Genomic DNA, 65,298 nt, shown 5'->3' on the forward strand with positions numbered 1-65,298 from the left:
TGCTCATTCTTTAGTTTCAAGTACAAACACTGAAATTCGGTAGAGATTCTTTTCTAGACAGCTCAGGAATGACTCAGCTTTTAGAAAGATGCCCTTGGAGAGAGGGGCTGGATATGTAGCTCAGTGGTAGTATACGAGGCCCTAAGTTCAGTCCTTAACACTGAAAACAAAACAAGCAAGCAAACAAACAAACAAAAACCACATGAGTTGAACGCAGCAAGCATACCAAGAGGTTCTTCAAGGAAGCCTGATTCTTAAGCCCAACCACGAAGGGAAACTAACCCTGTTGTGCATCAACTCCATCTAACACTTTGTTGTCTAGATTTTTGTGACCTTTATCCCTGGGTATTCATCAGCTGCTAATTATGAATGACAAAAACATCACTCAAACTGGTTTAAGTGTAAAAGGAAACATATTCTCTCAGGGAACTGAGAAATTCAGAAGTAATGCTGGCTTTAGACACACTAGATCCAGGCATTAAAAAATAAAGTGTTAGTCTTTCATCTCTGGGCTCTGATTGGTGGCTCTCTCAGGCCTACAGGAGCCCCGGATTGCACATCTTTTTGGCTAGTAATGTGTACAAAGAGAACAGCCATCAGGAAGTCAGTAGACCCAGGGCTCTTTCTCATTGGCTTGAGAAGGAACTAACCGCTCTGCTGAGAGAGAGGGAATACATCTATGTAGCAGGAGCAAGTATTTTGTATACCTTCAAAGGAAAAGGAAGCTGATGTAGTAAGCCTCTTATCTGGGAGCAAGAGAAAGATGGTGTCCTAAGGAAAATCAGCTGTAAACACAAAAGGGGAATGGTAAGGCAAGGCAAAAGTAGTACATACACCATACCCTCATGTCTTTCCCACATTAACTATATTGCTATCCAGCTCTATTCCATATCTAACTGCTACAGCTAACACTGCTCCCATAGCTGCTGACACACAGGTTCAAACATGACTGTGTGTCCAAGATGATCCTGCCATCTAGAGTGGACGGAAAGGACCCCTCCAGGAAGAGCCACAGTCCTGTCAGGCCAAACTCCCAGCAACACAGACTTCAGGAACTTTCTCTAAAAGGAACTTCAAAATTTCACTGCATTCCCTCAACAGTTAGAATGTTAACTAATGAGTTCATAGGCATCCGCTCCCAAAAACAAACAAAAGAGAGAAATTATTCCACAGAATGTAAAGGAGCTCTCACAGGAAGCTGTAGGTAGAAGCAGTCTCGCAAAGAGCAACCATCTTCTACACCTGTGTTTGAATCCCTGCGCACACTGGATGCTCACTGAAAGGCCGTATTCCTACGCCCTAATTGATCTCTTCTGAATTTTAAACTCCAGAAACTATCATTCTGAGGCATATCAGATTTGAGAACCACTGGCAAGCCAGTTAAGAGTAAGGGCTTTGGGACTGGGAGTATGTTCAGTGGTGGAGCACTTGCCTGGTATGTACAAGGCCCTTTGGTTTGATCCCCAGAACCACAGAAGGTTATTGACTTTGGCCGGCAGTGCTTTCACAGAGCCACAGTCAGGATTCAGTGAAGTAATACACACAAAGCACTTAAAACGGTGTCATGGGAAACAGGAAGCACTGTGTGCCGTTGTTACTACTGTATACACACTTTACTAGATCCTACTCCATTTCCTTACATAGCCAAATGGGAATGGCCTAAAAGTATTCAATTCAATAAACACGGTAAGCTTGGCTCTGTGCCAAGCTCTTGTGGACTACAAAGATAAACTACTCATCCACAGAGCAGATCTACCCTGAACAATGGAAAATTATAACACTCAAAATGTTCTGTATTCATTTATCTGTGCCTCAAGGCACCAACCTTTTGATTCCTACAGTGTACTCTTCCTTACCTCGCCCCTGTCCTTTCCACGTTTAACTCTGCAGCCATACCTGACTATATTCCATAGCTAATTATGTTGATAAATTCAACAACAGTCCCAGTCTATTACATCCTCACGTCAATATTCCAATATCTAACCCTACTTTCATAGTTAATCAGCTTGCCCTTTCCAGGGCCCAGAACAATCTCGTTGACCACCCAGGAGATGAAATCTAGGTCCAGATGTCTTCCCACCTCTGCAAGGTCAACACCCGATTCAACACCAAGTATTCCATGCTCTCTAAGGTCTCCCGATTTTATACCTGACTAAAATTAAGCATAAACCTGGACCTATCAATCAATCATAGTGTAACCTTTCCTAATTCACTCTAATAAACATTTATTAAGCACCTGCTGGTTGCAAGGTGACACAAAGTTATAAAATAGAAGAAAACATGCCTCAATAACTACCTCAGGACAAAACAGAATCATTCACATTTGCTACGAGAGACCCTGAAGGCTTACCTGGCTGTAAGCCTGGATCCTACGAAACTGAGTGCTAACAAACACATTTATGCCTATAGGTTTTTACCTTCCTGCTCCTTTACTATTTCTCCATAACACCTAAAAAGTACACAAAAAAAGAATTAACCTAGAAGGTAACACACATGCACAGGAAATTAATGTGAGTCAACTCCCTGTATAGCTATCCTTATCTCAACCAGCAAAAACCCTTGTTCCTTCCTATTATGGCTTATACTCTCTCTACAACAAAATTAGAAATAAGGGCAAAATAGTTTCTGCTGGGTATTGAGGGGGTGGGGGGAGAGGGAGGGGGCGGAGTGGGTGGTAAGGGAGGGGGTGGGGGCAGGGGGGAGAAATAACCCAAGCCTTGTATGCACATATGAATAATAAAATAAACAAATAAATAAATAAATAAAAGAGTACACAAACAGGCCAGAGCACTGCAACTCTTCCATGTACATTCTACACAAATGAAGACAACAGGTAAACCTTGCCATCAGGTTATATCCTCTATGGTTCTCCATGCTGCCATCTTGTGGCCTTCAATTGTAAAAACAAACAAACAAAAAAACCCTGCAGTCTCGGGAGATGGGTCCAGGATCTGAAACAGATTAGAGTTTTCTTTCACTCCTCTGATTCAAAATTGCTCAGCTCATTGCCTGTGTGGACTCAGATCTAAAAGGGTCACAGAAATAATTAAATGTGAGGTTAAACTGGCTCTCGACTAAACCCTAAGCCTGTTGGGGCTCTGCTGAATGGAATAATAAATCCTCTCTCCTCTTGACTACCACATGCCAAACATCACTGTTTCCTGCACTATCACTTCATATTAAGACTGATGTCTAGTAGCTTAAAAACCATGGAAAAGTGCACTATGTGCATTATGTATTTCTTAAATTATATGAAGAAAAGAATTTCAATAAACAAAATTGAGTTTTGTTTTCAAAATTCTTTCTTTATATATTCTGCCTTATTATCTATTTGGATAAATCTGTCTGAACTACAGCTTGATAACATGGTGGGATGTAGTTCCCCAGAGAAAGAACTGTATTTTGTTTGGCAAAATATGCTAATGAGCCATTTTGGCTGTATAAAAAAATTTGCCCCTGATAAATGGGCTACGAGGGAGAGAAAGAAAACATTAATCTTTCATATTTGCAGGGAAGGTATTGATGAACAAATGAGAAGAAGGAGATGAGGGGGAGGGTACAGGGTCTTGCTATAAAGCCAGGCTGGCCTCAAACCTCCTGCCATCCTCCTGCCTCAGCCTCCCAGGCACTGGGTTTATAACTGTGCACCACTGAACCCATCCTTTATCTGGGTAACTGGGAACTCCAGTCACTGCATCCCTTCCACCTATGCCCAGTGGTGCTCTCTACGCTCTCCTTCCTGGCAGCCTCACCTCTGCAACCCTTCCTCTCACAGGATCCCAGGCCAGGATCTAGGGCCCTGAGGAATCTGCTGCAGAGAACATTCGGATATGTGCACACTGAACAATTGTGTACAGAGCACTAGTAGATTTGAGGGCCATTCTAGGTTCTGGGAGAAATGGATAAACACCTGTGCTACGGGAACAGCCATTATAATGAGAGCATATATTGCGTACTCTCTCCTATACCCTGAACTGTTTATAATAGTACTATGAGAGGATATGAAGAGACAGGCAACGAATGAAGATTATTTTGGATGGAGATGTGCACAGTGCACAAGCACTACTTCAGATTGGGGGGATGGTGCTCCGAAGGCCTCTCAAAGAGGTAACAGTAGAACCAAGCTTTAAGTAATAGGAATTGGATAAATGTCCCAGATTAGCCGGGAGCTCCTGGACCTGATTGCAGAGCTGTGTCATCCGTCCTCAGAGCATACAAGCCCTGAGCCCCAGAGGGAAGCCCATTCTTCTCATCTGTGGCTCCAGAGTCCATCATTGGGCCAAGCACACCCTTAACAGCCAGGAAATCCCACATGGGTTCCTGACTGAAGGATGGAATGACTGAGTGTGTTCCGGGGTTCCCTGAACATGGGAACCATACCTCTACCCTTTCCCTGGGAATTTCCCAGTCTGGGGTCCTTGAGCCCCTGGGGGTTTCTGTTGATACTGGGTTGGCCAAGAATGTTCAAAAAACCCTGCACTTCTAGGCAGGGTCTAGGTAGTGCTGAGCTCTTGGGCCTTTGCTGGGGTGGAGGGACTTCTTAGAGAAGAAAACCAGGGCCCAAGAAGGGGAAACCCTAGAAAGATGACACCCACCTCCCTACCCATCCCTCCCCACTTCATCCACAAAGTCTGGCATGCTGTGAAACCCTGAGCTGAGAGTCAGTGTGCCCCATCCCTTACTAGTAGATGGGCTTAGGCAAGCCACCCCCCCCCCCAGTGTCATTTCCTCTGCACAGAATGAGGGGATTAGGTGATTCCAGGCCCTTTTCCAGTGACAGCCACATTCTGAAATGAAGGAGGTTGGAAAAATGGATGAAGCACATCCTGGAAATGGCCAAGGGCATTGGTTTTCCCTTCGAAGCATCTTCCCCAGGGACATGTCAATGTGCACAGCTGAAGGAAGAAGGCTACAGAAGGAGTCCTTTTGGGCAATGGATGTCTAGGAGTAGCTATCAGCTTGGGAATCATCAAGACCCAGTTTTCAAATCCCAGTTGTTTCTTTCATGAATAAAACGGAGAAAACACAACCTGCCTCTCAGAGTGTGCGTGTGGGGGAACAATGTGAAAGGGCATAGCCACCCTTCTCCTCCAACAGGAGCCTTCTCCCAGGCAACCATCCCCAAACCAAGCTCCAGGACCCAGCCCAGAGCCGGAAACGAGCAGGTGCTGCCCCCTGGTGGATGTGTTTGTCACTGCCTGGTTCTTCCTGAAAAGTGCAGTAGAGCGTGAAGTTACTCACGTTCCCTCGCCTCGCTCTTAAGCCTTCCTTTCCAACAACTAGCTAGCATTTGTTGCCCTTAATGCAGAGAAACTAAAGCAGATACCTTAAAGCAACAGAGGCCAATAGGAAAAGGGGACCAGGAACTAGAGAAAAGGTTAGACCAAAAAGAATTAACCTAGAAGGTAACACCCACGCACAGGAAATCAATGTGAGTCAATGCCCTGTATAGCTATCCTTATCTCAACCAGCAAAACCCCTTGTTCCTTCCTATTATTGCTTATACTCTCTCTACAACAAAATTAGAGATAAGGGCAAAATAGTTTCTGCTGGGTATTGGGGGGGGGGAGCGGGAGGGGGTGGAGTGGGTGGTAAGGGAGGGGGTGGGGGCAGGGGGCAGAAATGAACCAAGCCTTGTATGCACATATGAATAATAAAAGAAAAATGAAAAAAAAAAAAAAAGGACACTCCTACAGTGTGAGGCTGGGAAACGCACCCCCTCAATTTGTCTGTGTGAGATCAGATTAATTTCAATCACAGTTCCACGTATTTACTGAGGGCCTAACAATAGACCCAGGTAATGCTGAGGCAGGAGGAGGCTGCTGGCTCGGTTATAAAGAGCTGGGCTGCAGTCACCTTGCGGTACCTGTGGGAGGTCCGCGTGGGGACAGACGTACAGCACCCCAGTTTGCCCAGCAGCCTAAAGTTCAGGAAGACCTTGGTGGGATCAGTGGACTTGGATGGTCAGCAAGAAGGAGCAGTGGAAGCTCAGGAGAGGTGAGGCTGCCCAGGAAGCAAGGTGGGGGAAGAAGAAGGTTTCCTTGACAGTGACATGCGCACCTCCATGTTCAAGGGGAGAAATGAGGTGAAGGAGATGAGAAGCAGTATCAGCAGAGGTAGGAGGAAGCCACAAGACTTTAAAAGACCACAAAACTGCAGTGTCCCCCACAGCATCCAAGCCCCCTCTCTGGTGCCCCCCATCTTCCCCTACACCCGGCCAGTAGCCTCTAAATGCTTCTCTGATTCAGTTCGTTGTGCACATCACAACCATTGTTTGGTTCACCCAACAAACGTTTGCAGAGCACCTCCTACACGTGGGCAAGGGTTGTCATACACATCTCATGGGGGAGATAAAGGATTGCCCCCAAAGAGTGCCGAATGCTGTAGATGCTACAAATAACGGGGTGCAATAAAATACACAGAAAGGCTGATCAGACTTGGGGTGAGGTGCAGAAGGGTCCTTAAGAAAGGCATCCCCAAGGAGGTGACACCCACGCGGAGTTGGGTCAGTGCCGGCAGTGACCAGGTGAGGAAGAAGGGAAGGAAAACGAGTGCGGCACCGTTTATTTGTAGATGCGCGCATAGACGCTGGTGCTGGCGTCGGAGATTCCCCCCACGACCACCCCCGATCTTCCCCGGCAGAGACACCGTCCTTACGCCGCCCAGACTCCGAGAGAGCCCTCCTGCGACAGGTAGAAGCTTGTCTTCCTGACGCTGGGAGTTTCTTGTGTCTGGCAACTCGGTCTTTTTTGACCGCTCGCCGCCCACAGCTCCCTCCCACAACCGCTCTGACCGCAGATTCCCCCACACAGTCGGCTTCCGCCTTTCCAAACTCCGTGGTTACCAATGAGGAAGTCGCTCCCAGCCAGCCTGAACTCCCAGCATGCACGCGGCCGGAGGTGGAGTCATCTCATGATGGGGTGGAGCATGCAAATTATAGATGGCACCTCAGCCTGGGAACGCCGGGAGAAAAACAGATGTAAAATTTCTCGTTAAAACAGAATAATAACTTGCACAGAAGTGAATGATGGTCATATAAGTAGGGACAAAACCAAAACAAGGGGGAAAAGTATACGTTGGAATTCTCACCCTGGCTACAATGTAGCTGAACGGAATACGGTAAGGCTGAGCGCAAAGCGTTTGGTATCGCTTCTCGGCCTTTTGGCTAAGATCAAGTGTAGTATCTGTTCTTATCAGTTTAATATCTGATACGTCCTCTATCCGAGGACAATATATTAAATGGATTTTTGGAATTAGGAGATGGAATAGGAGCTTGCTTCGTCCACTCCACGCATCGACCTGGTATTGCAGTACCTCCAGGAACGGTGCACCCCCCTTCGGGGGGACCTACTTATGTTCAATAACAGACTTCAAATACGCGGGGCAGAAGTTGTACTTATTTGTTTTTTTTATTTCACGGTGTGGCGCTTGAAAGCATTGAGGCTCTTACGATAACAGCTGTGCTGTGTTTTTTTGTCCTGGTATTAATACACACGCGCACATCATCCTCTTCCCCTTCCCATGAAGTCCTTTGGCGTGTGCCAGCAAGATTATCACCAAAAAATGTTGTACTTCCATAACTTCATCAGTAATGCACGCATGAATAACATAAGCCTGTAGTGATGAAATGGGGGTTGGTGTGTGCTGGATTGGCTGACATGGCCACACCTGCAGAGAAATCAGCATAGCTCAGTCTGCTGATGTGAAAGGAACAGGGTTTATTTGGCTGAGATGCACGCTTGTAATCCGAAAGGAACAGGGCTTATTTGGCTGAGATGCACGCTTGTAATCCGTTTGCTGTTAATTTCTTTGTAGAGGCATCAGGAGTCTCTCAGCTCTTTCATATTTAACAAACAAGAGTCTCTAGTCACCTGCCTAGTTGAGATGTGAACATACCAGTTTATCATGATTATTTATTTATTTGTTTGTTTATTGCAATGCTGGAGATTAAACCCATGGCCTTAAGTGTTCTAACACTAAACCAAAACCCCACCCCATCACTTAGTGACAAGGCAATGCTAACTCTCCTAATATGTAGAAGGCACTAAAAAAACTACCTGTAGCTGGTAGTGCTCCATTGAACAGAAAAAATAAAGCAAACGTTTAACGAAAGTCACTTTTTACATATAGCCTATCTATGGATATAGAAAGAGATTCAACTTTTTAGGACAAGGACCACATCTCTTTTTGGAAGCCAGGACTTGAAAGAGGGCCTGATGTTTTTTCAGACTCACCTAGTCATTTAAAGCTCTTGCCTTGTTTTGAGTAGAACTATCAGTAGAAAATGCATTCTCGGGCTGGCAGAGTGGCTCAAGTGGTAGAGCACCTGCCGAGCAAGCATTCAAACCCCTACCTGACTCTGAGTTCAAACACAATACTGGCCAAAAAAAAAAAATGCATCTTGAAAAACTACACCAAGGTGCAGGCCAAATACATGCTTTATGTGGCGTAGACCAAGAGAAGGTCAAGTTCATCTTGATGTTAGAATTTTTAATTCTTCAATGTACAAGCCTACATTATCCTATGTCATTCATATGCCCTCTAATACCAGATCCTTCATGAGCCAAACAAAAAGTATTGCCTACACTGAAAAGAGCCCAGATTCCCGAATGTGCTCATGGTCATGGTTACTGGATGGATCATACTGAGAAAAGAAAAATGAAGTCAGACTCTTTATTGCAGGCTGTGAGCTGTTCTCTATGAGCTAGAAGTGGAAAGCCACCCCTTATAGGCACCCTACAGATAGGAAAGGGCTATCTGTGAACATGTATGGTAAAAGTCAAAGTCTGACAGCATTTGGCCTCTGTGGACAGCAGTTCCCAAAGTGAACGGCCTCCACTTAAGGAGGAGCCTCCCAGAGCTGGGCTGTGCTATTGGGTGTGGGCAAGGTTGGAGTACAGCTTCCTGGGAGAAGCAGTGTGGAACAGGAATGAGCTTCTGTAGGGATGGACATGAGCGAGGGAGGTGACTACAGCAGGAAGGAGCCCAAGCAAAGAAAAAATTTCCAGGACAGGCCTTGGCCCCGGTGGTGGCCTCCCAGAGGGCCTGGACCTGTCCTGGAAGGGTACAAACCTCAGTCCCTGATTGTCCTGTGATTTACACCTCTGGATCTTTGCCCAGACTCTTTCCTTACCAGATTCCCCCCTTACCTACATGTGCCCCCCATGGAAACTCTGACCTGCCCTATAAGTGTTCCTAGATGTCAGAAAGGCCTCCTGTTCCATCCAACTTCCTCATTTATATACGTCTTATGCTCCCATATGCAAGGTTTGAGGTACAGCCAGGGGTGAGTCTCAATCATTTGTTCCAGGTCCCCTTCTTACCATCCCTGGTGTTCTAGCCAACTGGAAAAGTGTCTGTCTCCCTGGCCTGGGCTGGATTGTCCCAAAGGGGCAGAATCAGCTGTCTGGCCCACCTCTTCTCCCAGCATCAGCACAGGCCCTGGCTGTTCAGGCAGAAATGATTGATGATGTGTGTTCAGTTGGAATTGATGGCAGGAGGCCCAGAGTCTGCAGGGATCTGGGACCTGGGCCCTAGCTGTGCCATTCTGCTGTATTTTCCTGGACAAATGCATCTCTTTCAAGAAAATTTGGGAGGTCTATCACTCGGCGCCCTGGGCAATCTACGTTTGTCCATCCACACCAGTTCTCTAGTTCCCATCACTTCTGGACATGCCTCCATTCTCACGCAAAGGATTACCCATCCTCCGTGACCCCTACTTGACCTTGAACACCTACTTAATCATGAACACGTAGGGGTAGGAGTTGTGTCACCTCTCAGCATGGGTCAACCCTGGCCTGCAGGAAACCAATATGGTCAGTCCTGGGACTAAAGAATTGTGAATGGTAGGATCAGTACTTTGCAAAGATGTATATGAGAGACAGTTCCAGACTAAAGGTGACACCTCAAATTTGTAAAGGCAAAATACATTTACATTGTACCCTGGCAATGGCTCAAAGAGTTAAAGGAAGAGTTAGGAAATGATCTTGGAACATCATGGTGAACTCCTTTCACTCACTTTACATACAGATTTATTTAAGGAGTGTACATGGAGTCAACTACTGTAGAAGAGAAGAGGAAGCAGGGTTGGCCTCAGCTAGCCCTAGAAGGAGTTTGAAGGTTAGAATGACCATTCTGAGTTGATGTAAGAACATTGAGCCATTTTACCCCGGTGATAAGCAAGCTCTGCCTGAGGCCACCTGGGAAGGGAATCTCAGTTGTGGCTGTCCAGGAAAGGTGCTGACAGCCAAGGGATGTTTCCTGAAAGAGAATCTTGTGGTACCTCGCAGCACATGCTCCCTGAACCCCTGGACCTAAGTCCATCCCTGTAGGGATGTGAGCTTGTGCAACCACGAGCTCGGGATTTCCTGCCTTTGCCAAGAACTTTTAATCAGATTAATATAAGACTAAGTCCTTCAGATAGCATCAGTAAAGCCTTCTGCTCTCAGGGTAGGGACATTCTAGAAATAAGGTTCAGAAAAGCTTGTTTACCAATAGAGACAGAGTCTCACCCACTGTAAATTGATTAAAAAGTCTTCCTTTAAAGTATGTTACTGGTGGGGGAAAGGTTGAGGGGGAGAGACTATGGGGACAATGTAAATAAATGTACAACATAAGTCTAATCGGAATTGTCACTATGAATCCCCTCGTTTATAATGAATATATCCGAATAAAAAATTTATGCAAAAAAACAAAGTATGCTACAAAATGGGTAAACCAGAAAAACATGGTAAATAACAAAAAAGGTCACATATTACATAATCCAATTTATATGAGAAATACAGAATAGGTAAGTCCATAGACATAGACTTGGACGTACCTGGAATTCCCTCTCAGGCGTTGAAATGTTCTTGAACTAGAGAGAAACATGGTGATTGTACACACTGAATGCACTAAAAATGGCTAATTCTGTTATGACAATTTCACCTCCATTAAATAAATGAGGTCACACACACACACCCCACACTCTTCCCTGGGAGCACTCCATTATATTAAAACTGATCCTCTATTGGTAATTTTATTTTATCATTCTTACAATTACTTACGTGTGTTCATTTTTGGGCCACCTCCCCCCTTCCCCCCTTAGTGGTATTTTTGAATAACTGGAAATTATCAAATATTGTTACTCTGTCTTTAGAAAATATTTAGATTGCACAAGGCAAGCTAAATAGAATTGCTTGTATTTAAAATTTTTCATGCTATTCTAGTAAACACTAAATAGATAGTGAAATCGTAGAACTGTAAGCAACTCATTTATACACAGAAAATAATTTCTGTTTATAGTTAAAGGATATTTTCCTACAAAAGTTTGCAGTGTTGTGATTCACACACCTTAAAAGTTTGTTGAGCTGGGCACTGGTGGCTCACGCCTGTAATCCTAGCTACTCAGGAGGCAGAGATCAGGAGGATGGCGGTTCAAAGCCAGCTGGGATAAATAGTTCACGAGACCCTATCTCGAAAAATCCCATCACAAAAAAGAGCTGGTGGTGTGGCTCAGGGAGGCCCTGAGTTCAAACCCCAGTACTGTAACAATAAAAGTTTGTTGAAATAACCATCTAGCAAGCATGAGGCTCAGAGTTCAAACCCCAGCACTGGGCTGGGATGTAGCTCAGTGGCGCTGGGATGTAGCTTGGTGGTACAGCGCTTGCCTAGCATGCGTGAGGCTCTGGGTTCGATCCCAGCACCAAAAAAGAAAAGACAAAAAAAAAAAAAAACCTCTCCCCAGCACTGCCAAAAAAAGAAAAATTGAAATAAAAATGATAAGAGAGCTCATGGTCTCCAAAGTGATTCTTTTTTTTCCTAAGGTACACTGCAAACAAAAAATACTTGATGAAAATTATTCATCTCTTACCAGCACAAGGTGAGGAATGTGAGTACTTTCCTGTCAGGTGTTTGCTGACTGAAAGAATAACTGTAAGTTTTATTTGTTTGAATCTAAAAATAAACTGAATTAAACTATATTTAAACAAGAACTGCTCTCTCCCCCCAAACACTCCAGTATTATTACTGGGCATAGTCTGAAGTTCCAAAAAAGAAATTTAATTTGAAATAAAAAGAATGGTCCAGGACTGGCAGAATGGCTCAAGTGGTAGAGCGAGTGTCTGCCTAGCAAGTGTGAGGCCCTGAGTTCAAACCCCAATACTGTAAAAGAAACAGGAGGAAGAGAATAACCCAACAACTGTGAAATAATTAAGATACGAGGAACTTTTCAGAAGAAAAAGAAGGTGTCAATTTATAATTTGCCTATTATTAAAAGTGAGTCAAACTAACTACCCTTTCCCTACACTCTCTGGTAAAAGAATCATTTATAAATTTTATTATTTTTCAAAAATATTCTATTAGCATTCTTTTTTTTGACAGTACTGTGGTTTGAACTCAGGGCCTTACACTGCTAAGCAGGCACTCTACCACTTGAGCCACTCCACCAACTCAAAAGGATACTAAATTTAAGGATTTTGTATAAAATGTTTTGTGAATCCATGTCTCACCAAAAAAAAAAAAAAAAAAAAAGCTTCACGCACAAAAGAAACTATAAGTTAATAATTATCATAAAGGCTTTATTGATCCAAAAGTTTGTCATCAAAAATAAGCACTGTATGACTCTAGTTGTAATAACACAATTTAGATATATTTTCTCCCTTTATAATTCAATAGTAAAACCTGAGAATGATTCTTCTAATTATTATTACTTTAAACTTATTTCATTTTTCAGATACCATCCTTAGAAATAAGTATAATCATTTAAGTATGTTAATTTCTGTTCCTTAAAAAAATTAATCACAGATCAAGAGACATCAGTTGGGACAAAAAAGGCATTTCCTTCAGGAGTAGTTTTTGCATAGGTATAATCAATAACAACATCACTAAAAGAACTGATTTTTCCCATACAAATTATAAACTCTTATAAACCACAGTGCTTGTTCTCAAGATGTTGAGGCACTCAGGAACCAAATTGCTGGCTCTTTCCTTCACTTAGAGGTTGGCTTTCTTCTTAAAAGACTCCTTCATCCTCTTGACAACAGAAAGATCCCCAACTCCCTCCGGCCAGTTGTCATGATCTGTTAAGTAAGTAGAAAAACCTCCATGTCACTTGCAAATTGTAAACTTCTGTCCTCTTAATTTCTACCCAGTCGTCTTGTTATTGTTTCCTGACTCACCCATGAGGAAAAAAAGAAATTCTTTGGACAGGTAGCATAGGTTTTGCAACAAGACCTGGATTTGAATCCCACGTCTGCCACTGGCTGGCTCTTCTAAATTGGGGAAAGTTACTCTCCTTCTAGAAAGGAAGACTTTCTGTTGAAGGGAATAACATCTGCCTTTAAAAGTTGTGAAGGTGGATGGGGGCATGACTCAAGTGATAGAGAACCTGCCTAGCAAGGACAGGGCCCTGGGCCCTGAGTTCAAACCCCAGTACTGCCAAAAAAAAGAAAGAAAAAGGAAAATTTGGAATTTGTGAGGGTTATACGTACAGAGCATGGCAAACTGCAGACATTAAATAATGTATCTCCTCAGTAAGAAAAATTTAAATAACATGCTAACTTTACAGTTGCCTCCTCAGCATCCAGTCTCCATCTCTTCTTTCCAACATCATCTGTTTCCATCTGGGATTCCTCGAGGGATCTGGGGAAGTTACCCAGCCCTGGCTCCAGGTGAGGGGGTACATGATATAAGCTGTCAATCAATGCTTTCCGTCTCCCTGGCTGCAGTTATTGGCTGAGGATGGACAACTACAGTAGCTGGTCTAAATAGCATGGTTCTCAGAATTTTGTAAGAAAGGCTAGAACAAAGTCTTTCCCCTCTCTTCATTCTCAAGTCCAGCTGGATGAGAACAGAAGAAGGAAGCATGTGGCTTAGGAGCAGCTGGCTGCATCCTGTCACCAGGAGAGCCAGCACTGAGAGCAAAACAGAAGACAGGGAAAAGAGAAAGATTCTTTGAAAGATCCCTGAGCTGCCCAGTCAAGTCTCAACTGCTTTTTGGTTACATGAGCAAGCCCAGCCCCACCAGAGCTGGTAATCTTAAAACACCAAGCTGAAAGACTGAACATTCCTGGCCAATATTTGGGGGCAGAAGATTCTTAAAAGGTAGATATGGCTACTTCCTCACAAACTTAAAAAATATTGTGCATCGATAAGAACAGTGTTAGTTACATAAGAAAACCATTTCACTAGAGGCCTGGAGAAGCAGTCATCCCTAATTTCTTTCTCTAACAGAAAAATAATGTAACTCACCATAACAAATACCTAGTCAACTCTACTGTGAGCGAAGTGCAAAGGTTCACTCCACACTCACTATTTTGAAATTTTTTGGGTGGGGGGCAGCACTGGGGTTTAAACTCAGGGCCTCATGCTTGCTAGGGCAGGTGCTCTTACTGCTTGAGCCACTCCACCAGCCCCTACCCACACTATTTTAAGTGCTTTTGAAACAATATTGCATAACAATGTAGACATTTTTGTCTTTCCAAAGCAGGTCTAATAACCATAGTATCTTAGGAACATCACTACATTGATATTATTAGCAAGAAATATCTAAGGGAAGGCAAATAAGAAGCAAAATTAAAGTTCTATACTAATCATTTATTTTATTTTATTGTGGTACTGGAGATTGGCCCCGGAGTCTCATGTTTGCTAGGCACTAGGGAAGCACTTTGCCACTTGACCTATGCGTCCCAATCCTGTTGTTTTTTTGTTGTTTTTGAGACAGGGTCTTGCTAACTTTTCCCAGGCTGGCCTTGAATTTACAATCCTTCTGTCTCTGTCTCCTGAGTAGCTGGGATTATAGGCATACACCACCATGCCTGGCTTATACCAGTCATTTATTAATGCATAGAAAGTCTTTTGCCTTGATTAGACTGGCAGCCCAGGAAGAGTGGGTTGAACATGGGTCCCTAATAGGGAATTCAAATACACTACTAACCACTTAATCCAAACTATCTTTAGCAAAATACATTTGTGTTTTATAACTTTTTCTATGTTTATTGAGTGACTTAAAATTTTTTAAATACTTTTTAATTTCTGTGGATTTGGTTCACTTGTAAAATTAGGATATTAGACTATCTTATTTTGTAAGATCCTTTCAACCCAAAAGGTCTCTGTTCTAGGCATGAGATACAAACATACACATATAAATAAAGGCATTTGTGTGTATCATTATTGGGTTGAATTTATAAAAGTACTATTTTTTACACATCAGAGATGATTCAATAAAAAAATTTCACATGCTTTCACTTAATACATACCCCAAAAAGAGGGCAAAATAGTGTCATACTACCCCTCCCCACTTAACAGTCAGATGTGCCAGGCACTTACTGGAGACAAAAAAGGAATTACATCTTTAAACCTTAAATTTATAGGAACGTTTTGCCTCTTCTCCATCATTCCTTGTACTCACATAGACATTTTTTCAAAGTTCACATTCCGTCAACTTATGCATGCAAACCTTTTTCAACATCTAACCCTAAATTCTGTACTAAATATATATATATAGATACTTCCTGACTAGGAACATTTTCTTTATGAATATAAGCATTTTGCATATTTTGATATAAGAGAAAAGCTCTAGCTCTTAAGTAGCGACTTAAGAATTTTTGAACACCTGAACATGGAAAGGCATACAGCTAGTGACTACTCACTCCCCAGATGCTCACCTGGTATTGAATACAACCGAGTGTACAGAGACTGGCCCCCGTCCACATCCACCAACTGTCCAGTGATAAAGGAAGCTGCAGGAGACAGCAGGAAGCAGACCAAGGAGGAGACCTGGAAACAGAAGCACACACACATCACAGCAACAGCTCCAATCCATTTCTAGGTGCTTCACATTCTGGGGTAAACACATCTCAAATGACAGGACTGTAACAAGAGCCCTACATATACGTGCACCATCATCTGACAGTACCTAGATGACTTCCTGAAATCAGGAAGTGGCCAGGGTAAAGGGGGCAAGATAGTGTCAAGGAAGTGACACAATGTAAAGAAGTCAAGGCGAACATGAGGTGGAATCTCTGCTTTTTCCCACTGCAAACAGGCCATTTCCTTCCATTCTCCTCCATGGACCCATTTTCCAGCACTTTCAAATCCTTCTTATATTTTGGTCCCTGAAATAGCCAACATGTCTGTGTAGCAATCCATTGGCATTCTGACTTATTCAATCTATAGCCTTGTCAGGTCAAAAGCTCAACAATGCAGATCAGAGCATTTCAGAGGCTAACCTGACCCCTAAACACTTAGAGCTGACTAATGAGCTCAGAAACACCTACTCCCAAACCCAAACAGAAAGAGAATTTATTTCACTGGCTAGAAAGAAACAGAAGTTGCGTTTCTCAAAGGGAGATGTTCCAAAACACCTGATCATCCTGACTTCTCTGGGGACTTTTTCCCTGTGCTTACATTGATAATGATGGTGCCAAAGCAATGAAGGGAAAAACTGCTGGAGCCTTAACATGAATCATAGCAGGAACACAAAACCCAGTCTCCATTACACAAGTCATTCTGTTCATCTGCGCGGTGGGCTCACAGGACAAGGGGAGCAGTTCCACTTGACCTGTCCTTCATGGAACACTATAAAGTAATGTGTTAAATCTCGACCCCTGGGTGCACACCTTTGTAATGCTCTGTGTGATGAAATGGGAAGTACACACACACACACAAACATAATTTGTTCTGTGGCGCAGAAAGGAGCAATGGCCATCTCACAGACAAAGCACGTGCAATTGAACTGAGAAATTAACAAGCCACTTTTTTCATGAAACACTGTTTTTTACTTGACAGAATGACTGGCACTGCAGTTACTCACACTTAGGTATTTGGCAGACATTTTTTTTCCCAAAAAATGAACTAAGTGAGACTATCACTTCAAAGGAAAATAACTGACAGTATTTGTTGTCAATGGTAAACTTTGTGCTTTCACGTGAACATTAGAATTTTGGAAAACCTGCACCTGCCATCATGAACTTATCAGCTTCCTAATACTGATAGACTTTTCCAAAGAGACAAGTAGAGATACTAAAAATGTGATCTTTTGATATTAGTGAATGTTGTGTCAACACTTATAGGATCTGCATAACTCAGTGATCTGGTATTTTCCAAAGGACCAAGGCCCTGATGTCATGTGACCATATATGGGCAAAAGATCCAAAGTGTGAAAAGGGTTATGTAACAGAGTAGGAAAAGTTCACTGACATGGTTTCAGATTCTACATGGCAACTAATCTGTAAGAAACTCTCACCTGTTGAATATCAAAAAAGAATAGTCACATTTATCTGGAAAAGCTATTAAAATGGTCCTTTCTTTTCTAACTATCCATCTGTAAGAAGTCAGATTTCCTTCTTATGCTCTAAACAAAACAACCAACTGCAACGGACTAAAAGCAGAAGCAAAAGTGAGACTCTGGTCTTATATCCTTAAGCCATACATTAAAGAGATCTGTGTGTCAAACTAATGTAAAAAAACTGTTTTGTTTTGGAACATATGGCTTTTTTTTCACATAAAATGTTATTTTTGTTAACACATAATGCCTGTAATTTTTAATGAAGTAATAAATATTTCTTAAATTTCTTGGTTTAAATTTCCAATATGGGATAGACAATATAATTCATATAAACAAAATCTTCTACCCAAAGTAAAATTTAATCATATTATTTCCTTCATAAAAATCACGTAAAACCCTACTTTTTCCTTTCAGAATATCCAAATTCTTCATTTATCATGGCTTATCGTACACTTTATTTAATAATATCTTCCACTATTTAACACACATATCTTAGTTTTGGGGTTTTACCTTTAGAAACTGTCCTCATACTGCAGTGCATGTCTCTGTTCAAGGATGTTCACGGTAGGAATATTGTCACCTTGAGTAGAATCTAAGTGTATATAGCAACTGGGTCTGATTAAATACATAATGATACGTCCCTAATAAGGTGCACAAAAGAACATAGAGCATGATCCCATTTTTGTAAAATATTCAGTAATTCTAGATTTTTATGTATGTATAGGAAATTTTAGGAAAGACATATTTCAAACACAATAAAAGCTAGAAATTGGAACCACATTTTCTTCTAAGAGTTTTATGGTTTTACCTATAGGCAAGATACAGGATCTAATTTATTTCTAAATGAACAGCCAATTGCCTCAAGAATGATTTTCTTCCTCACAAATTTGAAATGCTACTTTTATCCTATAAATTCTCATTTATACATGGTCCTCATTCAGGAGTTCATTCAGTTCTACTAATTTTAATCTACTCCAGGAACAGCACCAAATACTGTAAATAAATACAGCTCTGTGTTTTGGTGTCTGGAAGGGCAAATCCTCTCATTATTCTTTTCTAAAACATTTTTCCATAAATATTTTTCTAAACAAACTTTAGAATTAGTGTATTGAGTTCCAAAATTCTTAAATAAAAATTAAAAATCCTGAAGTTCTAAAATAAATTAAATTTGTAGATTAATTGAGGGAAACTTGACTTTTGGACAAAACTGAAGTCTCCCCACCGAGGAATGTGCATATCTCTAATTTATTCTGGTCTTTTAGTTTTTAAAACTTCAGCTGAGTAATTTTTTTTTTTTTTACTTTTAGGTATTTTAGTTCTCATTATTACTTCAGAAAGAATACAAGTTCTTTTTTTAAAAAAATTATATTTTAAGATTTATATTGCTGGCATATACTTCATACTTCAATCAGCCAGCCCATCTTACTCAAATCTCATATGTAATTTCATAAAGCCATAATTATCTGACTTCCTTAGGGTCCTGTGTATCAACAAATGCCATGTTATAAAATAATGTAGCTGAAAAGCAAACGAAACAAAAAATATGCTATTCTTAATTCACACCGTATTCATTCCATTCCCAAGCAGTTTGCAATCAGTAGCTCAAGAGCACAGAAGAAATGGTTTGGTGGCAGTGAGAGAAGTAACTGTCATCTAAGCAGACAACATAAAAATGGCACCAAATGCTACAAATTTCCCAAGTATAAAACAAAGTCATTCTACTTAACGTTAGAAATATACATTACCTCCTCAGGAACTCCCATTCGTTTAGCTGGGATACGCTGAAAGGAACTTTCAAACATGCTTTCTCCTGAGTCACCATAGTTGTCACTAGCAGTCTGGGAATAAATTGTTCCCTATGTTTGAAAATAAAGCAGGAAGAAGATAAAGTAAGTAAAATTAAAACTTAATTGTAAAGACATCACGAGCTGGTGGTGCTGCTCAGTGGTAAGTGCTTGCCTAGCATACTGGGGGTGAGGGAGGGCCCTTGGTTCCATCCCTAGCATTGCAAAACAAGACAACAAAAACACCAACAATTAGGTCAAGACAGTCTATCAACCATTATCAAAAATTAAGTGCCTTAAGTTTAATTTAAAAAGTTTACAGTTCTGTCAGGCGCTGATGGTTCGTTCACTCCTGTAATCTTAGCTACCTGGGATGATCACCATTCAAGGCCAGCCCAGGCAAACAGTTATCGAGACCCCTATCTCCAAAATAACCAGTGCAAAATGGATTGGTGGTTTGGCTCAAGCAGTACAGCACCCGCTTTGTGAGCATGAAACCCTGAGTTCAAATCTAAGTCACACCAGAAAAAAAAAAGTTGACATTTCTAATATTAATTTTTCTCAGTAATATCAAAAGTCAGATACTACCATCAACAAACGATCATCTGAATGCTCATTCTGTGACCACCCGTCCCTTAACAGCCAGCCAAGTCCTGTATATTTTCATGAAAGACTTGGTTTCTGAAGGGCACAATTATATAAGTATCTCAGTGAGGTACTTAAATGGACCGGCTGGGGGAATCTATCTATTTTATCTTCCACTATGTACCTATGCTTCACAAGGGAAAACTGATCAGTGTCTATACAAGAGTTAGAAATGCAGTATTTTCTTGACTTTTCACCTCAAGTGAAATGAAAAAATGAATCCAATATGAATAAACTAAAATTTTAATTCTTCAATAATTCTTTCATTTATCTTTCACTAGTTTTCAAGAGCTTATACTACCAAGAAAATTACTTGAAAAACGTATGACACAGGATAAAGCTATTTGTTGTTAGTTTTGACTAGTGGTTATGGGGAGGAGGGGAGAAAAGAGGAATAAAAGTCAAAGGAAGAAATCTGTCAATACTAACTACTCCAAATAAGCAATTTGTAATAGTTTATTTAAAGAGGATGAAATCTAGGCATTAAACCTAAAAACATCCCTAAAGGACAAACATGAATTAATATTGGATTTATCACAGTGACATACCATTAAAATTTTTAAGAAATGCACTTTTGGAGGCCAGTATTTTAAGCTATCAACATTAAGAATGGAACTATAGTTAGTTTATGCTATAAATATTTGAGTGTAACACGGGCCAGACAATACCACATATGGAGGAATGAAGAGATACGAAGTTTCTGGCCATGATCCTGTAATTTTGATAGAGAGATTTCTCTACTAACTTCAACAAGTCAGTTCATGCTTATCTCTCATTGAGTAGCACAGATTACAATATCTATAGCTGTCATATAGTTAGACCCATAGACAATATCCACAGGTATTAGAGAGTTTCAGATAAAGAAATTATTACCACCTTAGTGATGACCAGAAAACATCACAGAAAAAGTAGAATTTGAGCAGATTTGTGCAGGATGAATGAGATAGTCAAACAATGTCCCTTTTGGAGTACACGGCCAGTACATAACACCGAGGAGGCTCAAGCTGTAGAATATTTCACAAAATGAGGTTTTCAGGTTGACTATATTGGGATTTCCCTCTAGTATTTACATTATGATTCAAAGAAATTTTTTCTTAACTTCTAGTTGATCTTTAACTAAGAGTTCCTTCCTAGAACTCTGCCACTCTGTTTTTCTCCTAATAAAGGATTAATGATAATCCAAGAATTAACAAAATAACCTAGAAAAATTATTCTTTAAAGCAGTATTTTTTTAATTAGCATAAATTAATTGTGCAAAGTGTTTCACTGTGACATTTAATACATGCATAAATTGTACTTTGATTAAATTCACCCCCTCTATTATTTTCTTAATCCCCACTAAAGCAGTGCTTCTGAGCCTGTGCGGGCTGCTTTTTAAAATGCAGATGCCAGGACCCCATGATCTGGAGAGTAAAGCTCATATATCACTATTGTTTGAATACTGCACACACAACTCTAATATATAGCCAAGATTGAGAATCACTGGCTTAATTTAACCTCCTTGATCATCTGATCATCAAAGAATACTTCTGTAAATGCAAGTTTGACTTTCTGATTTTATCTATTTTTAAAGTACATCTCTTATGGTGTGCTAACATATTTGTTAATACAGACTATCTATGTTGCCATTAGTGACACAACTATCGACAGCACAAATGAAATCATAAGGGTACAATTTATCAGCAGATTCCATATACATTTACCTACAGGGGCAACACAATTGATCCTTACGCCACTGCTGGCCCATGACAGAGCCAAAGATTTGGTGAGGTTGTAAACGCCTGCTCTTGCAGCTCCACTATGCCTTTAAAGACAAAATATAAACATTATACTTAATTTCCACTGAGTACTTTTCTCATTAACTAAGCTGACAGTGCATCAGTGACCTGGCACAACTCCACAAGAACATTCTTTTTATGAGTCTCAGTCTTGTTGAGGCTGTGTCTAGAAAATGCGGAAATAACTGGATCCTTTAAGCAATGTCCATCAAGTCGCCACATGCATAAAAGGAGTATGTTAATGAACCTTCTATTACAGAAGAAAACAAAATGGCAATTTCAAGGGTTACAAATGTGATTATTTTTTAAATCAATTTTTTAAAATGAGGGATATGAAATTTATACATCTGAGTAGACATATGATCAATAGTATTTGTAGACATACCAGAATGTAAATGAATTTTACTGCATCTCCAAATAAAAGGCACAGAATGTTTAGTTCTGCATCTGTATGAGACGTTGCACAGAAAGTACAAACATGCTGATTCTGAATTTCTAAGTACAGCAGAAGCTCCTCAGAACCAAGTTCAGGTTGACTTAATGTGGAAAGATCAACTTACATAACTAATTAGGAAAGTTCCACTTTGGGGACGAAATGACCAACACATTCTACCCATTTGACAGTTCTCATGCTCCACTCCTGTGTGCTCCTGGAGAATGCGGGTAGTACCTGACGAGTATTTGCGTTATGTGCCCTGCACTGTACTGGGGCCACAGTATATTTCTAAGAACTATTGATAAAGTAAGTGAGAGACAACCAACATTTCCCACTTGTCCCTTAAAAGCTAAAATTTCAAAACAAGGAATACTCAAACTCTGACTCTTACCCTCTCTTTCTATTGTGGAAAACACCTAGTGTTTTTTTCAAATTATAAAATACAAAACAATACTAATAATGAAATAAACTTAACAAGTAATAAATAAGCACTTGCCAAACATAAAATATGAGTAGAACACAATAAAATAGAATATATCAGAGTGTACCAAACGTAGCAGATTTGTCCCATGAATTTCTTTTTTGTTTTGGTTATAGACACACACACATGCACACACATGAGGTGAAGACATAAAATTTATTTCTTACCATGTGACATGGTAAAAAGTATGAAAGCCAATGGAAAAGGCAACCACTCTTAGAAGAACAAAAGCAAAAAATATCTGTCATTGGGATCCCTATTTATTTAGGCCTGGCAATGGCAGCACATCATGGTATGAGTGCCTGTCAGGGCAAATGCTCACACTTCAAGCTTGGAAGCAGACAGACTGGGAAAGAGACTGGGGTCCCACAATCCCTTTTGAGAGCACACACCCAGGGACCTAAGGATCTCCCATTAGGCCTCACCTCTTAAAGTCAACAGCACCTCCCAATACTGCTGTGCTAGAAGGCAATCCTTTCCATGTGGACCTTTGAAGGACAGTCATTCAAACCACAGCAGTCAGAAAATGGTTAAATTATACTCTATGATTTACAGAGTGGCATAGTAGACAGCCACAAAAGATAAATGTTGCTAGACACTGTTAAGAAAATATCTCCAAGACATATTGTGCATTAAAGAACATCAGCATGATGTAGATGGAGCTCAGTGGAATAGCACTTGCCTAGCATGTGTGGGCCCTGGGTTCAGTCCCGAGCACACACACACACACACAATGTACAAAATAGCAAGACACATAACAGTGTTTATAGTAAACTATAATTTTTAATTAAAAAGTTGAAAAAAGGGCCCAGCACTGGTGGCTCACACCTGTCATCCCTGGTACATGGGAAGCTGAGATTGGGAGAATTACAGTTCCAGGCCAGTCCAAGTAAAAAAAGTTCACAAGACCCAATCTCAACAGAAAAAAACTGGGTGTGGCGGCAGGTCTATCATCCCAATGATGATAGAAAACATAAACCAAGCTAGCCTGGGCAAAAGCAAGATCTTATCTCAAAATTGACAAGAGAAAAAAGGGCTGTAGAAGTGGCTCAAGTGGTAAAGCACCTGCCTACAAAGTGTAAAGCCCTGAGTTCAAACCCAATACTGCCAAAAAACAAAGGAAAAAGATATGTTCAAAAACTAATAATAATAATTTCCCTGTGTGAATGGGAAATGACAGAAAGAACTATAATCTGAACAGACTAGAAAGGTAAACACATACCTAAGAATAAAGGACAGGAAAAGGAAGCACAGTGGCATTCGTAATTTTTGGTAACATCACCTTGATTGCCTCTTGGGGAATCAAGTCCATGTGCAAGTCCATGTGCAAGTCCATGTACAAGTGTGTTCCTCATGCCTCAGGCCCACTGCACACAGAGCAACCCCATTTACACAGTGTTTGGTTGATAACTGTGTGTGTGACCCAAGGAAGGTCAGCTAATGACAATCTCCTCTGGGACTTGTTGATAGTAGCCTTCTCCCTTTTTCCCCTTCTTCCCCTTCTCCTCCTTCTTTCTTTTTTGTCCTTGGCACTGTTTGAGAAGCACTCTTATCCAAGTTAGGAACACTAGAGTATTGGCAGCCTCCTTCTGCTACTACTGTCTTGTCCACATGTAGCAAGAGACTGCCTGAGAATGAAGGTGGACCTGAAGCAAAAACAAGGAGAGGCAGCTTCCCAATGGCATGCCTGCAACCTACCATACCTCTAGTTCAGTGGTCTTGCATGGACCTGGAGGCTGTGCACACAGTCTTATGACCCTGCTCCCAGTGCTTCTAGTGCAGCAGACCTTGAGGGGGCTGGAAAATGTGGGTTCTAACAAGTCCCAAGATGAGGCTGGTGCTGCTGATCCAGAAATGACACCTAGAGGACCACTGATCTAGCCTGAATTTTGTTTTTATCACCTACAACTGAGGAAGTCCTGAATAATGAAAGAAGCAAGGAGGATATTAGAATTTGCCTAGAGGTAGCAAACTCTCTATTTGTACAGTGACTAGTTAGAAGTACAAAACCCTAAAAACTTAGAGAAAAAATTCTGAGTTTCTGTTGGGAGTCACAATTTAGTAGTCCTAAGATCAAACAGGTCTATAAATGGTTTTCAAATCTAAATTACCTCAGGTCAATTTTACGTCCACAGCTTAACAAAGAAGCTGTGTCATGGCCAATTTAGTAACATCTATATTAGAGTTGTCACATAAAATATAGTTGCTAGTTAAATATGAATTTCAGATAAATAATGAATAACTTTTTAACATAAATTTGCCTCCATACAATATTTGGGACATACTTATACTAAAAATTTATTTAACTGGGTATCCTGTTTTTTCCTCCCTTTCTCAGTAAATATGGCAACCTAATCTGAATGGACATGTTTTAAAAGTACATTTTTAAAGTTCAAATAAAAGGGAATGCTAAGTATTGAAGTCACAGCCTACTAAAGGGATGAATCATATTAAATAATTTTCTCTACCTGCATCCCCCCATTCAAAGGACAAAACCCAAAGACAGAGGAAAAAAAAATATAAAATGCTTACGGAGCTATTGGAAATCCATTTCTAAGAAGGATAATGATATTAACAATAGATCCTCCATGCTCTTTCATCCAGGAATTGTAAACTGCAGAACACAGACAAATGACATTCATATTAAATAGTGTCCTAACTCTTCTCTGATAACCTGTTCAAGCCCACTGCCTATTTTATATGCATTAAATTTTAATTTACATTACATCTCAACCATAGCTGGGCCTGGTGGTACACACTTGTCATCCCAGGTATGCAGGAAGCCTAAATAAATAAATAGGAGGGTCATAATCCTCCTATTTTTTTGCCCATCCAAGCAAAAAAATGCAGACTTTATGCCCAAAATAACTAAAGCATAAAGGACTAGAGGCATGGTCCAAGTGGTAGAGCAAGGAGAAGGCCCTGAGTCCTACTCTCAATATTGAAAAAAAAAAAGACTATAAATTATAGGAAATTATTTTTATATGTGTACTCTCAAGGTAAGAGCAAAACAAAACAAGAACCCTCTTTTCATTGTGAGAAAAGAAGATACAAATACAGAATAGGAAAAAGTGAGGAGAAGTTGGTGGCGGTGGATTTGAGTTATCATTATGAATGCATTATTTTTCTCACTGTACTATCAAAAATGCCAAATGTATACAAAAAGAAACAGAATTCAATCACTTTGGATTAGTGATTGTTTCTTTTCAGTGGACAGGTTAGGAAATACATATTTAAATGAAAAACTGTATCATGGATCTATACTAATACTTCCTATTTAATTAAGGCAGCCTCATCTGACTATATTCATTTCTTCTTTCTCTACATGTAACAACCCAGATTTAATTACCCTGATTCAACATTACCAATTCATAGCCAGTCTTGTTTAAGCTATATCCCTACTCATTTGTTCACCTCTTGGATAATTCTGGAAGCCAATATTAGACATTTTATTTCATCTGTAAATATTTCCATATTTATCTCTGAATAAAAGGAAAAATTTTAACCATTAATACACTTAATTAACAATGTCTATCAACTATCATCAAATATCTACTCAAGTGTTCACAGTTCCCTGATTGTGTAATAATTTCTTAGCTGTGTGTTTATAGAAATCAAGCTGTAAGACTCACATTACATTGGTTGATATGTCTCTTCTTCTCATTTTGTTTAGTTTTCCTTCTATGTCTTCTCCCTCCACTACTTGTAGTCTATTTGTTAAAGTAGCTGGAATGCCTTGTCATTATTTTCCATCTGGATTTTGTCAACTGTACCCTGTGGCATCATTCAACCTGTACTCTGTCCCCTGCATGTCCTACAACATGGCAGATTCAGGTATGATGCACAGGCATTCATGAGTGTGTATGTATGTAAAAGAGGGAGCAAGAGCAGAGAGAGAAAGAATACTTCATAGTTGATACTGTGTACTTCCATCAGGAACACATCTGATTATCTTTTGTGATATGGTGTTACTCTGCAATTGGTTATTGTTGCCTTAAATCCAGTAATTCATTAAGGAGGTGAAAATGGTTTCTTCATTTATTACCATGATCTATTTGATGTACAGTTTGTACACAAAAGGCAGAATAATTCTCTTTATTGGTTATCAAAAGAATGACTTGATTCCCTGGCACCCACCAAAAATAACTATTTTTTTCTTAGGCTAATTTTGAACACATGAATTGAAGCATAACTGGTCTGACTCAATCCAGTGCACAGTCATCTTAATTAATTAGACTTAAGTTACCATTTTCAGCCAATGAAGAGCTACTCAAGATGGCTCTTGAATCCTTTTAACATAACCCCCCAGTTTTCTAGACTTCCAATGTGACAAACTATTCCAGGCTTTTCTGCATATTTCCTTCCCCAGACCCAGAATAACATATTTCTCTGAAAAGTTTCAATTCCTTCTAATTGCAATGACATTTAGAGACCACAACATGCATGTTGGGGCATTTGGATTGTATGAGTGCTCATGACCTCACTATTACCCGTTGTTCCTGGATTAGTGATTGGCTCTTTACTTAGTGGACAAATTAGGAAATATTACAGACAATAATAAAGTTAGAAAATTATATCATGAACCCATACTAATACTTCCTATTTAATTCAGACATTCAAGAGTTCCATTTTGCCTCATCTATACCCATTTCTCCTTTCTCCTGTATCAACAACCCTGGTTCCCAATTATACTAACATTATTTATTTACTTTACTACACACTACACATCACAACTGTCTCAGAACAGGACCTCCAAAACTTCCACAAAGAATATGATTACTGAAAACAGTTTAAGACTACTTTAGTTCTTCTTGTCGTCTAGGGTATATACCACTATTTCCTATTTACTTAGTGAAAGTACTGGCTTCTATGGTCATTTGAAAGAATTACTTTCCCTGTAGTTAGGCCATCAAGTGAGTACACATGGAATCTAAACCCATGGGGTAAAAGGACATAGGAAAACAGTATGGTCACATGGTCTTAAAGTAGTACATCATAATTACTTACAATTTAGAAATACAAAAGGATATCTTGACGATGGAAAGATTTGGTAGTCGGAATCTTAAATAAGGCATCAAATTTAGTAAAAATTAAAATAGTAAAACTACCTTAACTAAAAGAGTCCATATGTAATGTAATAAGTATGTATACCACCTATGTTGAGTTCCTTCCAATCTTTAAACTGAATCTAATTACCACAAAGAGACTAAGAGGAATCCAGAATTTGGGACACTCTATAAATCAATATTACAAAATATTTTTAAAAATTTATAAGAGCATGGAATTATTTTTAGATCAGGTGAAACTAAAGAGACACAAACATAAGAATGCAATGTATAAATTTTGATGGGATACTAGATAAAAATAAAAGGGGGATAAATGTTAATGACTTAAAGCTTCTGAACTCCCAATAATTTCTCTTTTCACATTCTCTATGATCTCTCAATAAAGACACATTGATTTTTGGGCCATTATGACACTCACCTGCTTTGCACATGTAGAAGGTGCCCGTCAGGTTGGTTTCAATCACAGCATTCCATCCCTTTGAACTGATGTGCTCAGCAGTAGACAAGAACTGGCCTCCTGCATTGTTTACCAAGAAATTGATCTTACCATAAAGGCCTAAAGTTGATTTGACCAAATTATTCACCTGAAGAAAAAACATTACAACATTAGAAGAAGTAACATTACACTGTTCTAGAAGTGTAACAGTAATTCTGAGTACTACACCCAGTGAACATAAAGTCAACAAAGAATAAACCTTAAAATCCTATATCACTGAGTAATTTACCAGTGTCCAATACTCACAGATCATAAAGCTAAAATTGTCATACTGATGACAAGATACACCCAAGGGCCTAGATAATCCCTAAGTAAAGCAGGTCTCAGTCATACTAATGTGTAAGTACCAACTTTGAATAGTAGTCAGAATTAGCATTAAGAAATTCCTTATAGGACACAAAAGGTAATCTCTGAGATCACAACCTCGCATAGCTCCCACATCTTGTTTCCCTCCCTTTAACATCTCCTACGATTATCAGCTTGACAAAACAGAAGCACAAGAATCTCTTCACAGGCTCTGCTTCTAGTGAGCCTCAACTACCACAGGAGAACCTGAAGCTCAGCCAGGCTTAGGTACCACAATAGTCAACGAAAAGGAGTAAATTAATGATGCAGACAGTTGCATTACCTCCTCTTCTTTCCGGATGTTGCAATGTATAGGATAGACTTGAGCCTGGTTGTTGGGAGGCAGGGAGGCTTTCAGTTCTTCTGCAGCAGAGTTTAATCTGTCAAGCTTTCGAGAAGCAATAACCACATTACACCCTAAAAGGAAAACAGCCACAGAACAAGCAAATAAGCTTCCATGAGCTGTCCAAATTCCAACAATAACAATGTATAGAAAATATTTTATGTATTCTGCAAAGAGATAAAAGATGAATTAAAACTTCTGCTTCTCTTTGTAAATAAAATCTTAACATTTTAGGTTTGTTAAAAATAAATAAATGAATAAATAAAATTGCTTCTGGACACGATAGAGTCAAGGAACTAAATTTATACTCTTTCTTAAAAACAACTAAAAAAGTGGACAACATATAAGAAGCAATGTTTTTAGACTTCAAGTAACATTGGACTGAAAAAGCAGTCATCTCTGAGAGTGTAGAAATAATAGTGTAGCCATATGACCATGCCAGTTTATTGACTGGAGAGAGCTTCCAGATTGCAGCACTGGAATCATTCAGAGCCCAGAAGTCTCCATGGGTGGAAGAAATGAAGTTGAGAGTTCAGGGAGGCCACGGTAGCTGGCTCCAGAGAATGTGGGGGGGATGAGAGATAGCAATCTTCAGAGTCTCTGGAATCTTCAGCTAAGTACTGATCACCACATGGAAGCAAATGAACAGCCTGGAGAAAGAACCCTTCAAAATGCAGAGGGGACAATCCCTGCACTTACACAGCATTGGGAACAGTGTGCTGACAAGGAAAAGAACCTTGTGCCGAGTAAAGGATAGAGCCTCGGCATGGCTGGTGCAGTGGCTCAAGTGGTAGAGCACCTGCTAGCAAGCATGAGGCCCTGAGTTCAAACCCCAGAACCGAAAAAAAAAAAAAAGGTGCTTGCTTGCTGAATACCACAGGCTAAACGCTGCTCAGATCAACACTTAACTTAAAAGAACTCTTGCAAAGTATCAAGCTATTTCTAACTTAACTGCATCCCAGAAAAAAATTTATATCTACAAACATACAAAATTGATCAGCATCCAACAAGATAAAGTTCTGGCATCCCCCAAAAAATTACCAGACATGCAAAGGAGCAGGAACATAACTACTCATAATCAGGAGAAAAGTCAACCAATAAAAACTGACCTGGCCATGTGCTGATGGCTCATGCCTGAAATCCTAGCTACTCAGGAAACAGATCAGGAGGATCACGATTCAAATAGTTCATGAGACCCTATCTTGAAAATACCCAACACAAAAAAGGACTGGTGGAGTGGCCCAAGGTGTAGGCCCTGAGTTCAAGCCCCAGGATCACAAAACAAACAAAAACTGACCCAAAGCCAGTGTAGTTTCACATGTATGTAATCCCAGCTCTGGGGAGGCTGAAGCAGGATCATGATTTTGAGGCCACCTTGAACTATACATTGAGACCCAACCACAAAAAAGAAAAAAAAAAAAAAAAACTGACCCAGTGATGATGTGATTAGATCAACTACTGATGAAGAGAGAGAGAGAATGACTCCTTTCAGGAACAGTGCAAGCTAAAGACAGTAGAATAACATACTTAAAGTCCTGGAAAGATGAAAGTAAAAAAGGTTTGTGGATCAAGAAATCCTCACCCAGTGAAAATATCTTTAAGAAAAATGATGGCAAAATAAAGACTTCCACACACATATGAGAGCTGGAAGAATTTATCACAGCAGACCTGCACTGTGAAAAAAAAAAAATCAAAGAACACCTTCAAGCAGAAGGAAAATGATACCAGAGGGAAATCTAAAACTACACAAAAGAAGAGAGAACCAGAAATTATGTGAGTAAATATGAAGATTTTTGTTCTTTCTATTCCGGGCCCTTCTAAAGTAGTGCTAGTTTAAAGCCCAAGTAGTAACCACGGATTGCGGAATTTAAAATATCTGTGGAAATAAAATGCTTCCTTCTTGAGAGTAATAGAATATGGCCAGGAGAGGGAAAATGAGGTTCAGGAAGTCTTTTGCATGGCTGTAATATGCACTAATTCCAGTCACTGTTATTTAATGACACTAATCCTTCAACAACATAGTTCAAGGTTACACCACCATGTTATATTAACTGTAAATAACTGCATGATATACAAATTTCTCTGCTAGCTCTTCTGCCCACAAACCACTACATAAGCAATAGATGCACATCACAATCAGTGGCAATCAAGTAATTTCTTTCAATGTCTGCCAGTGATTGGTCCCCACCTCTCTGTTCTTCAGTGCAATCAAGAAGGCAAAATAATGGGGGCAATGTAACTAATGTACAATGTAACTTGTTACAATTGTACAATTCTGATCAGAATTATCACTATGAATCCCCCTACACAGCGAATGTATCCTAATAAAAAATTTATTTTAAAAAAAGAGAGCAAAATATGCAGTTGTGTTGCCTTATGGTCTCAAAATAATAAATCCATGTGAAGTTTACAAAAATGAGCCATCAAAAAAGGCACTGGCAAAGAAGATGAAAGTGAGCAAGGAAATGCAAATTGGTGACAATGGGAGTGGCAATGGGTTGCAATTTTAAGGGAAGGTGATTCTAGGCATGACCATTTCTAGAGATTGTAGATACACAGCCAGAAGATCTCAGTGAACACAAACTTATCAACATAAGTTGTGGGAGACCAGTAGCTAAATAAACTGAGAAGAAATCGTGACACGAGCAAGGCCATGTCAATGTCCTTTGTGCCAAGGCACAAAGGAAATGAGCAAGGTTCAGCAAGGCTGCCTTGCAAGAGAGGAGACTGAGGCAGTGGAAGTAGACCTTGATATGAGCACAGCTATATCAAGGGTCTCTTGGCTGACAGGCATGGACCCAGCCAAGGGGAGGCAAGGTTCAGCAAGGCTGCTTTACAAGAAAAACAGGACACACTGACCTAGTCAGGACAGTCTGTACTAAATAACAACATACCACAGCTGCTCTGTTTCTGCTGCTTACTGGACCCATGAGAACTTGACCTGCATTTTACCCCACTTTCCCATACATGCTGTATAAATAAATGTGCTTGGAGACAGAGGGAGTCACCAGCATCTCTCATCAAAAGTATTGGACCCACCCGATCCCAACTTTTCTCTATGTCTGTCTTTGTGTCCTTTTCTTAATGCCTAGTTGCTCCCAGTCAGGTCAAGGGACCTTCTCACGCTGGCCATGAGAATAAATGAGGAAAGTGGTCAAGACAAAGGATAAAGATGTCCCAGAGGAAGTGGCACTCACAAAGAACTTCCTATTAAAGAATTCCTGGGGGATTTCATAACATTGAAAGTGTAAAGGCTAAAATGCTGGGAGCTGATCCAGGATGAATGGTGACGACAACTTCAGATTTTTAAAATTTGGTGGTTTTTTTTTTTGGTTTGGTTTTTGAGATAGGGTCTTGTAGCCCAGGCTATGATCCTTCTGCCCCAGCCTCCAGAGCACTAGGATTACAGGCATCCACCACCATACCTGGCAGCTTTTGGGGATTCTAATTGCCAATCTGAGACTTTCAGAAAGCAAAGATTGAAAATTTTCCACAAGTTCTTTACAAGACAATCCTAACTTTAAAAGAATTCAGGGCTGGCAGAGTGGTTCAAATGGTAGCACTCCTGCCTAGCAATCACAAGCCCCTGAGTTAAACCCCCCAGTAACACAAAAAATAAAAAGAATTCAATTTACCAAATTTACATGTAATTTTAATCAACATATAATACTGTTAGGACACCTCTAATTCCATTCTTCTCTTGTTTCCAAGAGGGTCCCTATACTCCTAGAAGGGAAAAGAATTGAAACAATATACTTTGAGACCTGATCCAACCCTAAGTTTGGTTTCTCTGAGTCAGGAGGAAAACCTAAACTGATCAGTGAGATGGAATTGGTACATCTGGATCCATTTAGAAAAAACAAAAACAAGGGCTGGAGGAGTGGCTCAAGTGGTAGAGCCTTGCCTGGCAAGTGTGAGGCCCTGAGCTCAAACTCCAATACTGCAACAAAACCTAAGATGGTTAATGCCTGATTCTGTCTAATGCTTCACATAACAGATATAGTGAAAATATAAACAGGATGATTGACATGGACTAACTAGTGAGAAGTTTACTAAACTATCACTGATAACTATCTGAGCCTGAGGACTTCAGGACAATTATGTAATAAGTAACTATCTGACAGCTATCTGTGTAAGTAGAGTGGTACTGTAGCACAACTGCACAAGCTATTAACTTCAACTGCTACAACTTTATACCACATATAAACTTGAACGAGGGCACAAGCATAATATAAGAGGGAACATTGTAATTTAAGATCTAAGGTAAAGTTACAGAGCCGTAATATCAGTGTAATCCCAATTTTATAAATAAAACATACACATATATGTGTATGTGTGTGCACATTGTTAGAGTCATAGAAAATCACCGGGAAAGAAATAGGAAAAGGACAGAATGGGCAAAGCTCTTTTTTTTTTTAACCTTTTTATTTTTTGGCAGCTGTGGGGTTTGAACACAGAGGTGCTCTTGAGCCACTCCACCAGCCCTTTTTTTTCTTTTAAATACTTCGATACCACATGAATTTATTGCAAACCTCTTATACTACCTTATAGTAAATGAGAAATTAAATATAATCATTCTCTTAACACTGACACTAAGTGATTTTGACAGACTGTTTTTATATGAGTAGTTAGAGAGACTAAGAAAGCTTGAGGGATTTTTCTGGATAGAATAAAGTATAGAGGTAGCTTACAGGTAAGGAATGAATGTCCATGTCAGACACATGGAACCCAGTATTTTGGATCTTAATGTCCCCCAAAGGCTGGTGGGTTATGTATGGGCTTGGTCCTCAGTCCATGGCACTATTGAGAGGAACCTTTAAGAGGTAGGGCCTGGCAAGAAGAAGTTAGGTCATTGGGGGTATGCACTACAAGGGGGTGGGGCCTGGCGAGAGGAAGTTAGGTCATTGGGGGTATGCACTACAAGGGGATATTGGGATACCTATGTCTTCCTGTCTGTCTTTGCTGCCTGGCTGCCAAGAGATGAACAGGCCTCCTTCACAACACACTTACTACAAGCCCAAAACAACAAGGCCAAGAAACCATGGATTAAAACCTTTCCTCCTTTTACATTTATTCAGGTATTATTTTAAAAAGCAAAGCTACCTAATACACTCAGCTGAGTTCCTGCTTAGGATGACGCTGATTGCTTTTAATCTTCAATTGGGGCTACACTTACCAAGCACTTTCTATGTTGATGGTGACCTTGGTCACAGACTAGTCATTATAGTAAGAACTGCTGTCTTGTCTCACAATTGCCACTTGTATTTCCTCCTTTGATTTATTGTACCTTACTATGTTCTGTTAAGTGACAGAAAGAGAATGATTAAATTGAAGACAAAACTCAGTGTTTTGAAGACTTGAATTTAATTTGCACAAAAAAAGATCTGACTCGAGTGGTCTTTAGCATTCCTTGACACAGTCAGGACCCCCCTCTGCAGAATAGCACTTGTCAGTCAGACAGAGGGGATCCAATTCTGTCTCCTATGGCTGTTGAGTGTCATCTTAACAGAAGGAGAAGAAATTGTGTGGATGTGAATGACAACACAATTATCACCATGCCTCCAAATTCAAGTTGTAACACACCCTCCAAAGTCAGTGGACTTCTCAATGAAAAAGAACTGGCTAACACTATTCTATTTGCCCAATTTGGGTCTATCTAACAACTTTCAGGAAATAGCCATTAATTCTGGCAAAAAGAGTAAACGTGAGGACCAGTGGAGTGGCTCAACTGGTAGAGCGTCTGCCTAGCAAACATGAAGCCCTTAGGTCAAACCCCAGTACTGCCAAAAAAAACAGTAAAGATGAGAGCTCATAGTAAAAATTACATAATATTCTTTCACAGAAGTAAATCCATCTTCAATGCAACAAAAATTACGTATATAGAGCCAGGTACCAGTGGCTCATGCCTGTAATCCTAGCTATTTGGGAGCTGAGATCAAGAGGAGGGTGGTTCCAGGCCATATTGGGCAAACAGTTCTCAAGAACCCCATCTCCAAAATAACCAGATCAAATGGATTGGAGGTATGGCTCAAGTGGTAGAATCCCTGCTTTACAAGTGCAAAGCCCTGAGTTCAAACCCTAATCCCACTGGCTCATGCCTGTAATCCTAGCTACTCAGGAGGCAGAGATCAGGAGGATCGCACTTCACAGCCAGCCTGGGCAAATAGTTCCTGAGACTCTATCTTGAAAAACCCTTCACAAAAATAGGGCTGGTGGAATGGCTCAAGGTGAAGGTCCTGGGTTCAAACCCCAGTACCACAAAAAAAAAAAAATCCCACAAAAAATTATGAATATGGGTTTTTCAAGTATGGGAAATATTTTTATAGGGAGATACTGCATCACTTTCATAGTATCTCAAGACTACAATACATTACTGTCCTAATGTTTCAGTTTATGGCTCAGACTGAAACATGCTACCTTACCTCAGGACTGACATAGTGTTCGGTCAATGCAAATTTATGAAAAAGGAAAATTCAAATACATAAAAATTCATTAAAGTTTCTTCAAGATGAACTAGAATCCTACAAATCTGCTAAAGGAAGCCAAAATTTGCACAAAACAGTCACTGATTCCTACTTTCTTCTGAATTTTTCCTGGAAGGGGATATAGTTTGTTGCTATTGACATAATATGCTACAGCAGGGCCAGATGAGGAAATGCTAATTTCCCTTTTTTTCTTATTAAAAATGTATGCATTTCCATTTATTTCAAATACAGCACATTTTTTTTTTAAAAAAGTTCATACTATGTCAGATCTTGGAAATACAATGGTAACCAAAGGCATTTTACATGTCCATTAAAAAGATATTTGAAGGGCTGGGATACAGATCAGTAGTAGAGGCTGGTGGAGTGGCCCAAGTGGTAGAGCGCCCGCCTAGATCAGTAGTAGAGTCCTTGCACAATCTGCTTGATCCCCAGCATCAAAGAAAAAAAATTAAAAAATAAAGACAATTTAACCACTCATATTTAAGAGCTATTTTCAGTCAAGCACCAATGGCTTATACCTGTAATCCTAGCTACTTGGGAGACTGAAATCTGGAGGATAAAGGTTTGAGGCCAGCACAGGCAAATAGTTCATGAGATTCCCCTCCAAAATAACCAGAGAAAAATGGACTGGAGGTATGGCTCATTCAGCATATGCTTTGCAAACTCGAAGCTCTGAGTTCAAATTCCAGTCCCACAAAAAAACTATTTTCAAGCAAAAATTGTTAACGATGTTAAAAACTTTCTTCCAGTCTTTTTTTGAATATATACTTTTTTATTGGCAATCAGATTCAAATACCATTTTCTTTAGAATCTTGCTTTTCCCCGTTACATGGTATGCATTTCTGCACAAAAAGTCTTTCATAACAAGATATTAAAGTGTCAGTATAATAGTTTACTCTTATGGACTAAACCACTTACCTCATCATGGCTATTTGGGGTATTCCTAATTTTTCACTATTCAAGTAACACTATATGCTTGAATACAAATCTTTGCTTTCATCATTATTTCCTCAGGGTAAATTCTTGAGAAATGAATTACTAGGTCATAGAGCATGAACTTTGTACAGGCTTTTGGAAGCCTACCTTTCTCACTCTCTTATCAGCACTTCCATTTTTCTCAATGCTTTTAAATTGTTAGCAAAACAGTGGGACTGACATTTTATTTTTGCACTTATTATCAATAAAGTTGATCACTTCCCCATACACTAATTTGTAGTTTCTCTTTTGGAACCCTTAGTCCATATCCTATTAGCCTGTTTTTCTGTCAGTATGCTGGATCTTTATTTGTAAGAATTCTCTCTTTCTCTCTTTCTTTCTCTCTCTCTCTCTCTCTCTCTCTCTTTGAGCTAGGTTCTCTCTATGCAGCCCAGGCTGGCCTTTGAACCCCCTGTGTCTGCCTCCAGAATATTGGGATTACAGACATGTGCCACAATGCCTGGCTTATGTAAGCACTCTTAATATAACAAGATTTCATATTTTATAATTTACTTCATCTAACTTAAAACTATATATGTATTTTTTTAACTCACCGAAGATTTGTATCTTCATATAGTAAAACTGTATTATTTCTCCCTTCGTGGTTTCTTTCCTTGTGTATTTGTTTTTGAGGTCCTTCTTTCACCCAAGTCGAGGTAAATATTCACTGTATTTTCTTGCTATGATTACAACACGAGACGTGAGAAAATAATATGACCACAGTCTCTCAATGGATTGACAACCTTTTCCAGCTCAATTAAATTGCCCCAGGTCTCCTAATTGCTGGGATTGGGCAACATTTAGAATGGATTAATTTTAAATACGAAGACAATTGATTTCACAGCATATTTTCACAGGTCTGCTTATCGCCTGCATCGGGCACAGAATCTCTGGCTCTAAACCCCTTTAGTTCGTACCTAGTGGCTGGTCGCCCTGCGTTTCTCCACCATTTCTTCTCTCTCCAGGTCCTAGTAATTGCGCTCACCTCTGCAGCCGCACCAGCGCCATCGGTTCCTGAACCCAGGTCACCCAGGCTGGCCTCTGCAGACCCTGGCTCTGGGTACCCAGGCCCAGAAGCCTGCTTACGTACCCAGCTGCAGGAGCTCCTTCGTGATGGCTTTTCCGATGCCGGTGGCCCCGCCGGTGACGATCGCCACTTTATGTTGCAGCAAGCCGGCCGCCAGGCAACTGTTGCCCTTTGTCCAAGAGAGCATGGCTCCGGAGCGCTGGGAATGCTGAGTGCTGGGAGCGCACTGCGTAGGTCACCCGAGTCCGCCGAGGCGGCGGAGGCTTAAAGGCGCACGCCCCACGTGACCGGCTGAGCTCCGCCCCTCGGCTCCGCCCCACCCCGGGTCGCGGCTCCGCCTCCTCCCAGGCTGGACCGCTCCCCTGCGGTCGCCTCCGGTCCTTCGCATCCTCCGCTGGCTTCTATCCCTGGGTTCGTGTGAGTGAGACGCTTCCTTTTTAAATTTTATTTTTAAATTTCAATGTCATTGTGGAGAAGAAAAGGGGAAATGCAACAAAAAACCCACAAAAAAAAAAAAGAGGATATGCTGTGTTTTGGAAATCCGATCCTCAGAGCCATAGCACTCTTGGATAATTAAAATTAAATCTCCAGGGCATCTGGAAAGAGAAAGGCCGCAGCTCGGAGCCCTTGCTGCGTCCGCCTGCATCAAACGTCAGGCTATTTGGGTTCCAGCTGCAGTGTGCCACTGGCTAGGAAGGGGAGCGGGGACAAGCTTGACTAAGGGGACTGAAATCCAGCTTCCAGATCCCTACATCCTCAGGGAGGAAACCCAGGGAAAGGAGTGAGGCGAGAGAGGAGATAGGGTTGCAGTTATCCACAGAACCCCGATAATAAATGACTTAAAAAATAAACTCCCCTCATCTCCTGCGCCCCACCCAGGAATGGAGGGAGGAAGCAACCTTTACGGTATTTGAGATCTGATCCGTTTCAGCTTGGCAACGTAAGAAGTCAAAAAGAGGGTCTTCCATCGCAGAGTGCATGTTTCCTGCAAGACTCATCTATCTGTAGGTCTATGTTTGAGATCCTATCTTCTGATTTATTCTTTATGCAGAAAGTCAAGCCTACTGAGGATGGGGGAGATTTCTCATCCATGGGTTGGTGCCCAGTAACAGGATTTATTATTCGGATTCTGCTTCTTATTTTTGTCTTAAGAATTTGGCGGATCTCGGGAATGTGTCAGGTGCAGTGATCTTAGTCTAGGCAAGATGCTATTTCTAAGTCTGTTGCTAGAGTGTTGTAATTTTCCTTGCCGGGTGTTAAAATAATGTAAAAGTCAACAAATGCCATCATTTTTGTTGTTATTAGGTCCACCGCTTAAAATTCATAAAGCGAATTGGAAATGGAAATGGTTGATGATAGTAGAACCAGACATCACTTCCTCCCCTGGGTCCCAGACATGCTTCCTCCACCAGCAAGGCTGCAGTTCTTGGACAGCCACATTATCTCCATCTCTCTGCCTTTCTCCAACCTCCTTTCAGAAACACTTCCCCCTCTATCTTGGTTGCTGATAGATTCCAATCTGCATTCATTAAAGGAAGGAAGAAAGCTCTCTGGGTTCCCATTGGCTGCTAAAAAATCCTTTATCCTTTTACTTCTGACCAGTTATGTACTTCTGACCAAATTTTTAAAAAAATACACTACCATAGCTACCTTTAAAAAAGTAAATTTAAATAGAAAAGTTTGAAGAATTGTTGCAGAAAAATATAATTCTTGGTGCTTTGATCCTAATGACTTTTTTGTTTGTCTACTTTTTGTGGTGCTGAGGATCAAACCCAGGACCTTGCACATGCTAGGCAAGCACCCTACCAGTAAGCTAAAGCCCCAATCCTCAGAGGATGCTATTTGTTTATATAAAATTTAGTTTGTTTGTTTGTTTGTTTGGTGGAACTGGAGGCTTAGCGCTCTCAAAGCAGGTTCACTACTGCTCAAATCACCTCTCACAAAGTGTGTTTTTTTAAAACCGAAAAAGAAACACTGACTCAATTCTGAGGGGTATTTGTTCTAGAAAATCCCATGCTTTCTTTCTTGAGTGTGAGAACACTTTACATTTTTTCAATGAATTTTGTTAAAGGAATAATTTATCCTTTCTGTAGCTTGGTCTGGACCTGTGGATGTGTCAGGATGGGTCAGTGTGGGCCTGTCTGTCCCATGACCTCTGCGTGACTGGTAAGTGGACTGAGAGAAGGATTCCAAAGTCTTCCAGTGAAAAGGTGATTGGGGGCTATAAGTCAGTTATACCCACTGAGGATAACAAGGTGTCATTCCTTGACTCTAAGGAAGTTGTAGGATTAGCAGTCAAAAACTCGTTTTCACAATCCAGGTAGGACCTGTGATTCAGAAGTGTGGTCACTCCAAGGGATCTTTTAAGGAGGCTTGGTCTCTTTGCCTGTACCTCTGACCTCAGGATTTGAAAGTCTGCTAACCCCCAACATGCTGGTTGCACAGAAATTGTCCTGCATGGAAGCATTTTGTTTTCAGATTTTAATTCTGGTCTCCATCTCTAATCTGGGCCACCACACCATGCTGCATTGACTACTCCTTTGGATGACTCAAACACTGCTATTCCCTGCACTCTGCATCACTGTCCCCTTGTCCTGGGGAAAAAGGCATGCAGTACCCATGTCCTTTTACACGCTGCCTCCATGCTCTGTCATGCCCCATTGCAATGACTCCCTTCTGATTCTGAGATGCTCTTGCTGCTCACCCATCTCCCTGCCCCTCCTCCACCCCATCTGCCTGGTAGCTTCATATTCTTCCCCCTGCAAAGCAGCTGCTGGCTCAGACTGACAGGGGCTTGTGGGATTCTCAACATGCAGACTCACAGAATCTCTGTGCTGATGGAATGCCAATGAGGCATATATTCCCTCTCCTGCCTTGAAGCAAGACCATCCCTGAGCCAGTTCACATGAATATGACTCTTGACCAGTTCACAATATTCAGCCGATATTTACTGAGCTCCTGCAGTGTGCAAGGTGATGCTGAGGCATGGGGGATGCAGGGCAGTCAATAAGATAGTTAGGTTTCCCCACCTTTGCATGGTTTTTATTCTGGCACATAGGAATGGCAGGAGTGGAAGTAGAAGGTGGAAGGGATGCGTATTCCACAAGAGGTAGGACTGTAACCACACGGAAGATCAGAGAGCAAATATCAGGTCTTACATCTCTCAGTTAGAGAGGCACAAGATCCTTGTAGCCAATTGCTTCTGTTGCCAGGACCTGTTTCCTGTATAAATAGTCAGATGCTGCTAAATCTGTTAAAGTGATGTAACCAAACCAAGTTCATTTACTCTCCTCTCAAAAACGCCAGTGACTCATGGACAAGTTATTGGTGATACCAGACTGGATTCACATCCTGGTGCAGTCGATGATTGAAGGCACTGGACAAGCAGTTAAGAGTTAAAGCAAGTTCATGCCAGACCAGGAGTTAAGAGTAAAGCAAGCACAAAGTTTATTGAAAGGCTAGCAAAGCACCATAATGGGAGGAACTTAGTGAAAGACCTAAGCCAAAAGATCACTAAAGTTCAAGAGATTATATAGAGGCCAATTTAGGCACCCCACCCCCACTCTAATTTTGACACTGTGGCTATAATTGGCTGTCTAATTAACTTCTGGTCAAGCCTGACCACCTAGTTGCCCCCCATCCTTATCAGGCCAGAAATTCCAAGAGAGTCTCTTTAGTTCCTCCTGTCTCTGAAACCTGTTATGTACATTTTCTGGCTACCGCTTATCATTTCAGTGAGACCCCTTTTTGTTTATTTTGGGAAAGTTTGCTGTGTTACTCTTCTTTAGGGGGTCTGTATTTCATCCGTTTAGACGTCTGTCTTTAAGAATGTTTTATCTTGTTTCCCTCATCTAGAAAGAAAAACTGCTGTCCCTCCAGACCTACTTGCAAAGCTGGATTCTCATGTCTCCCAAGACGTTTTGCTTTTTATGCCTTCCCATCTCCTGTACCTAAAACAAGGTTACTTCCGCCCTCCGTCCCTTTATATCCCCAGGGTTATTTCTGTGTTTGCTCCCAGGAACATTTCTGCCATTTATTTCCCCTCACAGTTGTCCCCTTACTTTGGAGCAAGGAAAAAGATATATTTAGAAACCCTCAAACCAAAGAAGATAAAGGGGTTATTGTCCTTAGAGCTTCATGTTAGGAAAATTGGGGCGCAAAGGGCTTTTGTAGGAGTGAGAGGAGGGGCAGGTGAGCAGGGGTGCTGTGTGCTAAGGGGAGATCTTCAGCATGTAGGGCCTGTGTTTTCTCTTCTGCCAAAATATCCTTGAGAGAACAGTTAAGTTTCATCTTCTAAGCAGTCCCCATGATTTTTTAGATAAACACATTATTTTTCTTCAATTTAATTTTCCTTTAATTTTTTTCTTAATTAACCAACAAGACTAGCAAATCCTTGGCCTACTCTTTGATGTTATCTGTAAATTTAGAGAAAAGTTACTGATTGGTAAGCTTTCCCTCTCTGTGTATTTTTAGTTTCTTTTCCCGGGAATAGCTAACCTTGCAGTTAATCATTAAGAGACAAAGGGCATCCTTTGCTGGTGAAAAGGGAGATAGTGAAAGCAGTTTTAATCGGCTAGACTAAGATATTAGGACACAAATAAAATATTACTCAGCTTTGTGACCTCCCAAATTAGTGAGTTTTAAACGTCAGCTAAAAAAAAAAAAAGTCAGCTAAAAGCAAGGGACACTGAAGGGTTTATTTAGGTTTTCCTTCCATTACAAGAAGATCAAGAAGGACCAAGCTGCAGCCTAACTGTACTCACCACCAATTCACAGCAACTGACCTAAGGCTGGGAATTTGAGGGTGTTACTCCATCATAGTTTTAGTTTTAGTCACTTGACACTAGTCTGGGCCAAATTCATTTCCCCCTTTACTTTGATGATACTGGTTTTTTTGAGCAGAACTAATGGTAATTTTCAGTGATGAAATGGCAAGCATTTTATTGCCTAGTTGGTGGCAGATCTAATAATGGTAAATTAAGATGTAGTTGGCAGAATCTGGCCATCCCAAACAGGTGCTATGTGTCCCTTTAGGTGACAAATACACAAATCAAAGAAGAATGAAAGGAATAGCAGGACTAAGGCAAGGCAGAATTCACTGTAATAGCGGCAAACTAACTTTAGAATGATGATGCTTTGCACCTATTCCACAGTATTCAGATTCAACATTGAAAAGGTGCAAAAAGCTCCTGAAGTTCCTAACCCAGTGGAACAGGCACACCCAGATTTGGAAACTTCTGTCCGTCAAGGGGGCAAATGACGCCCATGTATGTTTTGTTTTGGTTGGTTGTCCATATAATAATTTATTTAAATTTTGGCTAATCATAATAATTAAAATCAGAAATTTTGACATGAAATTTCAGACAACTTCTTTCTCCAAGAAAGGAGTTGGCTAAACAGTGGGCTCGATGGGTGGAAGAGAGGAAAACAGTAGCTTCTTGGTTGAGATGAGACCTCAGGTCTTTGTGTTTCCCATAACCCCTACCACTTACTATTGTGTTTGGCCTTATTGCCTAAGTCTTGGTGTCACTGCCTTTTATCAGCTTATTTCAGCTATAGCTCAACCCTGTACATTGCTACCCTAAAATCAACATGAGAATAAAGGCTTCAAAGTTTTCTGGCTTCTCCACGCATCAAGTCTACAAGTTCTGCTGAGGATCTGGATGGGTTTGGAGAAGATACTGGATCAATTCTGCTCCAGTAGCCTCCTGGGATCAGAGCACAGGGAAATCATGCATGATGGTGAAAGGCCCATTAAGGTACAGTGAACTACTTCTGTGGGTTGGATGAGGAGATTAGTGAACAAGTAACTGATTGGATGGGACCAGGTCAGCAGGGACTAATAACCAGACCTCTTATAAGCCTACTACGTAGCTTACTCATTTTGTCATGTTGGGAGTTTGGGGATTTTTACTGAATGTCTACGCACTGTTTGTTTGTTTTAACAAAACTTCCTTTTAGTACATTATTGGCCATCTCATTACAAACAGGGAATAGTATTATGCACTGCATTGAGCTCTCCAGTGGTTTTCCAGTAGAGCTTGAGCCAGTATCATTGTGATATCCTTTGAACTGGAGGGTTGAGTTTCATAATTCCTGATCCACCCAGGAGAATCAAAACTGCATGAACTATCATCCCATTTTTAGCTATGATGCCATTTTATTCTCTACCTCTGAAATGCATATCAAAATCTGCCTATGCCCTGGGACTGAAAAATTGGGACACAGCCTAGAGATTGAGATGTAAAATAACCTTGGACAATCCTAGTGTAATAGGATTTCTGAGTGGCTGCCTTAAGACACCAAAATAATTGTGATTAAAATAAGACTTTTTTTTTTACATGTTTCAATCCAAAGCAAGGTGGTTTATGGTTCTTAGGGTGGTTCATGCTCTTGCCACATTATTCCTCTGCTGTCCCTACAGAGTTGCTTTTGTCTGTGTGGGCTGCAGATGGCTCATCCAGCACACATTCCAGCCCTGAAGAAGGTGAAAGAAGGAGAGGTCCAGACACAGAAGTTGCATGTTAACATTTACTCACATCCTATCATCCAGAAATTAGTCAAATGGGTCACATCTAGCTGCAACGGATACTGGAAAATGTTGCCCTTCAGGGAAACCATGTGACTAGCTCCTTTGTTAAAATGGAAAAACCAAATACAGGAGGAGCAACTGTGCCGTAACTAGCATGTAAGACAGCTTATTAATGTCCCTTTATTAAACTTCTCTTCCATCTCAGTCTTGACAAAATAAAGCTAATCTTTAAATATTACTACTTAAAATTTTTCCTTAAACACCTACTTGTGTGATACCACTTCATAGAGCTTATAGTCGTAGAGGAGATAGACAATAAACAAGCAAAAGGACAAATAAATTCCTAATTACAATTGTCAATAAGTCTTAGGCAAGGAACAGACTGTTGTGCAAAGAAGGAGAATGCAGGAGCCTTTTTTGGTTGAGTGTCAAGGCCTCAGAAGAGGTGACATTTGATGGAACAAAGGGACTTGATGGAACAAAGGAGATGACCATGTGGTGGGGTAGGGGTAGAGCAACATGTCAGTCAAGTAGACAGCATTTAAATAGGCCTCACGAGGGAAAGCCCTTGGTGCTCTTGAGAAATGTGTAGTCAGCAGTATGCTTACAGGATGGTAGCTGTGAGGGGTGGTACCGCATGAGACAGGCAGGATATTGAGGGTTAGACCCTGCAGATCTTTAGGCTACTTGAAGAGTTTGGGCTTCATTTTATAAAGATGGGAAGTCTCAGGGCAGTTTTAAGCAGAAAATAGCATAATTTTGTGTGTGTGTGTGTGTGTGTGTGTGAGTATGTTTGTGTTTTCAAAAGGCTTTCTTACTGTTGAGTGGAGAATTGATTGGAAGGCAGCAAGAGTAGAAGCCAAAAGATAAGGAGCATTTCTTAGAAACATGTGCAAGCGATAATCTCTTCAACTGGAATGATAGCTCTGGTGATGGGGAAATAAGTGGATGAATTTATAAGTTAGCTGGAGAATTTCCTTCAAGAATATCTTCAGACCAGTTTTTCTGAGCATAAGTTCCAGAATATAAGCACGTTCTTTAAAACCTGTTCTCCAGGCTGGGAGCATGAATCAAGCAGTAGAGTGCCTATTTAGCAAGCACAAGGCCCTGAGTTCAAACCCCAGTACTGCCTAAAACAAAACAAAACAAAAATAAATAAATAAAAGCAAAAACGTTTTCCCCATAAGATAATAAAGAGTCCAGAGTTAATGACTGCTTGAGGTTACATTTTGCAGTGTAGTATCTTTTGACAAACTGTGGACTTGGGACTGAAGATTAAACATGATCAGCCCGGTGCCGGTGGCTCCCACCTGTAATCATAGCTTCTTGGGAGGCTGAAATCAGGAGGATCACTCTTCAAAGCCACTGAGACCCCTATCTCTAAAATAACTAGAGTAAAATGAACTGGAGGTGTGGATCAATCAAGAGGCAAGCACCTGCTTTGCAAGTATAAAGCCTTGAGTTCAAACCCCAGTCCTACCAAAAATAAATAAATAAACAACATGATCACTGTGAAGACTTAGAACAACCCCTGGCACACACTAGCTATCTATTAAGTTTAGTTGTCAAACTAAATGTCAGACTATTAAAGTCAAAGTAACATCTTCTACAAAATAGTATTGGCTTTATAAGATGGTTGTACCCAGAACAGTTGTGCAATATCTGATACATAGTATCGTTTGATAAATGTTTATTGAATGTGTAATTACATGGGATAAGGCTTATATAGATGTTCCTCAACTTACGATTGGTCCATATCCTGATAAACCCATCATAAGTTGAAAATGCATCTAATATAACTGGCCTACCAAACACCACATCTTAGCAACACAGTGCACGACAGAGTATGGCTATTCGCTATTGGGATCACATGAGTGAGTGGTAGCTATGACTTGCTTCCTTGAGAGAGTATTGAATTGCCTATTGCTAACTTAAAAAAAAAATCAAGATTCAACGTACAGTTTCTACTGAATGCATAATGTTTTCACACCCTCATAAATTCAAAAAATCATAAATGGAACCACCCTCAGTGGGCAGAGCATCTGTACTTTATAGAACACCTGACTGTGAAGGAAGGAGAGAAATGAGGTATCAGAGAAAGTGGCAAGGTAAAGTTTTTTCAGTTAGGGAACTCTGAGTTTGTTTGATGACAAGGAGGAAAAAGCCAGTATGAGGGGTGCTATTGGAGAGAAAGAAGTCAAGGACAGGCAGAGAGCAAACAAGAGGAGAGGTGGAGTGGTCAAGAATCGTACCTAGGTCACTCACTCTAGGCAAAGCCAGCAACTGTTGGGAGGACACACAGCCAGTCCTGTGGGAGGAACTGAGTCAGGACCATGAGAGAGAACCATCTCAGAAGCAGATCCTCTAGCCTTGTTCTAGCTTTCAAGGACTGTAACCCCATCTGACACCATTAGAGAGCTCAAAGGCACTCTCACATATTTGACTGACATTTTAAAGAAAATTATATTGACAAAGCACTAAGAGGGTTGGAAACCATACAAAACAAAAAGAGGCTCTTGGACTTCCAAATTCTTCTGGCAGGAAGCAGGCAAAGAAGACCACTAATCACCCAGCTAAATCACTTCCAGTTCCCTAACACACATAAATGTGTGAGATAATAAATGTATATTGTTTCAAACCTCTAAGTTTGGGATAATTTACTACACAGCAACAGATGGCCATGTATCTTCTCATGAGATTTATCTGATCTCATTAAACTTCACAGCAAAGAATAAAAAATACCCACCAAATTTAGGAAAACACTGCTTGTCCTGTAGTTACATCAGATAGCAACTAGAACTAGTTTTAAACCTGTTGAATCAATAATGGCCTAAGTGAGCATGCTTTTTGAAAGCCAACCCAAAGTCACCTGATGGACTTTCAGAAATGTAGGACTGAAGGACGAGTTATTATCCAAAGGCATCTTCAATGAGTGCTGTGGTCTGAATGTATGTATCCCTGCCAGATCTATTTGTTGAAATCCTAACCCCCAAGGTGATGATATTAGGAGATGGAGCCTTTGGGATATGATGAGTTCATGAGAACAGAGCACTTATGATTGGGATTAATTTCTTGTAAAATGGCACTAAGATAACTAGCTAAACTTTTATACCATGAAGGACACAATAAGAAGAGAACATCTGTGAACCAGGAAAGGGGGCCTTCCCAGACACCCAAACTGCTGCCTCCTAATCCAGAACTTCCCAGCCTTCAAAACACTGAGAAAAAAATCTGTATTGTTTATAAGATTTCTAATCTATGATAATTAGTTATAGAAGCCTGTGCAGACTGTGACTGAGGGAAGCTGTTGAACCATTGAACAAGCTTAAAACTACTTTTTAAAACAAGTAAAAAACTACTTTTTAACCATACATACAAAACAATCCATCCTTTCTTTAGTTTCTGGGAACATTTGGTATTCTCAAAAGGTAATGTTCTAACTTTAGGCAGATTGGGGAATCATGTTTCCAGATGAATTGGGGATGGTGTTTGTTTTGTGAGTAGACCCTGGCCAGGCACCTGTCTAAAAAGGGCTGTATTTGAAGCCAAGGATGGCCTTCTAAGGGGAATAACCAGGAGCTCACCAACACTTTGTTTCATGTTTTGTATCAAATGTTTTAATAGTGTCTTCAGTTGTCATCTTTCTTCTCACCTCCATATAGGACTGTCTCCTACCCCCATCAGTTGACAAGATGGTCATATTTCTCTCTTCACCCCCAAGAAACTTCAAAGCTTCTTTTATTCTCTGTATTCTATATTTTTCTGTCCTTGCATTGGGAAGCTCTTTATGTTATCTAACATTTGCTCTCCCTTGTGGCCACCCAAGTCAGCAGTGTTAGAACATGGCACATTTTCATGTGTATAAAGCTTACTAACAGTGGTTTTCACCTCCTTGCATATGTTTATTCTTCCCTACCACATCTCCCTAGAGCACCTATCCCTCAACAAAGACAGAAAACAAGAAATGTAAGGTTTGCAACTTGCCTTCTCACTGAATCATTTCACATTCCTGTCTCCCTCTGAACAGCTTGGCACATATTACAATATATATAGAAGTCACAGGTAATCTACCTGATGTCTCACTCTCAACTCCTACTTTGAAAACTCACATTGTATATAAGGGCTAGGGAAGGAAACTACAGACAAAAGCAAAAGCACTAATTAGGAAATATTGGATCAGAGTATAGTCTCCCAAGCTGTGATATTTGTACCTTAAAGCATAGAGTGGTTTGCTCAGAGGTCAGAGGTCACTCATATAAAATGAAAATAATATTGTAGAATAAGAGGCCATTTGCCTCCTCCACAAAGTTTAAAACTGAATATGTTAAAAGTGCATGAGAGTATTTATTTTGGCTGAGATGAAGAAGTGAAAGAAATAGGATACACTCATTTTGTGACTCCCAATGAACTAATAAGTGTGACCAATTGTTTGTAATGGCTACTGACTTCACAAAGAGTCCACCAGATATAGATACCATCCAATGAAAATACATACCACCTACAAAATTGCCAAAATGAACAATCAAAAAATCCAATCTAAATCTGAATAAGTTTATTTAACTCCAAATTTGTAGGACAAGTTTGGTTCAGAGGAACAAACTGTGGGGGTGTCATCAGTAAAAATCAGATTGTGAGAATCTGCAGAATAAGTGACATACTTTTTAAAATTTTTTGGCAGTTCTGGAGTTTGAACTCAGGGCTTCACACTTGCAGGTGCTTTACTGCTTGAGCATACCTCCAGCCCTTTTTGCTCTGGCTATTTTGGAGATAGGGACTTGGTTTTTGCCCAGCCTAATCTGGACTGCAATCTTCCTATTTTAAGTTTCCCACCATATCTGGGATGACAGGTATGCACCACCATACCCAACTTTTTTTTAAAGATATATTTTATTTTATTTTTTAAATTTCTTTTATTCATATGTGCATATGAATAAATGCACATATGCTTCGCTACCAGGCAGAAACTATTTTGCCCTTATCTCTAATTTTGTTGAAGAGAGAGTATAAGCAATAATAAGAAGGACCAAGGATTTTTGCTAGTTGAGATAAAGATAGCTACACAGGGAGTTGACTCGCATTGATTTCCTGTACATGTGGTTACCTTCTAAGTTAATTCTTCTCTAGTTCCTGGTCCCCTTCTCCTATTGGCCTCTGTCACTTTAAAGTTTCTGCATTAGTTCCTTTGCTTGAGGACATCAAATGCTATCTTGGTTTTTTTGGGTTTCTTACCTATCCTCACCCCTCCCTTATGTGCTCTCACTTTATCATGTGATCAAAGTCCAATCCCCTTGTTGTGTTTGCCCTTGATCTAAAGTCCACATATGAGGGAGAACATACGATTTTTGGTCTTTTGGGCCTGGCTAACATCACTCAGGATGATATTCTCCAGTTCCATCCATTTACCGGCAAATGATAAGATTTCATTCTTCTTCATAGCTGAGTAGTATTCCATTGTGTATAAATACCACATTTTCTTTTTTTTTTGTTTTTTTTTCCTTTTTCTTTTATTATTCATATGTGCATACAAGGCTTGGTTCATTTCTCCCCCCTGCCCCCACACCCTCCCTTACCACCCACTCCGCCCCCTCCCTCTCCCCCCACTCAATACCCAGCAGAAACTATTTTCCCCTTATTTCTAATTTTGTTGTAGAGAGAGTATAAGCTATAATAGGAAGGAACAAGGGTTTTTGCTGGTTGAGATAAGGATAGCTATACAGGGAGTTGACTCACATTGATTTCCTGTGCGTGGGTGTTACCTTCTAGGTTAATTCTTTTTGATCTAACCTTTTCTCTAGTACCTGTTCCCCTTTTCCTATTGGCCTCAGTTGCTTTAAGGTATCTGCTTTAGTTTCTCTGTGTTAAGGGCAACAAATGCTAGCTAGTTTATTAGGTGTCTTACCTATCCTCACCCCTTCCTTGTGTGCTCTCACTTTTATCATGTGCTCATAGTCCAATCCCCTTGTTGTGTTTGCCCTTGATCTAATGTCCACATATGAGGGAGAACATACGATTTGTGGTCTTTTGGGCCAGGCTAATCTCACTCAGAATGATGTTCTCCAATTCCATCCATTTACCAGCGAATGATAACATTTTGTTCTTCTTCATGGCTGCATAAAATTCCATTGTGTATAGATACCACATTTTCTTAATCCATTCGTCAGTGGTGGGGCATCTTGGCTGTTTCCATAACTTGGCTATTGTGAATAGTGCCGCAATAAACATGGGTGTGCAGGTGCCTCTGGAGTAACCTGTGTCACAGTCTTTTGGGTATATCCCCAAGAGTGTAAATGCCACATTTTCTTGAGCCATTCATCGATAGTGGGCATCTTGGCTATTCATACCCAGCTTTTTTCTGCTGAGATAGGGTCTTGCAAACTTTGGTCCAGGCTGGTCTGGAACCATATCCTCTCAATTTCAGTGTCCCGTGTAGGGTAGAATGACAGATGTGTGCAACTGAACCCAGATATAGGTTGATTAGATTCTCAGGAGCTGTTTGCCTGTGATGTCCTGGAATCACAATCTTCCAGATTTCAACCTCCTGAGTAGCTAGGATTAAAGGTTTGAGACACTGGCACCCAGCTATGACCTTTATTCTTTAAGAAAGAAATTACAGGAGATGGGGGGTAGGGGGGAGAAATGACCCAAACATTGTATGCACATATGAATAAAAGAAAATAAATAAATAAAACAACAAAAAAAGAGAGAAATTACAAGGAAAAAATTAGAAGGTGGACATATAGATCTGCACTGTCCAATATAGGTAGCCAGTAGCTGCATGTAACTATTTAGACTTAAAATTGGTCAAAATTCAGTAAAATTAAAAGTGCTGTTTCTCAGTTGCACCAATCTCATTTCAGGTGCACTGGCAGAAATTTCCATTGGACAGCACTGTTATAGGCAAACAAGGAAGATATAGGATACATTTACAGTCTCTAAACTATATTTGGAATTTTATTCAAGCAAATGCACTTAAAGTATTAAGAAAATAGGGAGATTTGAACTAAATCATGATCTTAAATAATTGTTTTAAAAAATTGAACGGGATAATGCTATTGTGAGTTTGTATTTCAATACGTAAGAGAGACATATTGAAATAGAGGTGAAATGAGATGAGTGTCTGAGGTTTGCTTTTAGATACAATGATGAAACAATACTGGCCTTGAATTTTTTTTATTATTGTTGAAACTGAGTGATGGGTACAAGGAAGATTCAATAAAAACAATTCTTACTTCTGTATAGGTTTGCCATTTTCCATAATAAAAGGCTCTCCCTTTGTATATGTTTGAAACTTTCCATAATGACAGGTTTTTTTTTTTAAGAAAGCATATGAGCAATTAGGTACTTAAAAATGACAGGCTGAAGTTTGATAATTTATACCTCTTTAGCAGCAATACTCAGACTAGCCTTCTGAATTGGCTTAAGCTTCCTGGGAGATAGCTGATTTTAAAATCAGAGCTCTTCAGTCTTAATGTTTTTGTGTGTGTCTTGATCTAATATTTCAAACTCCAAGTAAGGTTTCTTAATTTTCCTCTTGAAAATTAACATTATCCCAATGTTATTTTACAAATATAAACAATACACCTATAGCTTCTCTAAAAGATGTTATATAGAGTCTCCTTTCTTCTCACCTCTGTTTATTTGGAGAACAGAAAGAGAAAATGGAGTGTTGAGAGTGAAAGTGCACCCTCTCTCTTGCTGTCCCATCACGTGATATAACAGATTCTGCAACTTTCTGAGGGCTTGGGTCACCAAGGGGCCAACAGATGGGCTTTCTTTACAGAATAGCAAGGTAGATCTCTCTCATGAAGTTCCACCATCTTTGAGTGGCTCACTCACAGTTGCTTTCATCCACTGGTGTCTTTGTAATGTGCGTACGACATAGCCAGAAGTCCAGGGAACTGGTTCCAGTCATCTTAATCTCCATCTATGGCAGGAGTTAAGGTTGGTTTTTAACCTCCATGTGCCTGTAAGCCTTCCTCACCAACTTCCTTACACTCTGTACCTCCCAGTGGAATGGATGAGTTTTTTGTAATATACACTTATTAAATGACAAAATAATATTGAATATTTTGTTCACTATTCTTATAAGAGGGCTTCCACTGGGCTTCCAAAATAAAGTGTTATGAGAAGTAAATGGAGGAGAAGGCTTCTGCCAAGTTGAAGATGATTTCCCAGGTCTTTCTCCACTTCATCCCACTTGCTCCGTTGATGGCTTTGCTTTCCTATCTTTCAGGTGGCACATATCCTTGGGACATGTTTACACAGCCCCCTCTAAGAAGCTTGGTGATGTGTGGATTGTGACTTTGCTCAAGGAGTCAGACTCTTCATAAGGCACAGCTAGACATCAGGACTGGGATGGAAGAGCCAGCACTAGTGGAAGGCCAAGGCCAGCTCCCAAGCCCCCACCAGGGCTCTCTGAGGAGGGCTGTGGCTGCTGCATTGGCCTTGGATGGGGAATCCACGATAGGTCGCAGGAAAAAGAAAAAGAAAGAGTCTCGACCAGAATCTATCATCATCTACCGATCAGATAATGAGAAAACGGATGAGGAACCTGAGGAATCAGAATGTGGAGATCGGCCTAAAGAGGAGGAGGGAGATGATTTCCTAGACTATCCTGTGGATGATGGTGAGTCTCCCTGGGGCCCCCTGTTGAAAGCTGTGGGAAGAAATTAGTAGAATCAGGAATGCAAAAGGGGAGATAACAACAAACACCATGGAAGTCCAGGAAATCATCAGAGACTACTTTGAGAACCTATATTCAAATAAATTTGAAAATCTAAAAGAAATGGACAGATTTCTAGATACATATGATCATCCAAAACTGAACCAAGAGGAAATTAATCACCTGAATAGACCTATAACACAAAATGAAATTGAAGCAGCAATCAAGAGTCTCCCCAAAAAGAAAAGTCCAGGACCTGATGGATTCTCTGTTGAATTCTATCAGACCTTTAAAGAAGAACTGATACCAACCCTCCTTAAACTGTTCCACGAAATAGAAAGGGAAGGAAAACTGCCAAACACATTTTATGAAGCCAGTATTACACTTATCCCAAAACCAGGCAAAGACACCTCCAAAAAGGAGAACTATAGGCCAATCTCCTTAATGAACATTGATGCAAAAATCCTCAACAAAATAATGGCAAATCGAATTCAGCAACACATCAAAAAGATTATCCACCACGACCAGGTAGGCTTCATCCCAGGGATGCAGGGGTGGTTCAACATACGAAAATCAATAAGCGTAATAAACCACATTAACAGAAGCAAAGACAAAAACCACTTGATCATCTCAATAGATGCAGAAAAAGCCTTTGATAAGATCCAACATCATTTCATGATAAAAGCTCTAAGAAAACTAGGAATAGAAGGAAAGTTCCTCAACATTATAAAAGCTATATATGACAAACCTACAGCCAGCATTATACTTAATGGAGAAAAATTAAAACCGTTCCCTCTAAAATCAGGAACCAGACAAGGATGCCCACTATCTCCACTCCTATTCAACATAGTACTGGAATTCCTAGCCAGAGCAATTAGGCAAGAAGAAGGAATAAAAGGAATACAAATAGGTAAAGAAACTGTCAAAATATCCCTATTTGCAGACGACATGATCCTATACCTTAAAGACCCAAAAAACTCTACTCAGAAGTTTCTAGACATCATCAATAGCTATAGCAAAGTAGCAGGATATAAAATCAACATAGAAAAATCATTAGCATTTCTATACACTAACAATGAGCAAACGGAAAAAGAATGTATGAAAACAATTCCATTTACAATAGCCTCAAAAAAAATCAAATACCTAGGTGTAAACCTAACAAAAGAAATGAAAGACCTCTACAAGGAAAACTATACACTTCTGAAGAAAGAGATTGAGGAAGACTATAGAAAGTGGAGAGATCTCCCATGCTCATGGATTGGTAGAATCAACATAGTAAAAAAGTCTATACTCACAAAAGTAATCTACATGTTTAATGCAATTCCCATCAAAATTCCAATGACATTCATTAAAGAGATTGAAAAATCTACTGTTAAATTTATATGGAAACACAAGAGGCCACGAATAGCCAAGGCAATACTCAGTCAAAAGAACAATGCAGGAGGTATCACAATACCTGACTTCAAACTATATTACAAAGCAATAACAATAAAAACAGCATGGTACTGGCACAAAAACAGACATGAAGACCAGTGGAACAGAATAGAGGATCCAGATATGAAGCCACACAACTATGAGAAACTTATCTTTGACAAAGGAGCTAAAAATATATGATGGAGAAATAGCAGCCTCTTCAACAAAAACTGCTGGGAAAACTGGTTAGCAGTCTGCAAAAAACTGAAACTAGATCCATGTATATCACCCCATACCAAGATTAACTCAAAATGGATCAAGGATCTTAATATCAGACCCCAAACTCTTAAGTTGATACAAGAAAGAGTAGGAAATACTCTGGAGTTAGTAGGTATAGGTAAGAACTTTCTCAATGAAACCCCAGCAGCACAGCAACTAAGAGATAGCATAGATAAATGGGACCTCATAAAACTAAAAAGCTTCTGTTCATCAAAAGAAATGGTCTCTAAACTGAAGAGAACACCCACAGAGTGGGAGAAAATATTTGCCAATTATACATCAGACAAAGGACTGATAACCAGAATATACAGGGAACTTAAAAAACTAAATTCTCCCAAAACTAATGAACCAATAAAGAAATGGGCATGTGAACTAAACAGAACTTTCTCAAAAGAAGAAATTCAAATGGCCAGAAAACACATGAAAAAATGCTCACCATCTCTAGCAATAAAGGAAATGCAAATTAAAACCACACTAAGATTCCACCTCACCCCTGTTAGAATAGCCATCATCAGCAACACCACCAACAACAGGTGTTGGCGAGGATGCGGGGAAAAAGGAACCCTCTTACACTGTTGGTGGGAATGTAGACTAGTACAACCACTCTGGAAAACAATTTGGAGGCTACTTAAAAAGCTGGACATCGATCTACCATTTGATCCAGCAATACCACTCTTGGGGATATACCCAAAAGACTGTTACTCCAGAGGCACCTGCACATCCATGTTTATTGCGGCACTATTCACAATAGCCAAGTTATGGAAACAGCCAAGATGTCCCAGCACTGACGAATGGATTAAGAAAATGTGGTATCTATACACAATGGAATTTTATGCAGCCATGAAGAAGAACGAAATGTTATCATTCGCTGGTAAATGGATGGAATTGGAGAACATCATTCTGAGTGAGGTTAGCCTGGCTCAAAAGACCAAAAATCGTATGTTCTCCCTCATATGTGGACATTAGATCAAGGGCAAACACAACAAGGGGATTGGACTATGAGCACATGATAAAAGCGAGAGCACACAAGGGAGGGGTGAGGATAGGTAAGACACCTAAAAAACTAGCTAGCATTTGTTGCCCTTAATGCAGAGAAACTAAAGCAGATACCTTAAAGCAACTGAGGCCAATAGGAAAAGGGGACCAGGAACTAGAGAAAAGGTTAGATCAAAAAGAATTAACCTAGAAGGTAACACCCACGCACAGGAAATCAATGTGAGTCAACTCCCTGTATAGCTATCCTTATCTCAACCAGCAAAACCCCTTGTTCCTTCCTATTATTGCTTATACTCTCTCTACAACAAAATTAGAGATAAGGGCAAAATAGTTTCTGCTGGGTATTGAGGGGGTGAGGGGGAGAGGGAGGGGGCGGGGTGGGTGGTAAGGGAGAGGGTGGGGGCAGGGGGGAGAAATGACCCAAGCATTGTATGCACATATGAATAATTAAAAAAAAAAAGAGGGCCCTCTGTCCAGGAGAAAGACAGTCATATGCTCACTGACCTCCTTCTCTCAGCATTGCAGTCTACTTTCATTAAATCAACAGTTTTTACTTAGTAACTGTATGTTCTAGTCTAGGTGGTATGGAGATCCCCACCCTTTAGAACCCCTGGTGTCATGGACCACGCTGGTTTATTCACAAAAATTAGTTGCACAAGCAGACCATTCTGATTACTTAATGTGTGTAAGGTAAGGAAATAATAATTGCTGGCTTTCATAATAACCAGGAAAAGGCATATTATGTTGACAATGAGATAGTGTTCCTCCATTTGTCCATTTTCACCCAAAATATTTGGGTGAAAGATGATACCAGCAATGTGGGGATTTTTATGTGCTCTCATACACCTCAAGTCAAAATTGAACTACTTTGAAGTGGCTATTTGTCAATATTTATTAAAATTCAAAATATGCATACCCTGTGAATCATACTCATGTTCTTTTTTTTAATTTTTATTTTATTCATATGTGCATACAATGTTTGAGTCATTTCTCTCCCCCTCCCCCCACCCCCTTATACTCACGTTCTGTATGTAAAAGAAGACGTGTATAAGACTGTTGCTGCTACTGAAACTGTGGAGTATCTGTATTAAGAATTATTGTGCAGCCAGGGATGAATGAGATCTATTTGTGTAGATAAATACATGTCTAAGATATGTGCTCCCAGTGAACAAGGCAAGCAATTCCTGTGCTGTCATGGAGTTCACCTCCTAGTCAGGGGAAGACAGACAGTAAATAAATCAACAAATAAAAGATAATTTCACGTAGCGGTGGTATAAGTTCCAAAGACAGTAAATCCATGATGAGGGAAAGACCAGTATTAGTGTAGGGTGGTGGGAGAAGATTATGTGGTCATGGAGGGCCTCACTGAAGAAGTGACATTTAAATGGATGTGGATGGCAATGAGGAATCCAGTCAAAAAAAGATGTGGGCAGAGCTTTTCAGGGGCAGGAGGTAGACAGACAGGGCAAAGGCCTTAAGGTGAGAGCAGTGTACACTTATGGAATGGGGTTATTTCTGTAGAGAACAAGGGGAAGGACAGTGAGAGGAGCCAGGAGAGGCTGAGGCCAAATCATGGTGAGTCTTGCAGGGCATAGTAGAGGGTTTGGAATTTGTTATAACTGCCAGGAGGAATAAGTTGAGGACTTTTTTTTTCAGCACTGGATTGAACCCAAGGCTTAGCACTTGAGTCACACACCAGCCCTTTTGTTTTAGAGACTTTGCCCAGGCTGGCTTCAAACTCCACCTCCCGAGTAGCTGGGATTTCAGGCATGTACCACCTTGCTCAGCAGTGGAATACTTTTAATCAAGGGAGACACATCATATCATTTATATTTTTTAAACATCCTTCTGGCTTCTTTACAAAGAGTGGATTGCAGAGAGTAAGAGAGGAAGCTGATGGGAGACACTTGTATTACTGCAGCCACAATAGCACTGATGTAGAAGCTTGAGCTAAGTAACAGCAGGAGAGAGCTAGAGAAGAGAGGCCAGATCAGAATGTAATGTGGAACCTGCTGATAGACTGGAGATAGAGAGTGAGGGAAAGAGAGGAATGAATAATGACTGTAGAGTGTTTGACAGGAACAATAAATGAGGATAGAAGTGGTGTCATTTGCTGAGATGAAGGTGACTGTGAAACTATTAGGTCCGGAGAGAACAGTAAAATCTTCTCTGGCAGATAGAACCTCTGCTACCATCCTGGGCCTTGTTTTTAGGTGTCTCCATTGTCTCTCTTCCAAATGTGGGGCAAGAACTCTTCTAGACACACAGGGCTCAGGGGATACACCTATCTAAAGCCTGTACTCCCCCAGCTGCCCCATACTTCTAGACTACATATGACATATCAAGGACCACAGACTTCTCTGTCTCAGTGTCTGTAACTCCTCTACAGGGTGGCCAAATAATTGCTGTTTAGCAATGGGTATATGTAATGTGTGTGTGATATATATATATACATATATAGTGTGTCTGATGTGAATGCATGGCATGTGTGAGGTAAGTACTGCATGGTGTGTATGTCGGGGGGGGTAGGCATTGTGTATATGTGTAGTGTGATGTGTGTTGTCTGGGTGCAGTGTGGATATAGTATATATAGGGTATGTGGAGTGTTTGTGTTATGTGTGTGGTATGGATATGTAGGTATATTTGTGGTGTGTGTGTGTTGTGTTCTGTGCTTGTGTGTTGGTGTGGCATGGGTGGGTGTGATGTAGTGAGGGGTATAATGGGGGTGGGAGGTGTTGGATTGAGGTATTACGGAGGTGGGGCAGGGTGTGCGGTGTGATTGTGGCTGTGTATTGTGTGTGTGTGTGTGTGTGTGTGTGTGTGTGTGTGTGTGTGTAGTGAGTATGTATATAGAGTTTAAATCTGAGAGCTGGGATCTCCACAAGCATGCAAGGTCAGCAGAGAGCTAGGTATGAGAAAGGAAGGGACTGGGCTGTCCATCAGCCTAGTGCACGCACATAGTCTTTACACACAGATAAACAATATCTACACAGCACTTGTTAACTAGAAACAGCATCATCATCCCCCTCCATATCACAGAGATCATGCCAAGATCGAGGTTCAGGAAAATGGACAGAAGACAGGAAAGTTAACTGGGTCACAGTTTTATCAGGGCCCAGACGTGTGGTGTGAGAATTCACTTTCACTGTGGGAGTAATTATAGTGGTTGCCCTCCAAGGGAGACCCATTCAGTCCACCACTGAGTCACTGCCTCCACTTCTCTGCCAGATGCTATATAAAAGGACAACCATACTCAGTCCCAGCCTCAGGGGATAGCACTGAGAACAAACATCCATTCTTCATTCCTTGACTTTCACCTCCTTTATGCCCTGCAGGTATGTGGAACATGCCTTTGGACAGCCGCTATGTCACATTAACTGGGACCATCACTCGAGGGAAGAAAAAGGGCCAGATGGTGGACATCCATGTCACATTGACAGAGAAGGAGCTGCAGGAATTGACCAAGCCCAAGGAGTTGTCAAGGGACACAACTCCTGAAGGAAGAAAGGGCTGCCAGGTAGGAGCAGACCGGGGACCCCATGTGGTCCTCTGGACATTGATCTGCCTACCTGTGGTTTTCATGCTCTCTTTTGTTGTCTCTTTCTACTATGGCACTATCACCTGGTACAACATCTTCCTTGTATACAACGAGGAGAGGACCTTCTGGCACAAGATCTCCTACTGTCCCTGCCTCATTCTCTTCTACCCTGTGCTCATCATGGCCATGGCCTCTTCCCTAGGCCTCTATGCTGCTGTGGTCCAACTCTCATGGTCCTGGGGAGCATGGTGGCAAGCTGCCCAGGACATGGAGAAAGGCTTCTGTGGTTGGCTCTGCAGCAAGCTAGGTTTGGAGGATTGTTCTCCTTACAGCATTGTGGAGCTGCTTGAATCTGACAATATCTCAGGCAATCTCTCCAACAAGGACCCGACCCAAGAAGTAGAAACCTCCACAGTCTAAACAGCCAACAACTCACTTCCTTCTCTGGCCCTAGTAGCTGATATATTATACTACAGTTTCATCAATTTCTTTCTTTAAATTATCCCCTGCCCACAACAGTTCTGGAAAATCCTGACTCATACTGATTTGTCCTGTCATCTTGATGGCTCCAGGAGGACAGGGAACAGAAAACCAAGTTGTGCCAAATCAGTCCATCCAAAGGACACTTGATTCTCTGCCCTAAAATAACCATTTATTTGGGTCAGAGAGAGTGCCACTGTATTTCAGGAACTTAAAGATGTTACTAGTGGGGGGGGGAGAAATGACCCAAACATTGGATGCATATATGAATAAAAGAAAGAAAAGATCTAAACCCTAAAAAAAATTAAAAATAAATAAAATATAATATTAAGTCCTAAAAAATAATAAAAAAATAAACAGCATTTATCAAGTAAAAAAAAAAAAAAGATGTTACTGGTGCCCTTAACCCAGGAGTGTGTGGGTTATTAAATGTGACAGGGAAAATAAGCTCAGGGGTGATGAAGACCACCAAGAAAATAGAGATGGAGTGAAACATTTAGGGATCCAGGCTACTGTGGTGTATCACTTACATTTAGATTGAACTTCATATAATTAAAGCCCAAAGTACCAGTGGCTTAAACAGGATAGTTAATTTCTCTCTTATGGAGAAGTCTAGAGGCAGAGCATCCTGGCAGTCTGAAGTCATTGGGGCCCCAGGTTCCTTATATTCCTCTACCATTGGGTGATAGGATATGGATTTCATTGCCCTTATTCTCAGTGTTCCAATGCTGACTATATCTTAGGCCATCACATCCATGTTTCTAGCAAAACCAAAAAAAGGAGCAAGTAAGTGCAACTCTTCCTATTTAAGGAGACTTCCCAGCAGTCCCTCTCAATATTTCTTTTATCTCATTGGTCAGACCTTAGTCACATGTCCTCACAACCAAAAGAAGCTGGGGGATGTAATTTTTTGTCTGGGTAGCTATATTCTTAGCTAAATATTGGGGTTATGCTAATTTGAGAGAAAGGGAAGAATGGCTATTTTGGTAGGCAGGTAAGAAGACAGAGGCCTTACAATAAGAATTATTTAAATATATTCAGAATCCCAATTTGTTAATACAGTTTTATTTATTTATTTATTCATCCATTCACTTTGGCCTGAATCTTACACAGAGAATTTATGCATAGATAAAAGCTATATATACTATGTATATGCTATATATAGATAGCAGCATCTCATATACTTTGCAAATAAAATTCTGTAATGTCATGTGGTTTTAGGTTCCTTGGAAGGAAATAGTGAATAAAGAGAATCATTGTGTAATCATAGCATAACTCTTCCTGTCAGGGGAGTGGAACAGGAGTTGGGAAAATAGGAATTGTATATGCCAGCAACATATGCAATCATTCACCCAACAGGGATCAGTAGCTGTATACACAAGCTAGGGTTAACCTTCTGTGGTTTAGCAAAACCTCACTCAGACCTTTCTAGTTTAACAACATACATAGTCTTTTCTGTGCATAGGAGGTATATACAAGATCAATCCAGATTAAAAGATTCTCAATTAAAAAAAAACTTCATTCCTAAGGGTGTCCGAATTTCAAAATATCAAATCCTAAAAGGTCAACAGATTTTCACAATTTTGGTCCTCATAAGAAAAGCTGGTGCTCATTTTTGTTCATGTCTAAGAAAGAAGTTGTTGAAAGCACTGCTAAGAACTGAAGACGGGTTGGCCATTTTCCATCACAGAAAGCCAGGGACATGTGCTTAATTTATGGTGCTGAACTCCACCTTCAGAGGAACTTTTTTTTTTTTCAATTAACTGTTACTAGTAGTGCCAGAGAAAAAAATGTGCTCAGCAGTTTTGAAGATAACCTTGGTGCTCTCTGGTGCATTATAGAGATATGAACAATTAAAATAAAAATAAAGGAAATAAAAATAAAAATTGTTCACTTTGCTTTTGTCCACATTAAAAATTTCAACCACATTTGTCAAGTTTTTCTGTCACATTGGCTTGAAAAACCAATGGTCAAGGACAAAAACAGTTATGATTAGGACAATGGTAAGTAGAACAGAGGAGAGAGTATGAGGGTAAGACTCCACCCAAATAACATGTAGATGAACTCGACATGGCCTTAACTTTAGTTAGGATCAAAACCTAATGGAAGAGATAAGCTTATAAACAAAAAGCATTTCAAAAGGGTTCTCCCATTATCTCCACTCCTATTCAACAAAGTACTGGAATTCCTAGCCAGAGCAATTAGGCAAGAAGAAGGAATAAAAGGAATACAAATAGGTAAAGAAACTGTCAAAATATCCCTATTTGCAGACGACATGATCCTATACCTTAAAAACCCAAAAAACTCTACTCAGAAGCTCCTAGACACCATCAGTAGCTATAGCAAGGTAGCAGGATATAAAATCAACATAGAAAAATCATTAGCATTTCTATACACTAATAATAAACAAACTGAAAAAGAATATATGAAAACAATTCCATTTACAATAGCCTCAAAAAAATCAAATACCTAGGTGTAAACCTAACAAAAGATGTGAACAACCTCTACAAGGAAAACTATAAACTTCTGAAGAAAGAGATTGAGGAAGACTATACAAAGTGGAGAGATCTCCCATGCTCATGGATTGGTAGAATCAACATAGTAAAAAAGTCTATACTCACAAAAGTAATCTACATATTTAATGCAATTCCCATCAAAATCCCAATGACATTCATTAAAGAGATTGAAAAATCTACTGTTAAATTTATATGGAAACATAAGAGGCCACGAATAGCCAAGGCAATACTCAGTCAAAACAACAATGCTGGAGGTATCACGATACCCAACTTCAAACTATATTACAAAGCAATAACAATAAAAACAGCATGGTACTGGCACAAAAACAGACATGAAGACCAGTGGAACAGAATAGAGGATCCAGATATGAAGCCACACAACTATGAGCAACTTATCTTTGACAAAGGAGCTAAAAATATATGATGGAGAAATAGCAGCCTCTTCAACAAAAACTGCTGGGAAAACTGGTTAGCAGTCTGCAAAAAACTGAAACTAGATCCATGTATATCACCCCATACCAAGATTAACTCAAAATGGATCAAGGATCTTAATATCAGACCCCAAACTCTTAAGTTGATACAAGAAAGAGTAGGAAATACTCTGGAGTTAGTAGGTATAGGTAAGAACTTTCTCAATGGAACCCCAGCAGCACAGCAACTAAGAGATAGCATAGATAAATGGGACCTCATAAAACTAAAAAGCTTCTGTTCATCAAAAGAAGTGGTCTCTAAACTGAAGAGAACACCCACAGAGTGGGAGAAAATATTTGCCAGCTACACATCAGACAAAGGACTGATAACCAGAATATATAGGGAACTTAAAAAACTAAACTCTCCCAAAAGTAATGAACCAATAAAGAAATGGGCAAGTGAACTTAACAGAACTTTCTCAAAAGAAGAAATTCAAGTGGCCAAAAAAACACATGAAAAAATGCACACCATCTCTAGTAATAAAGGAAATGCAAATTAAAACCACACTAAGATTCCACCTCACCTCTGCTAGAATAGCCATCATTAGCAACACCTCCAACAACAGGTGTTGGTGAGGATTTGGGGAAAAAGGAACCCTCATACACTGTTGGTGGGGAAGTAAACTAGTACAACCACTCTGGAAAACAATTTGGAGGCTACTTAAAAAGCTAAACATTGATCTACCATTTGATCCAGCAATACCACTCTTGGGGATATACCCAAAAGACTATGTTGACACAGGTTACTCCAGAAGCACCTGCACACCCATGTTTGTTGCAGCACTATTCACAATAGTCAAGTTATGGAAACAGCCCAGATGCCCTACCACTGACGAATGGATTAAGAAAATGTGGTATCTATACACAATGGAATTTTATGCAGCCATGAAGAAGAACGAAATGTTATCATTTGCTGGTAAATGGATGGAATTGGAGAACATCATTCTGAGTGAGGTTAGCCTGGCTCAAAAGACCAAAAATCGTATGTTCTCCCTCATATGTGGACATTAGATCAAGGGCAAACCCAACAATGGGATTGGACTTTGAGCACATGATAAAAGCGAGAGCACACAAGGGAGGTGTGAGGATAGGTAAGACACCTAAAAAATTAGCTAGCATTTGTTGCCCTTAACGCAGAGAAACTAAAGCAAATACCTTAAAAGCAACTGAGGCCAATAGGATAAGGGGACCAGGTTCTAGAGAAAAGGTTAGATCAAAAAGAACCTAGAAGGTAGCACACGTGCACAGGAAATTAATGTGAGTCAACCCCCTGTATAGCTATCTTTATCTCAACTAGCGAAAACCCTTGTTCCTTCCTATTATTGCTTATACTCTCTATTCAACAAAATTAGAGATAAGGGCAGAATAGTTTCTGCCGGGTATCAAGGTGGTGGCGGGAGAGGGAGGGGGCAGAGTGGGTGGTAAGGGAGGGGGTGGGGGCAGGGGGGAGAAATGACCCAAGCATTGTATGCATATATGAAAAATAAAACAATAAAAATTAAAAAAATTAATTCCAGAAGCAAAACAGGCTATACAACTTACTGAAACCACTCTTCAATGTAGTTTCAACAACAGGATAGACCCCAGTCAGCTCCTCCAGCCAATCATATGGGGTACTCCAACTACTCCAACAGGGGCTATTATACAATGGCCCAATAATATCATAGAAATGCTCTTTACCCATAACACACCCCCTAGGACTACCCTATATACAAGAGGTAATATATCTAATTATGAAGAGAAGGCAAAGATGCAAACAATTGTCTGGCAATGGTTCATCATTCATAGTTACTCCCTTCACCAATATTCAGATAGACTATCTTTATCAACAAAATTATTTATGACAAATTACAATTAGTAATTATACAGGACAATTTGACAATCACTATCCCAAATACCCTACCATAAAATTTTTAATTTCTCAGGCCTGGATTCTGCCTTGCATCACAGCCACCAAACCCCTAGCCAATGCAATCAAGGTATACACTGATGGCACCAGTAAAGGGAGAGCTCATTATATCATTTACTCCCCCTCAGGGACATGTACAAAACAAATAAACTTTGCAACTCCAGGAACAACTGCACAACATGCTAAAATCTTAGCTGTTCTTACAGCCCTGCGAGCTCTCCCTGGTCTGGTCAATATAATTTCAGACTCCCAAAATGTAGTTAAAGCCATTAACTGTACTGAAACAGCTAGACTAAAAGGAGATTCTAATTCTACCATTTTTTGGTTATTCACACGGGCTCAATCAGTCATTCAGGCTCGCACTTCCCCATTTTTTATTATTCATATCCATTTACATACAGGCCTGCCTGGCCCTATGGCCAAGGGAAATCAAGCAGTAGACCAGCCCATCTCCTTCACTGCTCTTGAGAACTCTCAAAATCCTTCTTCCATTTTTCAACAGGCCTTACAAAGCCACTCTTTACTACACCAGAGTGCTAATATGTTACACAAACAATTCCCAACCTTAACTCGAGACCAATGCAAACATATTATTAGGACCTGCCCCACCTGCAGTACTCTTCTACCTTTGGGCCCTAATACTGGCATCAACCCTTGTGGTCTAATCTGGCAAACTGATGTCACTTGTATTCCCCAATTTGGCACCTTAAAATATGTTCATGTGACAGTGAACACATACTCTGGTGTCCTCTTTGCCTCAGCCCACACAGGGCAAACTACCAAACATGTCCTTGGTCACCTACTTGGTGCTTTTGTGACCTTTGGAATTCCAAAGTCCACAAAGATGGACAATGCTCCTGCCTACATAAGTAAAAAATTTCAAAAATTCTGTAAATTATGGGACATTACTCACAATGCTGGGATTCTTTACAATTCTCAAGGCCAGGTCATTGTAAAATGACAACATCAAAGGATTAAAAAACAACTTTTAAAATTAAAAAGGGGGAGTTCACCCCCAAGTCTCCACATACCCAATTACATCTTATCCTATTAACTTTAAATTTTTTCTCACTTGCTGATCAAGGCATTACACCTATGGAAAAGCACTTCCGTGCATGGAACACCTGTCCACTTGTGCGTGTTCTTTAAAAAAATTTAGAGACAAACCCATGGCAGGGATCTGACCCTTTACTAACTACAGGTCGAGGGTATGATTGTATATTTCCAGAACATGAACGACGACCAAGATGGCTGCCTCCCTGATGCATCAAACCTGTCACAGCCATTGACGGAACACATGAAAAGACTTCAGCTGGATGACCGGACCACAATCTTGTTGAAGGCTGGAAAAAAAGAAGGAAAATCCACCCCCTCCA

The 65,298-nt window shown here is 40.3% G+C and overlaps 2 protein-coding genes, 1 long non-coding RNA gene and 1 other non-coding gene across 10 annotated transcripts; 2 read left to right on the forward strand and 2 right to left on the reverse strand.

The window, feature by feature from the left end:
* Window positions 1–7,145: 7,145 nt before the first annotated feature.
* On the forward strand, window positions 7,146–7,336 carry LOC141422755 (U2 spliceosomal RNA). The gene has a single exon (XR_012447497.1). It is a non-coding gene; the product is annotated as a U2 spliceosomal RNA (small nuclear RNA).
* A 5,200-nt stretch (window positions 7,337–12,536) lies between these two features.
* On the reverse strand, window positions 12,537–37,389 carry Pecr (peroxisomal trans-2-enoyl-CoA reductase). 2 transcript variants are annotated; one of them, XM_020158571.2, is made up of 8 exons: window positions 37,191–37,388; window positions 28,581–28,714; window positions 27,875–28,040; window positions 24,923–25,004; window positions 21,403–21,499; window positions 19,012–19,122; window positions 15,645–15,756; window positions 12,537–13,058 (listed from the first exon to the last, which is right to left on the reverse strand). In XM_020158571.2, the coding sequence occupies exons 1-8, from the start codon at window positions 37,312–37,314 to the stop codon at window positions 12,973–12,975; spliced, it is 912 nt and encodes a 303-aa protein (XP_020014160.1). In that variant the 5' UTR covers window positions 37,315–37,388; the 3' UTR covers window positions 12,537–12,972. The 2 variants fall into 2 exon arrangements, with proteins under 2 accessions (XP_020014160.1, XP_073927767.1); XM_074071666.1 differs by lacking the exons at window positions 12,537–13,058; window positions 15,645–15,756 and adding an exon at window positions 17,620–17,858 and having other exon boundaries at window positions 37,191–37,389.
* LOC141422632 (uncharacterized) lies at window positions 29,980–37,184 on the reverse strand. The gene is made up of 2 exons (XR_012447375.1): window positions 37,018–37,184; window positions 29,980–36,780 (listed from the first exon to the last, which is right to left on the reverse strand). It is a non-coding gene; the product is annotated as an uncharacterized lncRNA (long non-coding RNA).
* A 66-nt stretch (window positions 37,390–37,455) lies between the features above and the next one.
* On the forward strand, window positions 37,456–59,424 carry Tmem169 (transmembrane protein 169). Of its 6 annotated transcripts, XM_074071668.1 has the most exons (6): window positions 37,482–37,544; window positions 38,433–39,293; window positions 40,983–41,087; window positions 42,671–42,886; window positions 51,893–52,285; window positions 58,345–59,424. In XM_074071668.1, the coding sequence occupies exons 5-6, from the start codon at window positions 52,015–52,017 to the stop codon at window positions 58,965–58,967; spliced, it is 894 nt and encodes a 297-aa protein (XP_073927769.1). In that variant the 5' UTR covers window positions 37,482–37,544; window positions 38,433–39,293; window positions 40,983–41,087; window positions 42,671–42,886; window positions 51,893–52,014; the 3' UTR covers window positions 58,968–59,424. The 6 variants fall into 6 exon arrangements, with proteins under 6 accessions (XP_073927772.1, XP_020014155.1, XP_073927769.1 ...); XM_074071667.1 differs by having other exon boundaries at window positions 38,433–41,087; XM_074071669.1 differs by lacking the exon at window positions 38,433–39,293 and having other exon boundaries at window positions 37,498–37,544.
* Window positions 59,425–65,298: the final 5,874 nt, after the last annotated feature.

This window comes from Castor canadensis, chromosome 4 (assembly GCF_047511655.1).
Source record: "Castor canadensis chromosome 4, mCasCan1.hap1v2, whole genome shotgun sequence".
Classification (NCBI taxonomy): domain Eukaryota; kingdom Metazoa; phylum Chordata; class Mammalia; order Rodentia; family Castoridae; genus Castor; species Castor canadensis.

What these genes read in the sequence shown, in the direction of transcription:
- Pecr (XM_020158571.2), bottom strand. Translation starts at nt 37,314, where the DNA reads ATGCTCTCTTGGACAAAGGGCAACAGTTGCCTGGCGGCCGGCTTGCTG. An exon ending in GAAGGAGCTCCTGCAGCTGG is followed by an intron (nt 28,715 to 37,190) that starts GTACGTAAGCAG and finishes TTTTCCTTTTAG; the next exon opens with GGTGTAATGTGGTTATTGCT. An exon ending in GAATGGGAGTTCCTGAGGAG is followed by an intron (nt 15,757 to 19,011) that starts GTAATGTATATT and finishes TTCTGTTTCCAG; the next exon opens with GTCTCCTCCTTGGTCTGCTT.
- Tmem169 (XM_074071671.1), top strand. Translation starts at nt 52,015, where the DNA reads ATGGAAGAGCCAGCACTAGTGGAAGGCCAAGGCCAGCTCCCAAGCCCC. An exon ending in AGACTATCCTGTGGATGATG is followed by an intron (nt 52,286 to 58,344) that starts GTGAGTCTCCCT and finishes TATGCCCTGCAG; the next exon opens with GTATGTGGAACATGCCTTTG.